The sequence below is a fragment of the Haliotis cracherodii genome, unplaced genomic scaffold (assembly GCF_022045235.1).
Source record: "Haliotis cracherodii isolate W230 unplaced genomic scaffold, xgHalCrac1.p SCAF_9, whole genome shotgun sequence".
In the NCBI taxonomy this organism is placed as follows: Eukaryota; Metazoa; Mollusca; class Gastropoda; order Lepetellida; family Haliotidae; genus Haliotis; species Haliotis cracherodii.
This window is the reverse complement of record NW_027266343.1, coordinates 49,511,263-49,573,978: the sequence shown is the minus strand read 5'-3', so window position 1 is coordinate 49,573,978 and position 62,716 is coordinate 49,511,263. Positions and strand designations below refer to the sequence as shown.

The following is a 62,716-nucleotide window of genomic DNA, read 5'->3' as shown; positions in this document are numbered from 1 at the left end:
ATGGCATAACCTATATCTTAACTTAAATAGCCAAATCAAAAAAGTACTCAGCAAACCACTAACCAAACGAAAAATTCTCCATCCATCAAAAAAAATCGACAGAGTAATCACTAAACTCCAAACAGGACACACCAACCTAAATAACCACCTAATTTTTTTTAAAAAAAACACACTACAGGTAACTGCCCACACTGCAAACAACTAGAAACCCCAGAACACGCACTCATCCACTGCACACATTACCTAACACATCGAACCGCATTACAAACCACCCTCAATCTAAACAAGGCTCTCACTCTAGAAGCAATACTAAACCCACAAAATAAACTAGAAAACTTCAAGGCCTTAGGCGTATTCTTAATCAAAACGGAACTAATAAAACTCATCTAAAAACACTATAATCTACCAAATCAAAATCACATAAACAAACAAACATCCACCATACCCAGCTCCCTTAGTTCTACTCCCCAACCCCATCGGCATCTATTCCAAATCTCAAAATTCCCAAATTCTATATAAGCAACCCCTAAAGCCCCCTCTTGGGTTGCACACACCACTTTCGCCCCTTTCGTAAACACATTAAATGGCCTGGCCGGGCCCGTGTGCGAAATACGCATCAGTCGGAAAGCGCACGTTAAATCTCCAAAGTAAGTAAGTAAGTAAGTAAGTAAGTAAGTAAGTAAGTAAGTAAGTAAGTAAGTAAGTAAGTAAGTAAGTAAGTAAGTAAGTAAGTAAGTAAGTAAGTAAGTAAGTAAGTAAGTAAGTAAGTAAGTAAGTAAGTAAGTAAGTAAGTAAGTAAGTAAGTAAGTAAGTAAGTAAGTAAGTAAGTAAGTAAGTAAGTATATCATTCATTCACCTGATGAAGGAGTAAGCATATACTCCGAATCGTTGTGTTCCTCATAATAAAGGAGTTGACATCCATATATTCTCTTCCTTAAGATCTATATTGTAATAAAACGGGTCTTACCCCAAAGAAGTGCATCAAATAACTTAAGCACCTTGATTAAAAACATGAAAAGATTTCGAAAATGTTTGTCGAGGCCGAGTTAGGGTACACATGCTTTTCAAATCTGCGCGTTGAAATCCATGTTGTTTGCGAACCAGATGTCTAGTTCATTACACGATTTTGATAGGACTATGCATAGACTTTTTAGGCCAGCCAAAATGTATCTCAAGAATTCCAGCCCAGTTCGGCAAGAGTGGAAACTGTACTTAACTGTCAGTTAACGCCTATGCCTCGGGAAGATGTCATGGGTTGTAAGGTGGTAAGGCAAACACATTCACTGGCTGACTATGTGCCTACAGTGAAGCAACCTGCTTGTTGTTCATGCCAGCTTGTATATTTATTTTCTCAGTGTTCTAAGGTGCTGCAATGTTATCTACAATTGCGTCCCTTTGCATTTGAAGGATCTGCTGGTGATGGGTTCAAATCCCAGATTTATCCTGATTACGATCTTTGTTCTTTCAGAACCAAACACATGTTCATTAGTTTCACTGATGGGGTAACCCTCCATAACATGCTACCATATTATTAAAGCTAAAATACCTTTCATTAAATATGTTCATGTATATATCTTTATTTGATAGATTACAACGATAATGAATACAAATAAGGATGATTAGTCCATGTCTTTTTGACAGATGAACTTTCTTTTAATGTTGAGGCCATTCACCCACTTGCCACCAAACTGGGGGCTGATGGTGGCAAACTTCACCCCTCCACTGACATCAATGGGGTACGAGGTCATCCAGTAGAACGAGGCAGTTCCAAGGTCTTTGCTGATCTTTTTGCCATTCTCCCACCGCCAGTCCCCGGAGTTGTACCGCACTCCCATGTAGAACCCAAGACCATCATCTACAAGAAGGGAGTGAATTATGGTTCAAGCCATCCAACCCGTGAAGATTCGGGTTAGAACAGATCTTCAGCAATCCATGTGTGTAGGCGACTAACGGGATCAGGTGGTCAGGCTCGCTAACTTGGTTGATGCATGTCATCGTATTCGATTTGTGTAGATGAAACGCATGATATCAATCACTGGATTGTCTGGTCAAGACTCGATTATTTACAGACCGCCGTCATATAGCTGGAAGATTGCTGAGTGCGGCGTTAAACAACAAACAAACAAACAAACAAACAAACAAACACAAAATTGGCATTGGGTCCATATATCAAGCCTGAAATGAAAGCTATGGTACCTGCGTAGTTCTGGATGATATACTGAGTGACGAGGATCTGCTTGTGTACGGAGTTCAGCACCAGAAGATGGTCGCCCTGTTCCATGCACCAGGCAGATGCGGCAGACCATTTTGCAGGCTGTTCGTTGACGAGGATGCACATGTCGGCTAGAGGTAGGTGTATGTGTGGAGCAGGGCAGGGACCGTCTGAACCTGTCACAGATTGAACAGGTTAAGTCCTTATCAAAGGAATGTTCCCAAACCCTCCTAGTCTGTTTAATAGTTCAATCAAAGATCCATCCCATGTGGTATAGGAATTTAAATTTTACCTTACCTGACCCTGTGGCAGTCTAGGAACTGACTCCTGTTATTTTGGAATCTATGACCACCTACCGGAACCTATCTATCTCAGAACTAACTGGAATTTGTTAACATCTACCTAAACTTGTAGTAGTCTCAATACTGGCTCCTGTTGTATTGGAATCTTTGACTACCTACTAGACCCTGTAACAGTCTCAGAACTAACTCGCTCCTGTTGTATTGGAATTTGTTAACGCCTACCTGAACTTGTAGTAGTCTCTGAACTGGCTCCTGTTGTATTTGAATCTATGAACACCTACCAGAACCTGTAGCGGTCTCAGAACTAACTGGAATTTGTTAACATCTACCTAAACTTGTAGTAGTCTCAATACTGGCTCCTGTTGTATTGGAATCTTTGACTACCAACTAGACCCTGTAACAGTCTCAGAACTAACTCGCTCCTGTTGTATTGGAATTTGTTAACGCCTACCTGAACTTGTAGTAGTCTCTGAACTGGCTCCTGTTGTATTTGAATCTATGAACACCTACCAGAACCTGTATCGGTCTCAGAACTAACTGGAATTTGTTAACATCTACCTAAACTTGTAGTAGTCTCAATACTGGCTCCTGTTGTATTGGAATCTTTGACTACCTACTAGACCCTGTAACAGTCTCAGAACTAACTCGCTCCTGTTGTATTGGAATTTGTTATCGCCTACCTGAACTTGTAGTAGTCTCTGAACTGGCTCCTGTTGTACTGGGCGTGGCTCCCAGAAGCTGGTAGTACTCTTCTCCCGGAGAGTCGTTGGATGCTGCCGATGCCGTGATCACCGTGTTGTGGAGCCTGCACACAGATGTCCGTTGGTTGAAGAAATAGGACATGCAGTTGTCCATCTCCAAGCAGTTCCGGCTGCACGTCAGACGGGATATCCCCTCATACCGGCGCACAGCGTCTTGTGTGGCCGCCATGTTGTCCATGTAAAGGAGGCGCTCGGACATACCCTGCCTTAGGCGCACATCTTGTGTGGCCGCCATTTTGACCGAAAAAATACCGCGTGGGCCATTCACACAAAACAGGCACAATAAAAATAATTTCATCTCGTTTTCTTCCTCAATAGTCCAGGATTTTCAGGCCAAGTTTACTATTTCTTTTCTAATAATTCACAGAACTGTCACCCGTACCCCAGTCGGTGTTTGTTGAGTGGGGAGAAACGCAGGTGTGGCAGTTTCTACCTGTAATGTAACAGCGTTGCTGATGTGAGGTCAGGATTAATTAGGAATCTTAATCAGCGTAGAAAAGTACCACTCTATATCGACAACGAACTTGTATGGAATGAATTGACAAAGCACGTCTTTTGTATTACTTCATTACGGTATGGGAGACTATAGTCACCAGTGGTGTAAATCTCCATAGAGCAGCAATGTTGTGCTCGATGTCTACTGGTGGAGAATCATGCTGGCATTCTCTATGAGGTGTCTTTGATTAGATATTGATTTTTTATAGTACACCTCAGAAAACCATGCAGTTAATTCTCAATAATAATGATAATAATGAATTTACAGCAAGAGACTTTAATTACATCTGTGAGTGCGTGGGATGGTATGGTTTTACGCCGTTTTAAAGCAGGCAGGGGGCATCAGAAATAAGCTCCCAACATTGTTTCCATGACGGCTGGCCCAGTCGTCAAGGGCACGGGTGGCCAAATCGTCAAAGGCGCCGCGATTCGCTGTACAGAGTTGCGTCCCTTGGGCACGCCAGAAACCTATGATTGTGGGTTCGAATCTCGGGTCGCCCCGATTATGTTTCTAGGTTTGTTAGCACCCTACCCGTGCTCGTGGGTTTCACCGAAGTGGTAAACGTCTGAGACCTGCATCACTTCGGGCTTTCCTCCCACATTAAGCTGACACGCCGTGATATGACTGGAATACTGTTAAAAGCGGCGTTAAACCCAACTCACTCACTCACCTGCAATGGATATTTTAAACTGTGGATAATAAGCCATTTTGGGACTTTCGGATAAATCACTATGTCAAACCTGTAAAAAGTTGTGGTTTAACCGCTTACGTAAAATGTGTTAAAATACGCTTTTATTACCAGCCAAAGCCAGACGTCATCAAAAACGTATCTAAAACTAATAGTTTCGTTCCCCCAATTTACATATCCTTGTTCAACGTACAAACGTTACATATTATAACACTTTGGGGGTAAACGGGATTCTTGCATATATTGATAGGAGACCGCAAAAGTGTGACACATGTAAAAAACAGCAAGCAGCTGAATTGAACATCACGCCTAACACCTCATTATTTGAAGTTGATAACTTTACATTTAAAGAACGCTTTCAGACGAACAATCGAACTATTTCTAGAGGTTCTATATCACTGAACCCCCAAATGTCTGCCCGTATACAATTACTGGTGTGATCTTTGTGATAATATGAAGTAATAGTATGGTTTCAAGGGGTGAGTGAGTATTGTTTTACGCCGCAATATCACGGTGGGTGACACCAGAAATGGGCTTCACACATTGCACCCACCTCGGGAATCGAACCCGGGTCTTCGGCGTGACGAGCGAACGCATTAACCACTAGGCTACCCCTGGTTTCAAGGAATGTGTACTAATTAACAAGACCATGAACACATCTGCTTGACATTCAAGATTACTTAAAGCTTTCGACCACATTAATCTATTGCTAAAATTCATACCAAGGTAAATTTAACTATTTCAAACGGGATAAACCTCCCCCTCCCCCATTTATAATAACGACTATTTTCGATAGATTCACTGACATTTTCCATTTACATCAGTAATCATGCAAGATATTTAACTTCATTTGTAAGTTGTTGGCAGTATTGCCAAACACAACAAGGTCATCAGCAAATAGAAGTAGAAAAATATGAATAACTTCCGGATGTAACTGAACGCCAAAACGACCCTTCTGTTCAATTTCCCAAACAAATTCGTTTATGAAAACCTGAAACAGACAGGGGACCAATCATACACCCTTGCCTCACACCCATGAAGCAAATCAAATGAGACACTTTCGTCAGAACGAACTCGAGCCTTTACACTACTGTACATGGATTGTAACAGTTTGCCAATTTTAGTACTCAAAACTGAATGGAATTGAATGTTTAGAAAAATCTATAAATGCAACGTAAAATGTACCCCCTTTACATAAAAGAAAACCCTGGATGATAGAATGTAATACAAAAATGTTTTAATAGCTGAGTAACCTTTTTCTTAACCCCGACTGACATTCAGATATTTTGTCAAGTGTTGCGGCCCAATAGTCTTCTGTTTAAAACAGATGTAAAAACTTTACTGAGGATACTCAGGAGGCTTATAACCCTTTAATTATCAGGAACAGAGGCGTCCCCTTTCGTACTGAAAAAGGGATGATTGTCCCAGTAGAACAACATTCTGGGAAAACACCGTTTTGATAAATGATGTGTAATATAATTTCCAAATACAGTATTATAACAGCAGACGAATATTTTAGATATTCACTTAAAATGTCATCAAGACCAGCTGATTTATTATTGTTCAAGGTACTGATGCTGTTAGACTAACATTTAGTCTCTGAAATCTTATATTACACAATATCCTTCTTGACTCTAAAAATATAAAAAATTCCCTATGCTGATTTTTTTTCTGATTTGTGGAATAGAGCTAGCTTGAGCTTGCTAGACTTGCTTTTGTATGCATTTCTAGATTATTATTTTTTCATAAAATAAATATATTCCACGGTCATGGTGCAGGACTATGATGCTGTCAAAACATTCGGCTCTGGTGATTGGGGGATCTAGAATGTCAGTTGCCAGTTCTTGCACATGTCCTTCATCTCATCAAGATCATCCTGGATACCCACCTGTTCAGTGAGTGAGTGAGTTGGGTTTAAAGTGCCGCTTTGAATAGTATTTCAGTTATATCAGCTTAGTGTGGGAGGAAAGCCCAAATGATGCTGGTCTCAGACGTTTTCCACTTTGTTGAAACCCACAAGCACGGGTATGGTATTGACAAACTTTGACACATAATCGTGGCGGACCGGGATTCGAACCCGCGATCATAGGTTCCCGGCATATCCACGGGAAGTAACTCTGCACAGCGAATTGCGGCGCTAAGTTGACTGGACAAACTGCTGAGAATATAGCGACGAGAAAAATTCCTCCTAGTCTTGTATATCAATAGGGTTGGGGCGTTGCGGTCGTCCAGGCACACGCTTTATCATGTCCCAGAAATGTTCAGTCTCCCGCTGCTACATTAGCTAAGTCACTCTTGCACATTACGCATTCTGGTCCTCCTTGATTCTACACAGAGATCTGTATTCATTGCAAACTTTGTTATACTTAATAAGGTAGGAGTTATCTGTAGCTTTCTGAACGCATTTAAATAATGACACCGTTCATGATTTTACAGAGACATTCATCATCATACCGTGTTGATTGTCTATAGTTATCGCTTACACGTTTCTTCAACGTTGTAGCGGCTGATCAGCAACATCAGTTAATGATATATCAGACACGTCTGTAGGAGAACACAATGCTGCATTCTCTAATAGGTCTGTATTCTGTGCGGCTTCTTAAGGGATCTGACTTTCTGCTTCTTCTTAAGAACTTCTATGATCTGGTTAATATTGATTTTGTCAAAAGTTATTTGCTGGCCTTTTCTTAAAGTGTCGTGAGAGAGATTTCCGGAGGTTAACTTTGACAAATATCAATAGACTTCAACCAAATTCCGTTTGAAGATATGTCATGTACCTACTTGTGACCATCCGAGCTTTATTATCAATACCCTCACATGATGCCAAATACATGAGATACACTCTGCAAAAAAAGAAACGCAAATGTAGTAAAATCTTAAACATCTTGCAGTGTTGCCGACATCTATACAAACTAAATACCAAAAATGAATTGGTCATTTCTGCATGGATAGGGATTGACTTGTGTGGAAAGAACAACCACGCGAGAGCCTGGCACCGAAACACATACACGTGCAACATCCTTTGTTGGCCTTTAAAAAGTCGGGCTTTCCATTTGCATGCCGTTACAAATTTACAGCAAGTGAACAGCGAAACATGCCACAGCTTACGGAAGCCCAACGCAAAATCGCCATCGGCTGACTGCAAACAGGTGGTAGCACCAATGACCATTACAAGACTGTGGAACAGTTATCAGACACACGGGACAACGCGTGACCTTTCCAGATCCGTTGACTTACAGGAAAGAACCACCACGGCCACCTCTACAACCACGGCAATACCAGGACTGCGCAGGATATCAGCCAAGACAGTGAAGAACTGTTTACGCGCTGAAGGTATTCGCGCTAGACGACAAGTTCGAGGTGTCATTATGACGGACCTGCATCGTCGGTTCCAACGTCAATTGTGTCAAGGTCACAAAGTATGGCCATAACTGCGATGTAGACAAGTTTGGTTAAGTGACGAGTCACGTTTTATGCTTCGCTGTGCGGGTGGTAGACGTCGTGTTCACAGGCGTCGCTGGGACAATATGCACGAAACTGCATGCAGGAAGTGCACAGATGTGGTGGTGGCAGTGTCATGATATGGTCAGCCATCGCCTACACTGGTAGAACAGACTTGGTGCAAGTTCTGGGCAATTTAACGGCACAACGTAACACGGATGAAATTCTTTGGCCACACGTTCTGTCCATTACGCAACAAGGGAAGGTCATTTTCCAACAAGACAACGCCCGACCTCACACGGCAACACTGACAACGTCCTTTTTTAGGAATCACAACATCCAGGTCCTGCCATGGCCCTCCAGGTCTCCAGATTTAAACCGCATCGAACATTTATGGGATGCACTGAATCAACGAGTGCGAGCATGTCAGCAACAACTACAGAACCGGATGAGCACTGCAGGCAGAGGGGTGATTATTCCTCAGGCCACAAAATCGGGATCTGATTGTTTCAATGGGACGACGATGCCAGTCGGTTTGGACTCGAATTGTGGCCATACAAGATATTGAGGACAGATGACCATCACCTTCAAAATCTACTGTTCCATGTGTGCCATATGGAACCTGGGTCACTGACAATGATGTGTGACAATTTTGAACAATTAGTTATTGTGATATATAAAATATACATCTAAAATCACTTTTTCGTTACATGTTTTTGCTGAGTGTACATACGTCAAGGCTCAGAGCATTCACTTTACCACCCCTTGTGAAACAAACAGACAATCTTCTCAAGCAGTTGACAACAAGAATACCCCCTCAAGTACTGTTGACAACAAGCATACTCCCTCAAGCACTGTTGACAAGCATATTCTCTCAAGGACTGCTGACAACAAGCATACTCCCTCAAGTACTGTTGACAACAAGCATACTCTTTCAAGGACTGTTTGCAACAAGCATATTCTCTCAAGGACTGTTTGCAACAAGCATACTCTCTCCCTAAGAACTATTTGCCAAAAGCATAATGTCTCAAGTACTGCCTGCGACAAGCATACTCTCCCAAGGTTTCTGTTAGTGACAAGCATACTCTCTCTCTCAAGGACTGTTAACAAGCATACTCTCTTCTCAAGGACTGTTTGCAACAAGCCTACTCTCTCAAGAACTGTTGACAACAAGCATACTCTCCCAAGTACTGTTTGCGATAAGCATACTCTCTCCTTAAGGACTGTTTGAAACAAGCATACTCTCTCTCTCTCTCTCTCTCAAGGACTGTTAACAAGCATACTCTCTTCTCAAGGACTGTTTGCAACAAGCCTACTCTCTCAAGAACTGTTGACAACAAGCATACTCTCCCAAGTACTGTTTGCGACAAGCATACTCTCTCCTTAAGGACTGTTTGAAACAAGCATACTCTCTCTCTCTCTCAAGGACTGGTAACAAGCATACTCTCTTCTCAAGGACTTTCTCCAACAAGCATACTCTCTCCTCGAGGATTGTTTGCAACAAGCATACTCTCTCAAGGACAGTTTGCGACAAGCATACTCTCTCCCTAAGAACTATTTGCCAAAAGCATAATGTATCAAGTACTGTTGCGACAAGCATACCCTCTCCACAAGGACTGTTTACAACAAACATACTCTCTCCCCAAGAACTGTTGACAACAAGCATACTCTCTCAAGGACAGTTTGCGACAAGCATACTCTCTCTAGGACTGTTGGAGACAAGCATACTCTCTCTCTCAAGGATTATTTGCAACAAGCATACTCTCTTCTCAAGAATTGTTTGCAACAAGCATACTCTCTCCTCAAGGATTGTTTGCAACAAGCATACTCTCTTCCCAAGGACTGTTTGCAACAAGCATACTCTCTCCTCAAGGATTTTTTGCAAAAAGCAGACTCTCTCAAGGACTGTTTGCAACAAGCATACTCTCCCAAGTACTGTTTGCGACAAGCATATTCTCTATAGGACTGTTTGAAACAAGCATACTTTCTTCTCAAGAACTGTCTGCAACAAGCAAACTCTCTCAAGTACTGTTTGCGACAAGCATACTCTCTCTAGGACTGTTTGAAACAAGCATACTCTCTCTCTTTCTCTCGAGGACTGTTAACAAGCATTCTCTCTCAAGGACTGTCTGCAACAAGCATACTCTCTTCTCAAGGACTGTTGACAACAAGCATACTCTCTCCTCAAATACTGTTGACAACAAGCATAGTCTTTCAAGGACTGTTTGCAACAAGCATACTCTCTCAAGTACTGTTTGTGACAAGCATACTCTCTCTAGGACTGTTGGAAACAAGCATACTCTCTCTCCTCAAGGACTGTTAACAAGCATACTCTCTCAAGGACTGTCTGCAACAAGCATAGTCTCTCCTCAAGGAGTCTTTGCAACAAGCATACTCTCTCAAGGACTGTTCGCGACAAGCATACTCTCTTCTCAAGGAGTCTTTGCAACAAGCATACCCTCTCCTCAAGGACTGTTTGCGACAAGCATACTCTCTCAAGGACTATTTGCAACACTCATACTCTCTTCTCAAGGATTGTTTGCAACAAGCATACTCTCTCCTCAAGGATTGTTTGCAACAATTTAAGCATACTCTCTAAAGAACTGTTGACAACAAGCATACTCTCCCAAGTACTGTTTGAAACAAGCATACTCTCTCCTTAAGGACTGTTTGCAAGAAGCGTATTGTCACCCCAAGGACTGCTTGCAACAAGCATACTCCCTCTCCTCAAGGACTGTTTGCAACAAGCATATTGTCACATCAAGGACTGCTTGCAACAAGCATGGTGTCTTTTTAGTACTGGGCTATGGTTCTTATTTGGAACAAGAATTTCTTCGAGTCAAGAACTTGTAGCATAAACATTAAACAAATCCCATAAATCCAGATGAACTTGAAAGGACAACACAAGTAGTTTTTGTAATGTTGATTTTCAGTTTTATTTTCAGACTTTATAGTGTTATATCACAGATGAGCTTGCACAATTGTCCTCAGCAGCTCTGAACTCTGGATATTCATCTATACTTTGTGCAAATGTAACTATTTAAAGTAAGTTTTTCTTTATAAAACCCAAACAACTGAATGTAAAACACATGCATGTTTCATAGATATAAATTTGGACTTCTACAGTATGTTCACAAGGAAGTGAAACATAATCTGGAAATTGCACAAGAATACCTGCAAGCAGCGAAAATATTGTTGGGGCAGCCTTAGCAATATTCACTCACTCACTCACGAGGATGAGTGAGTGAGTGAGTTGGGTTTAACGCCGCTTTTAACAGTATTCCAGTTATATCACAACGTGTCAGCTTAATGTGGGAGGAAAGCCCGAAGTGATGCAGGTCTCAGACGTTTACCACTTTGGTGAAACCCACGAGCACAGGTATGGTGCTGACAAACCTAGAAACATAATCGGGGCGAACCGGGATTCGAACCCACAATCATAGGTTTCTGGCGTGCCCAAGGGATGCAACTCTGCACAGCGAATCACAGTGCCTTAGATGACTGGGCCACCCGTTCACGAAGATGAAGGCAATGATGAGGCACATGTTACTGCAAACAGAAAGTCTGCACAGGAACAAATACAGTCACTGTTACATCCGGTAAACAATCTTCCAGTGACTTAAGTGAACTAGGTGACCTGGGTGCCTGGACTATATACCCCGATTGGGTCTCATGACTGGGTGTCTGAACTGGGTGACCAGACAAGTGAAAATAAGTAGTTAATCAATAAAGGTAGCCACGAGGTGAGATAAATGCTATTTGACAACATATTCTTCATATTTTATATTCCTGCATGTTTTACGTAAGCTGAGATAGGCCACTCAAGGAACCTGAATAATGGATCTCATGAAACAAACATGTCCTGATTGGGTGCGGAGGTATGAATTAAGCATGTTAAGGCCTCAGTAAGCACTGTTACAGCCACAGCTACAGTTGATGTGATTCCCTACTCTCACTGCATGATGACACACATTCAATGCATGATGACACACATTCAATGCATGATGACACTCATTCAATGCATGATGACACACATTCAATGAATGATGACACACATTCAATGCATGATGACATGCATTCAATGCATGATGACACACATTCAATGCATGATGACACGCATTCACTTTACAATATCTTCAAAACATATAAAACATAGATTTCCAGAGTGATGATAAATAAAACAGGAGTACAAAACAGTAAAACTATTTTTGATTTACAATTGAGAGAATGATTCAACATGGGATATATTTAACATTGTTTCTACGGGAACAAAGAAAGTCCAACTAAATAATCTCAACACACTACAGAACAGTGAGGCTTTACACACTGGGTCTTTGTGGAGACCCAACTCAGATCTTGTGATGAGTCAACCTCGAACAATTTAACCACAGAGTTACCCCAAAGTCACTAATAGACAGAAACAAACATACTGATATTAATCTATGTCCATACTAACATACCAGTAACCCTTTGATTAAACATATCACAAGAGAGGAGTAGGTTTCATATTGATTTGACATGTTCCATCAATCATCAGCAAAATATCAGAACTGTACATGCAATGCTCAACAATAAATAAACATTCTCTAAATATAAACATCAGCAATGAAACAACGTATGTACAGTTATTCAAAAATAAGTTTTAGAATTATAACAAACAAGAATACACTGAATATCTGATGTCCAGTCAACAGCTGCGAATAAAAACATAGAAAACTGACAAACACACAACATCCATACAAGCATACGTAAGAAAATTCAACAAGACTGATACAAATACATCATTGATTACCTCTTGGTCAGATACAACAGACACAACATACAATAATTAAATACATAATTGGCTTTTAAATGATTGTACATGATGATTCATAGCTTTTCAAAATGAACATTTACATAGGATAAAGATTTGAACTCCTTCACCAAATAAAGTTTCTTCCGCATGTCCACAAAGTGACAGCTCAACACTATCTACACTGCTTGGAATACATTCAGTTATAAAATAAATGCAATATCTCTACACCACCTCATAAGTCAATCCAAATGTGGTATGTTTTTGTTGTTGTTGTTTTGTTGTTTAATGCTGCACACAGCAATATTCCAGCTAGTAAAATGGAGGGTGTTAGCCTGACGATTCCTATCCAGGTTTATATATATTTGTATAAAAGTGGGTTATGACAGTCTAAAGTTGGTTGGTTTGATGTTTATGCCGCACTCGGCCATATTCTAGATATATGGTGGCGGTCTGTAAATAATCAAGTCTGGACCATACAATCCAGTGATTGACATCATGAGCATCGATCCACCCAATTGGAATACGATGACATACATAAACAAAGTCAGCGAGGCTGACCACCCGATCCCGTTAGTTGTCTCTGTTATGTTGTCAACGGCTTGGTGGGAAACAAGGTTGAAGAGTTTGGGGATACTGACAATATCAATCAGTATCTATTCATGATCTTTTTCTATATTGTTTAACAAAAATAAATTACAATTTGCAATAACCTGGTCAAGCAAATGAAAACACAAACTGGTCGTTAGCAACAAGCACTCAGCCAGACGTCGGGGGAACGTGGAGAATTTCACACAAACATTTCGTACATCAGTATAGCAACTATGCATCAATACACGAGGGAAGCCTATCACGACATCGCCACCAGGTGCCGCTTGTCCCCAAAACACAGTTGCATTTTCAGGGCCCTAAACTACAGGTCTCTAAGATACAAATTGTCTGATTCAGAATGTACATATCCACAGTCACGTGACGTCATGTCCAACATACATTTGCAAATTGTCCGATTCGTGGCCAGAATGTACATATCCACTGTCATGTGACGTCATGTCCAACCTACATATGCAAATTGTCCGATTCGTGGCCGGAATGTACATATCCACTGTCATGTGACGTCATGTCAAACACAAAGACTCCCGCCACGATGTCATGTTCATGTGCTGACATCGAGAGATGCTACCTTTGTATTCTTGTGGTTTCTCCTGTGTCATTGTGGTCCTTTGTCAGCCATTACTAGGGTCAGAATTATTAACAGGGTTAATCAAAATCTTCTACCTTCATTATCTATTTCGTATGTGGCCACGCAGAACGATTGGCCACGCAGAACGATAGGCCACGCAGAATGATTGGCCACGCAGAACGATCTACCATGGCGCTTTGTCAGCCATTACTAGGGTCAGAATTATTAACAGGGTTAATCAAAATCTTCTACCTTCATTATCTATTTCGTATGTGGCCACGCAAAACGATTGGCCACGCAGAACGATCTACCACGGCCCTTTGTCAGCCATTACTAGGGTCAGAATTATTAACAGGGTTAATCAAAATCTTCTACCTTCATTATCTATTTTGTATGTGGCCACGCAGAACGATTGGCCACGCAGAATGATCTACCACAGGTGGGACATCTGATAATCATGGCTCTCCCTCTGTATGATACACGCAATCAAGCAACTATGAATTATATTATTACATTTTCATTCATTTTTTTAAATAATGTGATACATCTATTTATTTAAATATAAACAAAACCAACTCTTCAAATAGTCTATGTACATTAATTGTCGACAGATGTGATTCACATGAAGCATGAATTTTTGTAGGACCTTGATATCTAGTATCTGAATCAAGCAGACAAAAGAACATCATAGCAAATTTTCTGATTTGGGCGGGGCAACACATGATGTGAGGAGGGGTGTGGCAGTGAGGCAAGCAGAGATGAAACTCCCAAAGCCTTACAAAAAACATACCCTACATAACTAATAATTTCATAATATTGTGTACAGTACAATACACTGCATCAGCTGTCGTGTTTTAAACATAATTCTAAAATCATATCTACTTCCATAACATAACACAGAAATTCTTACTATATATAAAGTGAGAAAGTCAGCTTCCCAACAATAGTCATGATAATTGTCATCTTAATGTAAGGCTAAAAACAATAACAGTTTTGGTTCTCAGGCACTGCCCATATCATCATAAAGTTCATTGCACGTTTCGTTTTTGTTTCCATTTTCAACTATTTTGTGCATTGTGTTGAAGTATTAGGATTTTTATATTTTTTTGAAAATGGAAATAAAAACAAAACATGCGGCAGACTTTATGATGATGTGAGTGGTGCCTGAGAACCAAAACTATTATTTTTTTTAAGCCTAAACATCTTAGAAGCACAAAGCTGATGGAGTGAGCAGGTAAGGCCAATCACTGTGTTGTGACTCATATAGGATAAAGGCCAAAGTGATCATGGTACATGTCATAGATATTATTTTTTTTAAATACTGGAAAAATAGCAAAATTGTATATTTTAAAGTAAAAAACAACAAAACATCCTTGTTTTTATCCACCCTGGAATAACAAATGCCCTTCAGTGAAACCCGCAAGCACAAGAAAGGAGCTAACATGACCGAGTCATAGCCAGGAATTAAACCAATGATAAGCAGATCCTGGCATCTAAGGGATGCAACTCTGCATGATGACCACCTATGCTCCCCAACATGCCCAATGCTGAAGGTAAACTGAACAGAACATACATCATATACCCAGGTGTCTTATGACTAGTAGGAAGTGACGAACAGGACGGATGGATGATCAAGTTCTTTCAAGGTCAGATTCCAACATGTCTAACAGTGTTATCAAGTCAATGATACATGCTTGATAACATTGTTAGTTTCTACACCTGTAACAAAAACATTGATCATCCATACCATCTTGTCATTATTTACATATCTAAGTTATAAATATCACACAGTGGTCATGTTACGTTAGCGATCATGGCGATTCACTACCGGTACAGAAACTTCTGTCTGGATATTTAAACTCAGGGGATTACCAGACTATATATAACTGACTAGATCTGCTGAAGCCGAATTGTTTAATGCCGCAATATTTCAGCTATATGAGGGCAGCTTGTAAATAATCAAATCAGGACCACACAATCCACTGATATTGCGAGCAATGATGCATGATGTTGGGGTACGATGACATGCCATCAACCAGGTTACCAGGCCTGACTATCTGATACATTAAGTCGTCTGTTACGACCAACATGTGCTGCAAGGGGCCAATTCTACCCCAGAATCCCCTTGAACTCCCATGGATTCTCCATGAATTCCCCATTTAGTTACCTTTTGCAGGCAACGGGTGCTGAGAACGCATTACGCCAGTTATCATATACTTTAACAAACATCAACTATTGTACAAACTGTTAGGACGCCCAGAATACAATTGGCTCACATACTTCTAGAACATTGGAACATTAGTTGTTGTCAAGTTTCATTTTTGTCAAGAGCAATAAAACACTTTCATGTGAGGCACATAGTCATCACACTGGTCCATCAGGGCTTGAAACAATGCTGATTGGTTACCATGGTAATTAATTTTTCCCATAACAATGCTGTACAAGCAGAAGAAGATTGACATGAGTGTAAACCATACAGCTCAACTTTAGATAGGGATATTCCTATTTTACTATGACACTGTATGATGCACCAACAAATTATTAATAAATATAATATGAAAATAGTTTAAAATATCTCAATATCCCTGTCAAAAGCAGAGCACTATACTTCAAAGTACACAAAAGCCCCTTGTCAGTTTGGTTCAAACAAGTCCAGGTTTACACTCGCATATGTGAATTATACTTCCTGAATTCAAATAGTAACACTGTACTAAAATATTATCATGAGAAGGGAGTGAGTATGGTTTTACTCTGCTTTTAGCAATAATCCAGCAACATCACAGCAGGGGACACCAGAAATGGGCTTCATACATTGTACCCATGTGGGGGATCGAACCCGGGTCTTCGGCTTGACGAGCGAAAGCTTTAACCACTAGGCTACCCCCCCTATAATTAGGAAATATGTATCACTAATATACTAAATAATAATTAAGTTTCAACACTTTTGACAAACTTATGTTGAATTATGCTATTGAGCAACGGTTCTTCATCATATACATATATCAATGACAGTTAAAGATTGACATTTTGATTGAACAAACATCACCCCACCACTTTCACAGCTCATGAAAACTCAAGACTCTATTCTATCTAAAACATAAATTATATTTATATTTAAAGTTATCACATACACATCCATATCACACAGTATGTAGGAATTTGAAAACTCATGAGCCGAGGTTTTTAAAAATCTAAAATTGTTTTATTGTTTAAGGTACCATAAATTATCCACAAAATAACAGCATGAGCTGCATTTATCCTATACTCTCCTAGACACTCCCGTCATCAGTGAATCTGTATCTTCCTGACCCTAGTCGGCAATTCAACGGCGCTGACCGTCAGTGGCCACATTCCTCCTATGATGCCTGCCTGGATGGACACTCCAGTAGCCACAGCCAGTTCAGGGTCAATTGCAGTGTTCGGCTGTTTTCTAAAATAATCCCGTATCAATTCTCTAACTTTTGGTATCCGTGTCGACCCGCCAACCAACACAATCTCATCCACTTCATCCCGGGTAAGCTGGACAGCTTGTAACACCCTGTCAATAGGTTCTAAAACTTTGTTGAATAAATCATCATTCAACTTTTCAAACAACGTCCGTGGGATAGCTTCCTTGAACACTTTGTTTCCCAGGGAGTGAAGCGTGATGACGATGTCGACCGTCTGTTTGTAGGTGAGGTCCAGCTTGGCCTGTTCTACCTGCAGCCTCAGGGCTTGGAGATCCTCCTTGTTGGTCAGCTTCTGGCCGTACATCTTCTCGATGGCGTCCTTCAGGAACAGCAGCAGGCGCTGATTGAAGTCCTGCCCACCGAGTCGGTTATTCCCTGAAACAATCACATACCATGAGATGCCAAGAAAGAAATCTTGTAAGCGTAGATAAAGATCTGAACTGTAGGATTTGAATAGCTTTTGTCACATGTCAGTAGTACAATGAAAAGTAAAGTAAACAAGTTGAGATACCAGCATGACAAGTTTTGAAACTGAAACTAGCGTTGTGTGTATCGTCAGCCAATAAAAACATCTGCCGTGTCTCCAGTTCAGCATTTCCACAACTCTCTTTGTCATTGATTGGCATTTTTTTCTGGCCTTGGGAATGCAATATTTCTGACGTATTTCTGGAATCATTACCGGTTTGCAAAGCTTAAAATCACATATTGTATCCCAGGCACATCTTTCCTGATGAATTTCCTTCCTCATTGACAACTTAAAACATGTGTGAAAAACATCACACCCTCGCCCCCCTACTGCAGACTTGGACTCACCCATCACAAACTGTGTGAGGAACATCACACCCTGACACCCCTACTGCAGACTTGGACTCACCTGCCATAGCCTGTGTGAGGAACATCCCTCCCTGCACGTTGAGAAGGGAGACGTCCAGTGTTCCTCCCCCGAGATCCACCACCAGTATGGTCTGCAAGGTCGACTTCTTGTGAAGACCGTAGGCGAGTGCTGCTGCTGTTGGCTCATTGATCACTCGGAACACCTCCAGACCTGGAAACCAAGGTAACACCGATTGTGCAAGGACAAAATCTGTAACAGCCTTGCTGATTGAACACTACTTCAATTACGAGATAAACCTACAGCTAACCTAGCTCTACATTGAAAAGACAGTTTGTTTATCTCCATTCCATTATCTCCATGACTAAATAAAATGTGAACTCTGTGGTGTTAGCAAATATACTGAGTGAAGCGGCATGGGTTGAGTCTAGCGTTTTGAGTGGGTTATCGATCTGAATAACGAAATCACCGAACAAAATATGGTGCTGTATATACTCAAGCAGTTTGTTTACACTGCAATACTTCACGCGAACATATGACAGGCAATGAAAGCATATAAACATGGCAACTTGGTAAGCTAACATGAGGTGGGCATCCCTAAAGAAAACAAAGCAAGCTTTGCAAGGCTCTACATTTCCCTCTACATCGCACGTCACCATTATGACGTCATATCGCTCATTGTGACGCAAAAGATACCACGTCACAATCGTATAGAGAAAAGCACAAAAATTCCAAGCTCTCTGTTGTCTTCAAAACGTAAATACATTCCCTTTGTAGATTCCTATCGTGTTTTCTGCATGAAATGTATTGCCACACATCCTTTGAATATTGTAGTAACCGCATCTGTGCATTTTGTAACCTCTATTGTAGATATAATTATTCGAATATGCCCACTGACAATGACTGAAAATAGTACTATTCTATGAAGATTAGCTTCCACGGTGATGCGACCGTCAAACCAGCTGTTTCAATCAGAGGGAGTTTATTGTGATTTAATAGCCTCTGATTGACCAATCAGAATCGAGTTAATTCCAAATTCATGGTAGAATGGCCGATGGTTAGGGGTTACAATCTACTACACCATGTTGACTTACTGAGGTTTGCTGAAACAATTGTTCTGGAGGCTGTCCACCGAGTGAGGTAAGGAGGGAGTAACGACATTTACAAAGTACATGGCTGAGTGTGAACACATACGTGGTGTTTCTTACTCCTCAGTGTGGGATTATAGTGCAGCCTCAAAATTAAAACTTGGAAGCATTCCAAGTATTTGACACCATGACACAGCCATCCCAATTCATGCTGATCCACTAGCACGAGACTCCTAAAGTCGTAGACTAATAGCATTTGAATAACAGGGGTTATCATCAGATTATCTCCCTTGAATAAGATCATCATCAGATTATCTCCCTTGTGCAAACTATACTGAGGACAAGTACGAATCCATTGACGGTTGTCCTCATAGACTAGTAGCATTTGAGAGCTGTAATTCTGCACCAGGACTCAATGCGTCAATTAAGCTACCAAATGGAACTGAATAAAACTGACAGAATTTGTAAATAAGTAAAACATTTTCGTCTTGTTCAAGCAGGACTAGCTACATACTCAGAGGACTATTGAAATAATGCTTACACTAGTCCACTGGACTAGTCTTGAAAAAATGAATTTCTAAGACTGGACAACCATCCTGCAACTGAGAATTGGAATGTGGTGCTGTTCTAGAACCGGCCTCACCTGCTAGTGCTGCAGCTTTGATGGTGTAGTTTCTCTGCATGGCATCAAACTCTGCGGGGACTGACAGTATCGCCTTGGAGACTGGAGCGCTGAGATTAGCCTCTGCAGCAAGCCGCAGAGTATCCAGGATAATAGAGCCCACGTCATGAGGGGTGATCTTCTTCTCCGTGCCGTTCACCGTGACGACATAATGCACCATCCCCAGCTCATCAGCCTCCAGCTGCAAAAGAGGTCAACATCAGATTTTCTCCTTTGTGTAACAGAGGTCACCATCAGATAAACTCCCTTGTATAACAGAGGTACAAGCTCCTTCCCAGCGTGTGACACCTTCATTACAATCGGTAACATCTCTGCCACCAGTGTGGGCGAGGCCACTACCATAAGTTAGAGATAGTGTTCTACATGATGCAGTATGCCCAAATGTATAGAACAGACACAGAAAAAAACAATATTACATCTCAAGGGTTGCACAATAATATTCATTATACCTAATTATTGACAAAAAATAATAATTAAAGTAATTATCGTACAATACACTATTGCAATATGTCACAGGACCCTCATATTTACTGTGGGGACCCTTGAAAATAATTATTGGGGGTTCTCAACCTCTAGTATTGTAAGTCAAGGTAAAACCCTGTAAAAACAACCTCATTTCAAGTTGACCAAAAATAGACACACGAGCTGTTAAGTGTATTCCAATCTCATTAAAATCAGACCTCAGTTCTCGCTACCGCTAAACAAAAATCTGAGGACATCCCATTAGGGGTCACGTCAGAACGACCTTTCATCCGACCAATCAGAGTATCACTTACCAGATTATGAAAGTGACAGTTGGAATGTGATTTCTGATCATACAGCCTCGAAAGCTTTAACTCCGAATGATAGTTACGGGTTTAACAACTGTATCCATACAATCTAGACCATCTATCAGCCATTCCAGAATGTTCTTTTGTTCAGGTTTCAAATTTGTAATCGAGAATTTGTCAAAATATGTTTCGAAGCATAGTCGCCAATTTGAAATTAGTGCCGTAAAGCATGAGAAAGCTGCCTTCTGATTGGTCATTCCACTGGTCGGTCAAGGTTCACGCCAGGTCAGTCTGACGTGACCCGTAATGGGATGTCCTCAGATCTTTGTTTAGAGGTAGCGAGAACTAAGATCTGATTTTAATGAGATTGGGTATATTCACAGGTGATAATGGAGATAGTGTACACCAGCCCATGGAGTACTGACGATGGTTGACGAAGCACTAGCCACCCAACCCAGGAGCGAGGTGACATTCTCACCTTGAAGGGGTATTGTTTCTGAGCCTGCTGTAGTTCCTCCTTGCGATACACTTTCCCTATGAACCTCTTGGCATCATACAGAGTGTTCTGTGGGTTGTGCTCCGCCTGGGCCACCGCCTTGAACCCCACGACCACACCCTCCTCACTGAAACAAACAGGTGCTGATATTGTCAATGTGTCAATGTACATTTCCTCCTTTTGAGTGTTTTTTTGTTTGTTGAACACTCCACTCAATAAGCATGGTTATGACTCCACCCATATGACGGTAGCCTGAGTCTGGATATAACGAACTCATATATAACGAAACAACGGATATAGCGAACTCACTTTGTGGTCCCGTGTGTACTCTGTCAACGACAATGTTTATGTTTATCAACTGTTACTCTCTGTGGTGCCCACACCTCACCAATCAGCCTATCAAACCATCTGCAGCCACATGCGTCTGTCCAACATGTTCAAAGTGGCAATAAAAAACTGAAGGCAAGTGATTAATTGGATTAAGCACTGACGCCTTGTCCTCAATTGACCCTTAATTAACAATAGTAAAACAGTGACTAGACTAAAGTCACCCTGGTGTATCATCAAAACTGTTTGAAAACATTTAAAACAACGCTCGATTAGATCTTTCAACCAATGTTCAAATAAAATCACAGATTTCAAGACTGGTGGCGAGTGACTCTTGTGTCTAAATGTCAATGAAACTGTATCAATAATGTGTTTACAACATGCCTTTACTTATGTTATGTATTTACTAATGTTATATATTTTATGTTATTTAGGGGACTAAACACAGTACATATCCAAGGCACACTTTTTCTTATTTACCGACTAACATGATGTGGTGACGTGAGTTGATCAAAGATTAGAGGCGTTTAGAGGCGTTTGACAGTCGAAATGCTTATAACGAACTACGGTTATAACAAACTAAAACTTGTGGTCCCTTTGCGTTCGTTATGACCTTAGTTTACTGTACTGACAAGTGGTTTACATCAGATGTTGTGTGATGACATACCTGAAGGCGACGACGCTGGGAATGCACTTCTTCCCACTCTGCACCTGCAGGATGTCCACCGCGCCCGACACTGCATGATACACCCCGATACAGGAGTACGTCGTGCCTGGAAATCACAGGTGGCAGACATAATCAATAATCACATATTTCACGACCATTGTAACTGAATCTTGTGGAGTACATCTCTTAACATGGTAGCCATATCTATACTCACCGACAAAACAAAAGCGTATATCATACAAGTTGGTCAATATATGAAGAATTACTCATATTCAAGAGATGTTAGATTTGTCTGATACACAAACGAACATACTGTTCTGTTGCGTGAACCAACACCCATGAAAGCATCACTTGTGACGTCATAGATCCATGACTCGACATGCACTATTTGTCTAGTGCAGAGTTAGCGTCTTAAGTTTGGAAATCACGTGCAGCATATCGTGCTAAGTATAAAGACACTCTGTGGTAAGACTTGACTGATTGTTAGATCTGTCATTAAGTGGTACACATTGGAAACATCTCTTCTTTACATACATACTTTTCTAATGTTTCTAGGGTTCGCAATACTTTTGGCCGTGAGTACATTTCCTCACTCTTTGATACACCCTCCCCAGACACCGGGGACACAGTGTTACCTACATGGTAGCTCGATGTGGGATCTACCAGCTGTATCAATGGACTGCTTGCAAAATCCTGTCATCAAATAAAAAAACTTATCGACGAGTTAGAGGTTTCAAAGTTTTCTTTTCAAGCAAAGCTTGATATTACATCTTTTATCTACTATGATGCCATAGTGACAGTTATGTTTAGCAATTTGTATAGGCTTTGCAAGGGCCAGTATGTAGACCATTCTGAAGCTTTGTATGTAAACATCAGACGATAACCGCCGAGCTTACTCGGCTCTGCTCATCTTATTCCGTGACAGGAGTTTCTGCTCCAGTGACCACACCGTGAGTGTAGGCTTATCAAGTGACAGACTTTTCTCTTGTTTGTAAACAAACGCACTTATTCTGAAATAAGAACAGACGGACCCAATGCAATTCTTTCAGTGTCCTTAATATACTGTGTTCCATAACATGCTGCCACTGCAACAGTGCGGTGCATGCTAATACAGCTTGTGTGTCAAAGTGACCGTATAGCTTGCTCTCTGTAGGGCTTCGATGACAGCTCGTGGAGCTGTACAACCGATGTAAACAAAGGATAACTACGCAAATGGAAATAGTTTTTCTCATTGAAAGTCAAACATTTAATGACATATGTTTATTTAAATGTGTAGATGAAAAACATGCAATAGCTTGTAAGATGTGACGATGTGGAAGGGATACTCGATGGCCGCAAGGCACTGTGGGCAGGTGATTGATGTCATGGCTTTACAAGGTATTTACATTGTTATCTTGGCCATGATAAGCACTGGCTTCTAATCAAGCACAGCTGGCATATGGTATTTTTTAACTTTTCTAACAATCACGACTTTCTCTTCAATTTGCCGCTAATGAAAACATGACCGAAGCGAGACAATTGAAAATGGAGTTGTGCATGAACCAAAGGTGTGACGTCACACTCAGAAATTATTTGATGAAAGATATAAAAACACACAGAACCGTCAACAAACTGTCCTTTAAAAGGAAACAACACTCCAAGTTTGAAAGTATAAAATATGGATGAGCTTTTTCTTCGCAGATTCAAAATTTGCTTATTATGGACTACAATTTTGACTAGATTGACTTTTGTTCGGCGCTATTCTTGCTGCGCTGGGCAAGGTAACATCTATCGGAGGATCAAAGAACGAGAAGCCATATATCATGATAGATATCATAACAAAGGTATACACTAAAGAGCTGCAGCCAAGCTGATGTATGTTTTTGTTGTTGGTTCGTGCATACACAACTTGAAAGGGTGAAGCTATCAGTCAACATCATATCTTATCTCACCTTACATTAAAATACTAGCTTCTGTTTGGCTAAGGAGCGGGCAATAATTTTCCATGTAGCCTTCTTATATACCCAGCTGAGAAATCAATTGGAAGATACCTTAGGTAACATGCTTATCTCGCATAAGTATTGTTGACCTGAAATGAACCGAAAGGAAGCAATTCGGTTTGCGTCATCTGCTAACTGTCAAATTGGATGAATCAAAGTGTTTTACAAGGTGAAACTTCAGATATAAGTTCCAGGTCATCTTCCCGAGGCAAGAGAGTTAACTGGCTATAAAAGTCCAGTTTCCAACCTTGCCGAACTAGGCTGGAATTACTGGACACCAGTGGCTATTACCAGTTATGTCCCTTCTAAGCCTCTCCTATGGACCAATCAGACTCCACCTCTCGGATCACTTGCGTTTGCTTCACACAAAATGGTGGCGCCCATTCAGGACAATCTGATCGATAATCAAGATCTATATTGTGATAAAACGGGTCTTACATCGCAAAATGCATCAAATCACGTGAGCACCTTGATTAAAAACATGAAAAGATTTGGAAAATATCTGCTGACAACGAGTTGGCGGTGCACACGCTTTGCAAATCCTGCAATCGATCGAAATCTGCACGACAGTTTACAAGCCTGGATTTCGATTTCGGTGCGCGATTTTGATTGGACTATGCATAGACTCGTTAGTCCAGCCAAAATGTTACTAAAAAAAACCAGTCTAGTTCGGCAAGGGTGGAAACTGGACTTTTATAGTCAGTTAACTCCTTTGCCTCGGGAAGATGGTTCCAGATCTGTATGAATGAATGTTGGCGAGATATATTCGTTGTCAACCAGTCCCTCGGGGCATATGGTGTGATGTACCTGTGTGTGAGCCTATGTACCCCCGGGGCATATGGTGTGATGTACCTGTGTGTGAGCCTATGTACCCCCGGGGCATATGGTGTGATGTACCTGTGTGTGAGCCTATGTACCCCCGGGGCATATGGTGTGATGTACCTGTGTGTGAACCTATGTACCCCCGGGGCATATGGTGTGATGTACCTGAGTGTGAGCCTATGTAGGCACAGGGTACATCATACCATATACCCCTTGAGATTGGTAGACAAAATATAATGTACAATAAGTACTACAGAAGTACCCCTTTAGAGAATTCCAGTTAACAAACAGGTGAAAACAAACTTATGAATAAAAATATTATCACTAGACATTATGATTTACCATTTAAATCATATTTTCTTTACTGATAGGCATTGTGTTATATGCAGAAATAAAGATTACAGTGTGCAGTTTCTTGTAAACTAAGCCGGAAATAGCAATCTGCTGCACACACATTTCTACTAATCTCATGGTGATTCAGTTACAAAATACCAAATAAAATAACTTCAAAGAATTTTGCTGCCATGATTGGATGAATTGTATCTGAAATTATTATTTTGTCAGAAATAATATATTCCAATATCGAGTTATTTTAGTTGCAACTTTTACTATATGTACATAAAATAATAATAACCACAAGCATAGCACTTTGGAACAACTTATATCTATTTCTGGATATTTGTTACATATGGAACAATGTGATCAGTCGCTGTTGAGGCCTCCTGTGTTCCTGCTACAGCAAATGAATGAACACAAAATGCAAATATCGAAATTACAACCGACAAACGTTCTATGTATAACATTAGGCAGTTACCTTGTTTGAGGAATGTATCCATGACTATTCACATAAAGGAACAATATCCCATACATCTGCAGTTGTATAAAGAAACTTGTTCGATGTCTTGTGTCTTTGTAACAATGTAATATTTTAAGGTATATACTAGTATTAGGGCTGGGACGGGTAACTCGGGTACCCAGGTCGGGTGGTTACTGAGTAGGACCCAGGTACCCACAAGACTACCCGGACCCGTGGTTAGTCACGTGATTATATTGTGTACTGGCAAATATTATCTAGAACTCTATGGTTACACTATAAGTGATAAATGTTCACATTTCTTTCTGACTTTGCACACATTCCTTCTGACTTTATATGTTTGGATATTGATAAAACATCAGTCAACTTCAGTGTCTGCATGACCAGATCGGTTTATACGTGTATCTAAATTTATTTTGACAGGAGTACAGTCAAACTTTTCCCAATCGTACATGTTTTACCTATCTCTTGAGATCTACACCAGGTACACGGGTAGGGTAATAGTGGGTTGGGTACCTGGGTAGTAAATTTGGACTCGTCCCAGCCCTAGTATATATACTGTTTTATACCTGTGATGAAGTCACTGACTGAGCATCAAGTAAATGATGACAAATACACAGGTGTTTATACTTGACTACATAATTGTACATACACATTTGCACAAGCAGACAGATTTTGCAAATTGAAAGGTTATTTAAAGCATCAAATCTAACCAAATGCGAGGATTCAAGGGGATTTCCCCTTTCTGTCAATGAAGTCCCCCAATTGCTCCCTCGTGGTCCAAAGCCAAGTTTGTAGGGTCACTCATGCTAATGCTGGCAAATACGTGGGATAATTAAAACAAGGCTGACAAGAGGACCGACAATTGGAGTGTTGTTTCCCTCTATGACATTAACTTGCCATTCAACATGTTCAAAATATCTTGAATTTATGTTCATAACAAGCCCATTTATATAAAATTTAATCTGAATGTCCACAAAGACAGGCAGATGTATACAAAGTCCAACATTATCAATATCAGATAATCTGATCAATTCCAGTTCATGAGATCACTAAATCTTACCTAGATCAATTCCAACTATTTTTGGTTTTGGCGGTGGTAAGTATCTCTGAGCCCAGTAGCCTGCCAATAACACAGCTAATACCGACGTTCCTGTGTGAGAAAAAAAAAGAAAGAAAAGGTGTCATTTTTTGAGTGCTCATAAGTCATCACTTCATCGTCAATCCCAGCGAGACCCGTGAAGATCGGGGGTAGAATAGGTCTTCAGCAACCAATGCTTGCCATAAAAGGCGACTATGCTTGTCGTAAGATGCGACTAATGATATCGGGTGGTCAGACTCGCTGACTTGGTTGATGCATGTTATTGTATCCCAATTGCGTAGAAAGATGCTCATGATGTCCATCACTGGATTGTCTGGTCCAGACTCGATTATTTACAGACCGCCGCCATATAGCTGGAATATTGCTGAGTGCGGCGTTAAACAACAAACAAACCAAACAAACAAACAAACAAAAACAATCGCAGACAAGACATTTATCTGCAAGCACAACTTAGTTCTGGTATGAATGAGACAAGAAGTCAGCCAAGGAAATAATGGCATGTTCGTGTCATTACAAACATATGTCTATTTTATATAAAATGTCAAATTGGTAGAAGCGTGCGAACCTCCGTGGAGCCGACTCGATCACTCGACTCTCGTGAAGTCTTAGCTGTCTCTTTCTCTGGCTGATCAGTGAACTCTAACACTCATTTTCAATCTGACCTTGATAATCAGTCAACTCACCTAGAATAATGAAAGCAGACCCCATAATCAGCTTTAAAGTCAGTTGAGAAACACTGCTGTTTCCATATGTTGATGTCAACGTGGGTTTCTCTCAGCTGCTTCCGGGTACAACGCCGCCTGGTTTAAAGCCAAGGCAGATAACTCTATTATCTAGTCTTTAAATGGCATTTTGAACTGAAACACATTGGAGAGAATTTATGAATGTCAACTTCCTTATTATGAGGAACACAAAGTTTTGGAATATGTTCCAAAACTTGTTTATATATATATATATATATATATATATATATATATATATATATATATATATATATATATATATATATATATATATATATAAATATATATGTAAAAACAACAAAAGTAGTAAGATATCACAAAGGTAGGAAGACAACAGTTAAGTAGCGCTGATTGGTTAATGGAATGAACAAATGGATGCTATGTTCCAAGCAACAATACCAAAACTTGTCATGAGCTGAGAAGGGTTTTAGCCGAAAGGTTGCGGTAATTTCGTAACCCAAACGAATTCGAACCCCTTTAATCTTTGTACACCTAGACAATTCGTAACCCTAAAAATAAGAAACTTTGTAACTATGTTTCGTTTTTCTAAATATTCGTCAGAGCTCCATATAAGCTTTTGGTGTTGTGGGTACTTTACCCATGCATTTTAAAATCATTGGGTATCAGTAATTCTATCTGGGTATTTAAATTTCTGTTACCCACTAGTTTTTACACATGTGGGTATATAAGTTAAATATTTAAAAACACTATTCATCTAGTCCCTGCAAACTGGTGTCGTGTGGGTTCGAGAGCTCTATAGGACTCAAAAATACCACACGATACTTCCACAAGAAAGTGTGATGGCAAATGATCATGATGTAACTGTCATCGTTTGGCAAGGTTGACCGAATGCCCGTTTATAATTTCAATATAAGTTGCTGATCTGCTAATCGAATACGCAGTGTTACTTAACACTATTTTGATGATACGCACAAGTTTTATTTTTGTAGCGTATCTGTAATGTTCGTTGCGTATTTGATACGCTTGGATTTTATTTTACTGCGTATTTCTGCATTTTTTATGCGTATTTCACGCAGATACGCAGCTTATCTGGAGCTGTGATTTGTTTTCAAGACAATATATTATCGTTGGTTTGATATGTTGTTCTTGTTCAAATATAATATCGCACCTATATGCATTTACATTAGATGTCGTTTACATCTAAATCTAAGTTAATATTTTATAAAGCTTCATTGAGTTCATTCAATGCTTTGCATAGGATTACGAAATTACTTTTGAATTGGGGTACGAAATTTCTCCATCAAAGGGATAGGTATTCGTTTGGATTATGGATTTACATACACCCTTAGCAGAGAGCCGCGATTGAGTCCGACAGTCAAGACAGCCAATTGAGCTTTTACTCTAGGTTTTCTATTTTAATTGGGTTATTACATTTTTCATTGGGTAACCAATATTTTTCACTCATCTATTCATCACTCTGTTAGGTTTTTCCCAAAATTAGTGAACATTTTAAGATTAAAAAAATATATGAAACAATTTTTTCGATGTATATAACTGTTCTAAATATATTGGCTTGACTCGGGAAGTAAATTAGCTGGTAATTGTGTCTCGGAAATTAGCTTCTTTGTACGCATGCTGAAAAAGCTTCATTGGGTATTTCCGCGTGCTGTTTTTATACTTTTGAGTTTTTCTGTACGCAAGTTAATTGAAAGTAAATGGGTTTTGAATATTTTTTTGGGTATTTTACGCAAATACGCTGCTTATCTGTAACTCTGGTAAGTACTATGCAAGTTGTGGTGGCCGATTACCCTCGTATATTCTTAAGATTTGTAAAAAAAACTATTTATCATGGGTTTGTGAATGGAAAGTTGATATCGCTACAGTATATACACTCCTAAATAACGGAAGTGTCATAATTAAATTACCAGAAATTGTAGGTAGAAACAGCGGTGGACAGTCTCTGAAAGACCACAAATCGTAATGATACGTTCACCGTCCGTATAGCGCTTTGATAGAAAATACCAAAGAACAAGTCATCAGTTGCCGCGTACAACACGGGACATGTGTTGACAAATTCGGAAGAAAACATCACCAGAGATGCAGTTATTTACGTGCGGATCAGAGCCCAGGGGGTACTGCATAACTTTACTAATGTCTGTAGTTTTGATCCAGGACAGTTGTCCGTGACCGCAAAGAAGAGTCTCTTTTCAGCAGAGATGTTCTAGTACTGCGTGGTCACACATTGACCTTGATGCGCCTAACATTGTTTCCATGTATGTTGCCGTTCAAGGGGCATACATGCTGCTAAGATACACAGGCAGTTCAACCTGCTCAATCTTAGCATAAACAAACATCATTGTCGAGTTCTGCCGGTCAATGCAAGACACGAAGCACACTTCGCGATTTAGTGCGTTTGATCGAAAAACACGGGGCCGTAAAACCTACGAGTATTCAAGCAGCAAAGCATTAATTGTCATTATTTATGATCTAGATTGTAGAAGACTGGAAAGGTTTGTTCCTTAATCGGTTTTCAAAAATATGCATAATACTAATGCGTCTCAGCTGCAGAAATCACTGCAAATGTAATAGTATTTCTCCTTAAAAAATACTATCATATGTACCTAATTAAAAGTTTGTGTGTGTGTGGGGGGGGTGGGGGTGGGGGGGAGGGGGGGGGGGGGGGGGGGTTACAGTAATTGTAGCATAGGACAGTGGAAGTGGAAGAAGGACGAAGGCATAATTCCCTCAACTTTCATTGAGATTTTCCGACATTCCATGATAGTTAAAATAATCCGCCATTCAGCCAGATTTCAGGAATTGCAATGAACACACACATACACACACACACACACACACACACACACACACACATTTATTTGGGTAGACAGGAGCCTAGTCTAATGCCAGTCTATCGCAGTAACGAACGAGAACCAGTTTGTTTTAAACTGTCTCTGCGAGGAGCTTTGACGCGGCGTCTGTCTACCTAAACAATTAAAAGCGCTAGGATTGCGAAGCGTGAAACCAGTTTACGAGGAGCGTTCTCTGGATTGTGCTTGCAGTTACCTAGCTATACCGAAATAAATATCTGTTTGCTAGGTTGATATTCTATTGCGTCGGCCCGTTTTTTTAATATTACATTACACTTGGCTATATAATAACAATAAAGAATTCATTATATTAGCTCAGAGTATTACTGAAATATTTTCGTGAATGAATATCTTTATTGCCTCGATTGTAACAAGTTCTTGGGGAATACAACACGGAAGTAAGGGAAAAACAACTGAAATCATATACCGAAACATGTAGTTTAACTTTACTTCAAAATATGCAAATAACAGTGGAAAATCTTAACGTTTGCTTTGGTTGTAAAATATAATATATTGCTTCCCACAATGATATTGTTGTCATAAATATGCCATAGCTTTACGCGGAGAGGGTATCGGTATTGGACCCGAGCATATCGTTCTCTGTTAACGATATCGATAGCGGAACAAAGGGCAGTGTGGTAATAGGTTGCACTTGAGAGATACGTAACGTGGCGTCTCGTGTTGAACTTGGGAGATACGCTTGGGTCGAACTGTACTCCGAGATTTGCCTTTAGGACCAAGACAGCAGCTTGTCCGGACACGGTACGTGAAGCCCTACACTGAGACACACGACACTTCAAACAGACGAGACGCTCGTACATGTCACTCTGACCGCATTGTTCCTGTATTAATGTTAATCAACCATGTATATCACATCGTTCCATTAACCTATAATATATGATAATATGTGTTAATGTATTCTTTGTTCACTGATGCGTGTCTTGAAAACATGATTGGACTGTGGTATTTGATTAATGTATGTTCATTTCTATAAACGGCCTTGAATCAATATCCTTGTTTACTTCGAGAAACACATTCACGCAGGTATCTGTCTAACACAGTTAACGAGTATACACTGAGTTGGCTCCAAGCTAAGTGTGATATGGGGTACGTGGCCTGTTGGGATTTATTATCAGTAACGTTGACCTTGTTCGTGAATGTACAACGAATGTTGATATCGTCAGGTAATATGATCGACAATGCAAGTAAGTGCACATTCACATAACGGGCATGCCAACCTTAAGACGTCATAGTGTTAGAGCAGCACTGCCAAGCTCGACGTTTGTTATTCGTGTATCATTGCCCCAGTGCCGGAAATGGTCCCATTTCAAATATTCCTTTGATGTGAATTGTGAGTATGGATCAGTTGAAAACACCAACAGATGCATCATTTCTTCTTAATGGGGGCTGTGGGGTAACCAGTTTCTCGTCACGCCAATTGTGGGAAGCCCATTTCTGGCGTCCCCGCTGTGATATTGCTGGAATATTGCAAAAAGTGGCTTAAAACCATACTCACTCACGCTTCTGAATGAAAAGAAGCGTGCATAAAATGTAACACAAATGCATACGTGGATCCCAACTAGAAAATGTCGGGAAAAGAGATCTTAGATGTGACGACTACAGAGCTCCAGATAAGCTGCGTATCTGCGTGAAATACGCATAAAAAATGCAGAAATACGCAGTAAAATAAAATCCAAGCGTACCAAATACGCAACGAACATTACAGATACGCAACAAAAATAAAACTTGTGCGTATCATCAAGATAGTAATAGTGTAACCCTGCGTATTCGATTAGCAAATCAGCAACTTATTTTGAAATTATAAACGGGCATTCCGTCAACCTTGCCAAACTCCACGATGAAAAAGTTCAATGTCTCAAATACGTTCAGTAGCAACAAGTGGCAGGCCCTATAACTAACGACCGTGCCGTTGTAGGCCCTATAACTAACGACCGTGCTGTCACAGGCCCTATAACTAACGACCGTGCTGTCGCAGGCCCTATAACTAACGACCGTGCTGTCGCAGGCCCTATAACTAACGACCGCGCCGTCGCAGGACCTATAACTAACGACCGTGCAGTCGCAGGACCTATAACTAACGACCCTGCCGCGCAGGCCCTGTAACTAACGACCGTGCTGTCGCAGTACCTATAACTAACGACCCTGCCGCACAGGCCCTGTAACTAACGACCGTGCCGTCGCAGGACCTATAACTAACGACCGTGCTGTCGCAGGACCTATAACTAACGACCGTGCCGTCGCAGGACCTATAACTAACGACCGTGCTGTCGCAGGACCTATAACTAACGACCGTGCCGTCGCAGGCCCTATAACTAACGACCGTGCCGTCGCAGGACCTATAATTAACGACCGTGCTGTCGCAGGACCTATAACAAACGACCGTGCCGTCGCGAATGAGAGGTGTTTTGAGGTAGGTATCCAGCCAGCACTTGTCAAGTATTTAAGACACAAGTCAGGTCGAAAACGTCGCTCTTTAATAGGTACAGCCAGCCTTCTAAAAACTCTCTCATTCCGAATCTTCTTGAACGACCGAGCTTGCAATGTCTGGTTCCAACAACCAGGGGCAGGTAACTCTTATCACTTCCTGCCGCCACCAGTACCCTACATTTAACTGGCCCTTCAATCGTTTGCTGCCACTGATCACAGTCACTACCAATACATGTACTACCGTTTCGTGTGGGGTGTGGGTAGCCTATATGGCTGGGACGAGTCCAAATTTACTACCCATGCAGGTACCCACCCCTCTATTACCCGACCCTTCCCGGCTACCAGCTGTAGGTCTCAAGAAATAGGTACAAATGTCCGATTGGGAATAGTTTGACCGTAGTCCTGGCAAAATGTATTTAGATACTGTATAAAACGATCTGGTCATGCATACACTGAAGTTGACTGAAGTTTTATCTCTGTTCAAACATATAAAGTCAGAGGGAATGCGTGCATAGTCAGAAAGAAATGCGAACATTAGTCACTGATAGTGTAACCTTGGAAGTTCTAGATAATTTTTGCCATTGAACAAAATATCACGTGACTAACCACGAGTCCGGGTAGTCCTGTGGGTCCGGGTCCTACGCAGGAACCACCCGATCCGGGTACCCGAGTTACCCGTCCGAGCCCTAGTAGCCTGGTGATTAAAGTTTTCGCCATTCAGACCCGTGAATATCGGATGTAGAATAGGTCTTCAGCAACCCATGCTTGCCGTAAAAGGTGACTATGCTTGTCGTAAAAGGCGACTAACGGTATCAGGTGGTCAGGCTTGCTGACTTGGTTGATGCATGTCATCGATCCCAATTGCGTGGATCGATGCTCATGATATTAATCACTGGATTGTCTGCTCCAGACTCTATTATTTACAGACCGTCGTCATATAGATGGAATATTGCTGAGTGCGGCGTTAAACAACAAACCAACCATTCAGGCTGAATGCCCTGGTTTGCATCCCCACATGGGTACGACGTGCAAATCCAACTTCCGGTGTCCCAATGTCGTATTGTTGCTGGAATATTGCCGAAAATGGCGTAAAACCATACTCACTACAGTTTCTACTGCCACAGATATTTCTTCCACATACCACTCTTACATTGTCATTGTCCTTGTAGGGGCGGTCGGGTAGCTTAGTGGTTAAAGCGTTCGCTCGTCACGCCGAAGACCGGGGTTCGATTCCCGACATGGGTACAATGTGTGAAGCCCATTTAAGGTGTCCCCCGCCGTGATATCGCTGGAAATTTGCTAAAAGTGGCGTTTAACCATACTCACTCACTCACTCAAGACTGAACTCTTGCAAAGATAAACTCCACCTCTTGAATCTCAGCTGTTTGTGGTAGGTGACCGCTTCCAACAGGATACCCTGTACTTCCCAAATGCACCTCAAAATGTTGCAACGACAAAATCAATGCATGTGTTTCTTATTCTGTTATGTATTACTTTTTGTCCTGTGATTGTCAAGTTTCTTTGAAATGTGTGATCAATGTGATCAATTGCCAGATTCAAATTTTTCTCAAGATTGGGGCTTTTCAAGACAGGAGAATTCCTGAGTACAGAATTTACTCTTACAAAAGCTGCATGGCAGTGGTTATCCCAACGAAATTTTGTCCTTGGCCAACAAATTAGTCGTGAGAGGGGCCGCTACTTTTGCATTGACGAGTTGTACCTGACCTTGACTGACTAGTAAGAGGGTTGATTTGTAAGTTCTAAGCCTTACAGGGAAGGAATTGGGTGAAAGTGAAATATTTTCTTATTAACTGATTAACACAAAAAACGTCAGTTGAGTCAACTGTCGGAAAACTAAGCAGAGACCTGTGACCTTTAATGAGGCGTTGAAAGCTAGTCTGTGCATTCTTTTAACCATTATGGCATAACCTTGTACTGATGAAGTTTATTTAGTGCAGCAGAAGCAAATTTGGGGAATTTGTGACGACTTATTTTTTCACTAACGGCTGCAAAACCAAGAGCTTGTTTACTTAGAACTGTGAGCTTAAATAATCTTTGTAATAAAACACCTGGCAACAATGTAGTTTTTTAGCAGACAATGCCGTTTTTAAAACAGTCTGAAGCATGATTAGTTTTTTGAAGCATTTTCTGGTACAATTTATCCCTTTAGATAAATCCCATGAACGCCCAAACTCGTGAATTTAATCTGACAACTGTCTCTGTTGTTCTGGAGTAAGGGAAGCTGATTTTGCATCAGGATTGCTGAACACCTGAGAATGGTTAAGCCTAGGGCCAGCCTTCTCAGCCAAATCATCACATGCTCTCTGGTAAACTCTGAATTGCACTTATCGATACAGATTCAATAGATGAGACAGTAGCAATGACGTTTGGTGGCTCATGTTCAGACCTGTCATAATATTCCTTTATCATATTCAAACGACACAACCGTTTTTGTTTTCCCAAGCCTTGAGTTTGGACAGTGAGGTCAGTTTCACGGACTTTCTTAGCAACCATTCCATATAAAGGTATCTAGCTCTCAAAAGTTCACCGGGGATGGGTAATAATACAAAAGAACATTGCCAGGACTGAAATTTCAACCTTTGGAAGTTTTATGATGGTTGGCTTCAATTTTCTCTGCGAAAACTGCAAAATAAATTCTGGCAAATGCTCTGGCCATCAGAAGTCAGAAAGTATACACATAGTCTTGTAAATTTAATCTGTTTGTCATTTAAGCCGCTGTTTTTTTAAATAGCTCAGTAATTCTCTAACCATGAGACCAAAGACTAACGCAAAGGGACTGTACCCTACTACCCGAACTGACTCCCTAGCTGCAAACAACAAATGAATGCCATCATCCCACTCCTCAGTTCTAAAGCAGTAAATCCTGATTATAGTTTTAAGTGTCCGATGAATGAGTGAGTGAGTGAGTTTGATTTTACGCGAGTACTTGTATCATTTCAGCATCATTAGATTCTGTAATGCAATAAATGTCAAATGTAATCAGATAAAGATATAATTTCTTCATTTACAGGTGAGACACTGTAAGTAGATGTGGTAACATCATCATGGATATCCATACCACAACACCTGACACTGTTCCACAGAGCGCTCCGATATCTGCCGACCAGGTGAGAAACAACGCAGGGGGGTTCGGGTGGAAGGTGGACGACATCACCCGCCTCAAGCGCTTCCTGTGCCTGGGTTCAGAAGAAGGCACGTACTACATCTCACAGAAGGCCTTGACGCAGCAGAATGTTGGGTGTATTGTGAATCTCATCAGTGAGGGAAAGGGGGTAGATGTGGTCAAAACCATCAAACAGTTTAGTCTGGAGGGACGCACAGCCAAACAGACATCCATCCTACGTGCTCTTGCTGTCTGCTGTAGAAGCACTGATTTAACCACCAAACAGGAAGCCTACAAAGCTCTGGGTGACATCTGCCGAATTCCGACATTCCTGTTCGAGTTTATTGAACGGTGTGAGAGTCAGGGGAAGACCACAGGATGGGGACGCGCGCACAGAAATGCCATTTCGGCCTGGTACAACAGGTTCAGTGATGACCCTGTCAAGCTAGCCATGCATGTCACGAAATATCGACAGAGGAAGGACTGGTCGCACCGGGATGTCTTGCGACTATCACACACCAAACCCGCCAACGAGGCCATCGGTGTCGTCCTCAGATATGCCGTAAAAGGACTGGCAGATGCCAAACAAATGTATGACAAACCGGAACTGGAATCTCCAGCTGTAAGGAAGGTCCTGCAGTTCCTGGCTGTTGTGGAGGAGGCCAAATCGTGTAAGGAGGAAAACAAGATAGTGGAGCTGATTCGGCAACATGGACTTGTACGGGAGCACATCCCCACATCGCTGCTGTCGTCTACTACTATTTGGAAAGAACTGCTTCAGAAAATGCCAATGACAGCCATGATTCGGAACCTTAGTAAGATGACCTCAATTGGCGTTCTAACAGCCGGTTGTTCCGAGGAAGATCTGGTGGTTCAGAAACTGACAGACCGAGACTCCCTGAAACAAGCCCGGATCCACCCGTTCAATGTGTTGGTGGCGCTGAAGACCTACTCAGCAGGCTGTGGAGAGAAGGGCAAACTAACTTGGACAAAATCTGATCGTATCGTAAAAGCTTTGGATGATGCTTTCTACATATCCTTCAAACATGTATTGCCAACGAACAAGCGTTATCTTCTAGCAGTGGATGTGAGTGGCTCTATGGACTGCGCAGTGATGGGTACACCGTCAGTCTCGTGCAGGAGTGCTGCTGCCGCCATGATGATGGTCACGAAGCGGACTGAAGAGCCAGACAAGTCCACTGTTGTTGCTTTCTGTCATAAGTTAACCCCCCTTGACATTGTAAATACAGATGATTTAGACACAGTGACAGGCAGAATAAATGACGTGAATTTCGGAGGGACTGACTGTGCGCTGCCGATGGTCTGGGCCAAAAAAGAAAAGAAGATGTTTGATGTGTTTGTGGTGTACACGGATAGTGAGACTTGGTTCGGAAAAATTCATCCGTCTGAAGCTCTGCGCCAGTACCGGAAGTGGAGTGGATTGTGGGATGCTCGTCTGATAGTCTGCGGAATGGCCAGCAATGAGTTCACAATAGCAGACCCTGATGATCCTGGGATGATGGATGTCGTGGGCTTTGATTCAGCCGCCCCAGAGGCCATGCGCTCGTTTGTCATGGGCGAAATTTAAATTCGCAGTGATGGTTATCTTCAGTAAAAGAAATTGCCCTTTTCAGCTTAAATGTGCTTTAGAGACTGGTCATTTATATAATACTATAATTAAATGACCAGTCATTTATCAGTTAAATGTGCCTTACCAGAGCGGAAATAGTCAGGCATACTGACAATTAAGCTATTACTTCTTTTATTTGTATCAGAGTGTGCAGATTGCACAAGTCGTCGGATTGTTTTTTGTGGGGAATTCTTCGCCATTCCTCCTGTAAGGCGTTGGCGAGTTGTGCCAGTGTGTGGAGACACTGGGGACGTTGACGGACGCGTCGATCAAGTTCGTCCCACAAATGTTCAATCGGGTTGGACGGCCATGGAAGGACATTGATGTTCTCATTAACAAGGAAATTAACTGTTACACGTGCTGTGTGGGGCCGAGCGTTGTCATGTTGGAACAGCTCCCTCTGGCGGTCCAAAGTTATGAGGACGCAGAATTTGGTCTGTGTATCGGTTTGCTGTAAGATTGCCCTGGACAACCGCTAACTGTGATCTACCAGTGTAGGATATGGCTCTCCACACCATGACACTCACTCCACCAAATCGGTCCACCTGTCGAACGCAGTTCGGCGCAAAACGTTCATGTCGACGTCGGTATGCGCGTTGTCTTCCATCCCGTCGTTGAAGAAAAAAACGTGACTCATCGCTGAACCAAACGCGCCGCCAGTTCCAGAGATCCCATGCCTGAACTCTGCTGCACCACCGGACACGTCGTTGACGGTGTAGACGTCGCAAGACAGGTCCAACTTTTGGTCGTCTCGCTCTAATTCCCACTTCCCTCAGACGATTTCTGATGGTTTGGTCGGAAATTCTTCGCATACCAGGCACTTGTCCTGCTGTAGCAAATCGATTCCGAAGGTGATGCAACCGGATGTACCGATCCTAAGCAGGGGTGGTCACTCTTTGTCTTCCACTTCTGGGATGATCTTGAGTCGAATTAGTGCGGGTATATTGATCCCATAGTCGAGATATGGTGCTTTGGTGAACGTTGAAGTGTCCCGCAACGGCAGACTGGGACTCCCTTGCTTCCAAACTTCCAATGGCGATATTTCGGTCAGCTGCAGTTATTCTTGGCATTTTTCGATTTCCGTTTCCGTCAGAAAATTCGTAACGAACTGATGAATTTTGTACGGTCTTTTATAGTCAGTGTCTCTGTTCTTGTTTCCAACATTTTGCACGTGCATTGTGCTGAAAACTTCTTCTGAAAGCAATTTCCGTGCATCCTTTGCAGATAAACGTTTACCAAAAACATTTTGAGATGTGTTTGTGCGCGATGCACAACAAACATCACATGATTAACGGGAATCCAACATAAGAATTGTCTTTATGACGATTGCTGGGAAAAAAAATCTTATTAGAATTATCAAAACACCTATTTCGGAGGTTTCTTTTTTTGAAGAGTGTATTATTTTTCATTTTTTCATTCACCTCTTTGTTGTGAAATGTCGGCCGTTTATTTGTACTTTGTAAAAAAGTCTTGACGTCTGTGCTTTCTATCATTTGGTTGGCATCTTGACTGCGTGGGCCTGCCGATTGTTTCGCATTCAGCTAGCATGAGCCCTTTCAAACTTTGGGGGCTCGCTGTGCACTGATGCATCATTCTCCACAATCTCATTAAAATAAGATCTTAGTTCTTGTCGCTAAACAAAGAAGTTGACTTTTATGCAAGCCCCATGCATTTCACTACCCAAGAATGGGTATAAAAACATGTGCGTTAACGGGATTCCATATGCATTGTTTAGCATCGTGCTGACAACAACCACTCAGAAAAACAACAAAATTACGCAATTATTCAACATTACGAAATACCACGCCTGTCCGAAAATGAGTGTCTGTGAGCCATTGGTATGCTTGAAGCAGGATCGAGTCAACGTGATGCTGCAAGACAATTTAACGTCCACAGAAACACCATTTGGTGTTTATGGCAACGTTGGCAACAGACGAATGCAGTCAGAGACCATCCTCGGAGTGGCAAGCCACGCGTAACCAATAATCGATAAGACACCTGGATTCGAACAACACACCTACAAAATCGATTCCAGCCAGCAACAGCGAATGCAAGAAGCATCCCTGGCCTCCGACGAATATCTTCACAAGCCTCAGGTGTCCAGGGATTGTTGCCATTTTGACAGGAAACCACCGTCAAGCACGTCTACAGTGGTGCAGACAGCGCCTACGCTGGACGGCCATGCAGTGGGGACAAGTTCTATTGACTGACGAGTCTCGTTTTCACCTCAGCCACAGCGATGGACGGATTCGAGTCTACCGACGTCGAGGTTAACGTTACGTCAATCATTGTGTCATGGAAGAAGATCGGTTCGGGGGCGGCAGCGTAATGGTATGGGATGGGATTACAGCAAGACAGAGGACCGTTTGATAGTGGTAGAGGGAAATCTCAATGGTCAGCGCAACCGCGACGAGATCATCGGCCCTGTTGTTCTACCGTTTTTGCGTCGTCATGGCCTCGGCATTACCGTTCAACATGACAACGCCCGGCCTCATATTGCTCGACTTGTTCTGGATTCCCTTCAACAAAACAACGTGAATTCATCCCCTGGCCGGATCGCTCCCCTGATCTCTCACCAATCGAGCACATGTGGGATGAGATGGATCGGCGCCTTCGACGTCAACCACGTGTTCCACAGACACTCCAGGAACTTCGAAATATGCTCCAGCAGATATGGACAGATATCCCACAGGACTTTGTGCGACGCCTGGTCCATTCCATGATATGAAGATGTGTTGCTTGCATCGCAACCAGAGGTGGACACACACACTATTGATTTGTAAATTGACATTTTGGCATGTTCATGTTTATTTTATGAAATCACGCATTTTCCAAAGTCAGTATGGCAAATTAAGCCATTTGAACACTTACAGGAGTCTTTTATCTGTTGCAAACCGAAATTGTTTCAGATCTGGTAAAAAACATAACTTTACATTAAATCTTATTCAATGTCACAGGAACTTTTGTTGTTTAGTACATTAGACATTCCGGAATGTTCATTTTCTTCAGTTTTCAAAATTTTAATCGAGAACTGGGTTAACAGGGTTTTTTCAAGCGTAGTCTGAAATGGAAGTCTCCAGGTTCCCGTAAAGCTCGAGAAAGCTGCATTCTAATTGGCTGATGTCGACTTCTTGTTTGTCGTTTCACTGGTCGCTCAAACTTCGCGAAAGGTCGTTCTGATGTGACCCGTAATGGGATGTCCTCAGATCTTTGTTAAGCGGCAGGGAGAACTTGGGTTTGATTTTAATGAGATTGCATTATCCCGGACAACTGTGAAGAACTTTACAATTACACAGTGCTATTTCTTCTTACTCCTGATTCGTTAATCCGGAAATTGTTTTTGTTTAAACATATGTATTTTATTCTCATGAAAAGGATTGGGCACAAGTTATCACAGCTTAGAACGCCCTCTCCCATAGATTTACATTTACGTATATGCTCATTTATAATTGATGAATTAAATACAGAAAGGAAAGATGAGAAATACCCCTGCTCGTGCGTTTCACCGAAGTTGTAAACCTCTGAGACCTGCATCACTTCGGGCTTTTCTCCCACATTAAGCTGACACGCCGTGATATAACTGGAATAATGTTAAAAGTGGCGTTAAACCCAAGTCACTCACTCACTCCCACGCACGAATGTTTATGTCTGTAAAACTGAACTCCAAAATACATCCTATGACTTACACGTGCCTCACGCAGAAGCACCATGCATGTGCGTAGGTTGGCATTCCTGATTTTGACACTTTCAAGAAAGGTAGTTTTATCTCCGTGGACCATTATTTCTGTGAATCTTATTGGATCTGCTTATCATACACTTGTCATTTACTTGATTTCATGCATTGTTTGTGTATGAACTAGCGATGCGACGCCTGCAGTATCTACACCCTTTTGACATGCTTGAAACTGGCAGAGGTCAGCGTGCAGTGGCCCAAATGTTCCATGTTACACAGTCTGTGGTTAGCAGATACTGGAACAGGTACCAACAAACCCAACATATTGTCGTTGACCCCGTCCAGAGCGTCACATGAAAACGACAAGAGTACAGGATCGATTTATCCGAAACCAGCCACAACAAAATCGAGGTCACACGTCAAATCCATTTGCTGCAAACTTTCACCAGACTCCTGGAGTACGAGTTACGGGTCAGACGAGTGGAAATCGTCTACATGCAGCTCATCTCCATGCTCGACTGAAACGTGTTGTGCAGCCCCTACCAAATCGTCATATTGCCAAGAGACGTCAATAGTGTACATACAACGTCGAAACTGGGGGTAATCTACAGATCATATGCTGTCATGATTCACTACCGGTTGTAACGTGTTTCGAATTCATACAGCTATTACCAGAAACTGCTGTATCTTACAAATTTGGAATTTCAAGTTATGTCCGAGTTTCCCCTACTTTTTTTTAAGAGTATAACTATATTCATGCTTCGTTCCGTGGCTTCATTCGCATCCAACTTGTTACATTCTGTATCAATAGTGACATCTTTACCGTACAAAACAATAGTTCTTCGTGGCCTACGATACGGAGGTTTTTATATTCATGATCATGTTAAACTGCAGTATGAAATCTAACTTGAATTGCGATGATGGCTAGTTTGTAATAAAACGATACCACCGAACTCTTTCTATGAGTTCTTAATGATCCTCTCCATTTGAATCGAAACATATTGTACTTTTGAATGTCCTTGTCGTTGTCTTTTCTGGCCAACACAATGATAACTAGATACTATTCCACAGTCGTATTGAAATGATATATATGATAAATGACATGTAAATAATCAGCATCAGCTGCAAGATCTATTAAATGTAAGAAGTGCCTTAACAAATTCAATTGTGTCTGATGTTTTTGTCTACGAAGAGCTATCCCAAGTTGACGGGTGCTAGGTCCCGTCCCTGGTGTTGCCCAGCCCACCCCAGTCTTTGCCGCCTATGGTAAGCTGTTAGGGCCACACACTTCACAGGACTCCTTGCTTTCAGGCGGGTTGCATTGGTCGGGTTTTTAACGGTAGATGTTGAAATTCGCCTTCCTGTTTTTGTACGAAAGTTTCTATTGATAACAGGAGCTGATTTAAATCTATAGTTCAATTAATGTAATGAGACGGACTTGTCTTGTTGTCGGCCTGCCACGCCCATGCCCAACCGTTTGATGGTACTTGTCACACAGTCGAGAAATGACACTTTATTATTTGCCAATCATTTGAGAAACTTCGGATATTGTTGACGCCCCCCAACACCACCCCTCTAACGTACCCACTATTCGCCATTGTGTCTGTTCATTTAGTGGGGCATGCCGCGATATGACTGGAAGACTGTTAAAAGCGGCGTTAAACCTAACTCACTGGAATATTGCTGAGTGCGGCGTTAAACAACAAACAAACAAAAGCATATTGCATATTGACGTATTAAAATTAAAACCGATATGCACTCTTTGCGTAAATCCGTTCTTCAAGGAACACGATGGGAGATATCCATATTAACCTGTGGCATGGTATCTCTGTCGAGCGTAAGTCCGGACCAGTACAAGAAGCCACACTCTTTTGCATGCAAGTTGCTATATAACTGCAATGATCTTGAACGCGACGTTAACCCCATAACACCTATCCTGTCACACAACACAATAGGAGGGTGTATACCCATGCACTGAGTGAAGTCAACCTTTCCCTGGTCAGTTGGAGAAGACAAAAACAAACAAATTGATAGTGGTAAGGAGACATATTTTTTATTTAACTTCCTTCCAGCAGTAAATAACTCTCTAATACAATTTAACAACATAAACTGTTTTAGTATCGAAGTAATGAATACATAAATATACATGGGAGGCCATTACTTTAGCTCTTCGACTTCTTCTCGGTATGGTCATGATTGGGCGATAAAGACTAGAAGCCATTGTTATGTACATTTCTCACATAGCTCACATAGGCTAAGCGTTCAATTATTAACATATCCATACCAGAACAATACTAGCATAAGGTATAGATTAGTAATAAATGTCATTTGTAATCAGTCGATTATGAAAATATTCATACGTTCATTACTTTTTGTATATGAAATAAAACATCAGCCTCAAAGAAGTATGTAAAACACATTTATTATACATCCGCTTGATCAATGAGTTGACATAGATTTGTGCAAGTGGTTATTATTTCGATTTCTGGATGTTTTGCGATGCTATGTACACAACTATTTCTTAATCAGTAAACGTGATGACAATATGTGATAAACAAACAAATTATCTACAGTTTAAGTGACGGCAAGATGTGATAAACAAACATATAATCTACAGTTTAAGTAACGGCAAGATGTGATAAACAAACATATAATCTACAGTTTAAGTAACGGCGAGATGTGATAAACAAACAAATAATCTACAGTTTAAGTAACGGCAAGATGTGATAAACAAACATATAATCTACAGTTTAAGTGACGGCGAGATGTGATAAACAAACATATAATCTACAGTTTAAGTGACGGCGAGATGTGATAAACCAACAAATAATCTACAGTTTAAGTGACGGCGAGATGTGATAAACAAACATATAATCCACAGTTTAAGTGACGGCGAGATGTGATGATGAACAAACAAATAATCTACAGTTTATGTGACGGCGAGATGTAATGAACAAACAAATAATCTACAGTTTAAGTGACGGCGAGATGTGATAAACAAACAAATAATCTACAGTTTAAGTGACGGCGAGATTTGATAAACCAACAAATAATCTACAGTTTAAGTGACGGCGAGATGTGATAAACAAACATATAATCTACAGTTTAAGTGACGGCGAGATGTGATAAACAAACAAAAATCTACAGTTTAAGTGACGGCGAGATGTGATAAACCAACAAATAATCTACAGTTTGAGTGACGGCGAGATGTGATAAACCAACAAATAATCTACAGTTTGAGTGACGGCGAGATGTGATAAACAAACAAATAATCTACAGTTTGAGTGACGGCGAGATGTGATAAACAAACAAATAATCTACAGTTTGGATAACGGCGAGATGTGATAAACCAACAAATAATCTACAGTTTAAGTGACGGCGAGATGTGATAAACAAACATATAATCTACAGTTTGAGTGACGGCGAGATGTGATAAACAAACATATAATCTACAGTTTGAGTGACGGCGAGATGTGATAAACAAACAAATAATCTACAGTTTGAGTGACGGCGAGATGTGATAAACAAACAAATAATCTACAGTTTGAGTGACGGCGAGATGTGATAAACAAACAAATAATCTACAGTTTGGATAACGGCGAGATGTGATAAACCAACAAATAATCTACAGTTTAAGTGACGGCGAGATGTGATAAACAAACATATAATCTACAGTTTGAGTGACGGCGAGATGTGATAAACAAACAAATAATCTACAGTTTAAGTGACGGGGAGATGTGATAAACAAACATATAATCCACAGTTTAAGTGACGGCGAGATGTGATAAACAAACAAATAATCTACAGTTTAAGTGACGGCGAGATGTGATAAACCAACAAATAATCTACAGTTTAAGTGACGGCGAGATGTGATAAACAAACATATAATCCACAGTTTAAGTGACGGCGAGATGTGATAAACAAACAAATAATCTACAGTTTAAGTGACGGCGAGATGTGATGATAAACAAACAAATAATCCACAGTGCAAGTTCGGCAATATGATGAAGAATTATAAAATGTCAACAATCATCATTATAAAAACAACACACTTCGGGCCTCACAATAGGAAGGGGAGCCTTCTGTGAGATAGACATATTTGAACTAAGAATTAAAACATATACTACTCAAAAGAAGTTAAGAAACACCAAATGTCGTCAGATGGCCATAGTTAATCTGTCATGGCCGGTGAGTATTGCAGCACACTGTCTTCTAATTGGGGCTCTTCTTGAACTTGTTTTGAGTAGATTTTGTACTAATCTGACGATTGTTATCGAGAACATTTTGAGCCTCCGTGATCAATACTGCTGTTGCTGTTCAGTTTGGAAGTCTAAGTGTCCGAGTAGTAAGAAGTTACTTCTAAATCAGCACACTTTATGTACACTGTTCTACTTTAATAATAATTCCCTATATGTTTTAAAGCATTACACATGTTTTTGTTGCCGAAAAAACGATATATGATGATCATCTGTCCGGCTATAATACCATACCATAATTATTCGGTTTCATCTTCATCATTCGATTGCCCCTAAGTAGCTGGAGAAAATCGACATATGTGTCCCCTTCTTTCTTTCATTGATGAAATACACTACAAAACACTCATAGTTCATGTGAATGACATCGTCAACGCTGGCCGCACGGATATGCCTTTAACCATTTTAAGAACATTAACTGTGAGTGAGTGAGTGAGTATGGTTTTACGCCGCTTTTAGCAATATTCCAGCAATATCACGGCGGGGGACACCAGAAATGGGCTTCACACAATGTACCCATGTCGGGAATCGAACCCGGGTCTTCGGCGTGACGAGCGAACGCTTTAACCACTAGGCTACGCGACCGCCCCCATTAAATGTGAAAAAAAATATTTAAAAAAAATCCTTCCCTCCCACAAGATTAAAAATGTTATGTGAAAATCGACTAATTAATTTTTGTGGTCTAAATATTTCCTTGTGAAGTAGTGAGCCAGGTGAGGACAGAAATCCCCCACAAACAACAGCAGAAATAGTTCAGGTAAAGGAGTGTAGCTAGGAGAATTTTCAGTGTAGGTTAAACATGTTACAGTTCACAGTTCAAACACATATAACGCTTGTCAAACACGGAGGGACACAAGGTGAGCTATCACAAGGATATCCCTACCACTTACTTTACATAACACATTGTAAGTGTAGAACAGTTTGATCACTGTGATAAAACCCAGAATTATTAAAAAAAAACGAATGTAACGAGCAAACACAACAATATCAAAACAAATCTCTATATTTTACAAAGATAGGCGGGGCACCCTGTAAATTAACCAAAGATTGTGTAACTATAACAAATGGTCGACAGAAGAACCACTATATTACATAAATATCTTTAAAAATGTTTAATTATGCTTCGGAGCAAATTATTTTGGTTAATTCTACAAACACTATTTCCACTACTTCCAAAAAGTCTCATAAACTGTAACAACAAGAATTGTTCCAGGGAAGTCATATTTCGCCCATGACAAACGAGCGCATGGCCTCTGGGGCGGCTGAATCAAAGCCCACGACATCCATCATCCCAGGATCATCAGGATCTGCTATTGTGAACTCATTGCTGGCCATTCCGCAGACGATCAGACGTGCATCCCACAATCCACTCCACTTCCGGTACTGGCGCAGAGCTTCAGACGGATGAATGTTTCCGAACCAAGTCTCACTATCCGTGTACACCACAAATACATCAAACATCTTCTTTTTCTGTTTTGCCCACACCATCGGCAGCGCACAGTCAGTCCCTCCGAAATTCATGTCACTTATTTTGCCTGTCACTGTGTCTAGATCATCTGAATGCTTAATGTTCAGCGGGGTTAACTTATGACAGAAAGCAACAACAGTGGACTTGTCTGGTTCTTCAGTCCGCTTCGTGACCATCATCATGGCGGCAGCAGCACTCCTGCACGAGACTGACGGTGTACCCATCACAGGACAGCCCATCGATCCACTCACATCCACTGCTAGAAGATAACGCTTCTTCGTTGGTAATGCAAATTTGAAGGACATATAGAACGCATCATCCAAAGCTTTCACGATACGTTTAGTTGGCGTCCAAGTTAGTTTGCCCTTCTCTCCACAGCCTGCTGAGTAGGTCTTCAGCGCCACCAACACATTGAACGGGTGGATCCGGGCTTGTTTCAGGGAGTCTCGGTCTGTCAGTTTCTGAACCACCAGATCTTCCTCGGAACAACCGGCTGTTAGAACGCCGATTGAGGTCATCTTACCAAGGTTCCGAATCATGGCTGTCATTGGCATTTTCTGAAGCAGTTCTTTCCAAATAGTAGTAGACGACAGTAGCGATGTGGGGATGTGCTCCCGTACAAGTCCATGTTGCCGAATCAGCTCCACCATCTTGTTTTCCTCCTTACACGATTTGGCCTCCTCCACAACAGCCAGGAACTGCAGGACCTTCTTTATAGCTGGAGATTCCAGTTCCGGTTTGTCATACATTTGTTTGGCATCCGCCAGTCCTTTTACGGCATATCTGAGGACGACACCGATGGCCTCGTTGGCGGGTTTGGTGTGTGATAGTCGCAAGACATCCCGGTGCGACCAGTCCTTCCTCTGTCGATATTTCGTGACATGCATGGCTAGCTTGACAGGGTCATCACTGAACCTGTTGTACCAGGCCGAAATGGCATTTCTGTGCGCGCGTCCCCATCCTGTGGTCTTCCCCTGACTCTCACACCGTTCAATAAACTCGAACAGGAATGTCGGAATTCGGCAGATGTCACCCAGAGCTTTGTAGGCTTCCTGTTTGGTGGTTAAATCAGTGCTTCTACAGCAGACAGCAAGAGCACGTAGGATGGATGTCTGTTTGGCTGTGCGTCCCTCCAGACTAAACTGTTTGATGGTTTTGACCACATCTACCCCCTTTCCCTCACTGATGAGATTCACAATACACCCAACATTCTGCTGCGTCAAGGCCTTCTGTGAAGTGTAGTACGTGCCTCCTTCTGAACCCAGGCACAGGAAGCGCTTGAGGCGGGTGATGTCGTCCACCTTCCATCCGAACCCCCCTGCGTTGTTTCTCACCTGGTCGGCAGATATCGGAGCGCTCTGTGGAACAGTGTCGGGGTGAAACACCACGGAGTTGCTGTGGAAGTCCATTCCAGTGTCTGATGTCTATAGCCACTCGCGTCTGTAGTACCCCACCTGTCATGAATGAAAGGAATATACTTAATCATATATACATATAGAGATTCAATTTTGATAAAATTGGTATAAAGGAATAAATCGTCTTTAAGGAGTACAGCGAATTTAAGGATTGGTATACATTCTACAAACCAGTCTCCGCCATCCTGTGTCTAAAGGTTTAATGAACATGTTCGCTTACCGGCAGGGGGCAACCGAAAAGGTTGAATGGATTTAGTTTCCGAATCGACATTCATGTACTATCCTCCAGTGTTTGTTTGTGTTATTTGTTTGTCGTTTAACGCCGCACTCACCAATACTCCTGGTATATGACGGCGGTCTGTAAATAATCGAGTCTGGACCAGACAATCCGGTGACTGATATCATGTCCATCGATCTACACATGACATGCATCAACTAAGTCAGCGAGCATGACAACCCGATCCCGTTTGACGCCTCTTACGACAAGCATTGTCGCCTTTTACGGCAAGCATGGGTTGCTGAAGACTCCTCCAGTGTATGGTATGTCCATGATAGTATGCAATACAGAATATAGACCTTTACCACATGCTGAGTTATCGATGATATGTAAAGTAATCGTCTGGCCCGATGAAGCCTCAGTGAGTGATCGAATGAGTTTAGTAATATTCCTGCAAACATGTGCTTATGTAGAGAATAGAACTCGGACTTCGGCGTGACGACACCCCACCCAAACCCAAACCCACTAAACAGAACATGAGTCTGACACAGAACATTATTACAGGATAAAGCGGTGCCTTATTCATCCTCATACTTTGAAAGTATATTGAAACATTTATGAAACAAATATATTCTTAACAAAACATCAGCATTTATGTTTTGGTAGAGTATGTAGATAATTATGTTTAACACTGATCTTAATAATAAAATATCCATACCGATCTCGAAAACAAGGTGCGATCCCCTGTGTCACACCTTCCTGGATAATTATCACCTTCTCTGCAAACGGCGCTGAAGATAATGAGGTACGGCCGGACCAGACGTGCGACAACTTTTGGTCTAAGATGCCCACCTCGCTGTGAAGTGTTACGGTGGCGAGTCTTCTTTATATACCAACCGTTTTCAGATTGTGCAATCATAGCTTCAACGTTCTCTTCGTCAGCAGACATTATAAATACGTTGCGGTTAATCTCCACACTGCGGTTAATCGACATTACCCACTACATTTTCTTTCGAAGTTAGTCACACGAAATAGGCTAATAATCCACACATGAATCAAAACAATTAATTTTATTACAAACTGATTTGTGTTTATGTATTTCACGTTTCGTCGTTTAGCAACACTGACACTATTCTCGCAATTTTTACTTCCGTGTTATATGTACATACAACTAGTTGTGGTTAAACGCAATGTTGTGTACCATTAACAAAACATATTTAATTTTTTACATAAAACATCTATAATATTGTATCAATATATCATCGATGTATTGTTCTAGTTTATATGGCCTAATCTTTTAGATTGAATGATAATTGTCCAAATATAACCGATGAACTGTTGATAGTTTAGGGTAAATTCGATAATGTTAAACTGGTATTTGTACGTTGTTGCGTTGCAGCACGTCACTCAGTCTTATTCAGAGCTCGTAACTCGGTTAAAATTGAAGCGAAGCCTACTTCACCCCGATGTCGCAATGACATTGAATCCGCGGTTAACCGCGTCTTTTATGGCGCTTCAATGAATATGTGAAATCGGCACATTATACTGTTTTGTCATCTGCGGTTTAAGTGAATCTGAATCTCTATATGAACACCAGGAGTATAGAATGTGGGGGACACACGGCCGATAGGTATCGCTGCAGAAATCAAGTACATCAAATTGAAAATAAACATACACAAACTTATATAAAATAGCCAAATTTGTCGAAATGTCAAAAGTATTTCGTGAGCTTTATAACTAAGTATTGTTTAGGAAACAAAGATGATTTAATTTTTTATTATCTTAATTTGACCTTTGTACTAAATACACACCGCAAAAAACGATGACTAGGCCTACGACAAAAACAGGGTTCACTCTAGGAATTTTTACACATCGGGCTTTTATGTGAACATTTTGATTATTCCAGAGGTACACCCATACAGCACAATGTTAAATGCCCCATCGTATTTGAAAAAGTTGGCCTTTTTAAATTTAGGGGCTAAAAAGCACAAGGCCCCTCAAAACAATTATCCCTGCATATATGTGTAATGTATATAAATAATCACTTGTGATTTTCATGGTAAGATATTAATATTCATAGAATTACATAATGTACTAGAATAAAAAATAGGGTCCATGTGGCTATTCATCCTTCGCTCTATTCGGTCAAGTCAGCATATTTCGATCTCAAGAACAGTCGGTGACGTCACTTTGTACAATATCATGATGTTATAGCTCTAAATAAAGTTATCAGTCAGCTATTTCGTACTTGTGTTTTGTTGAACAGAATGCTTACTGGCAATTCTTAATTCAGACGATCTGACTACGTTTTCTGCTAGTGTTGTCGGTTAACCGCGACACGCCCACTGTTGTGGGGTACCTGTATATAAGGAGGTACCGGCCGGGCACAACTTCATGTTCGAGGTTGGCGACTTTGACCACTCGCTTGGTCCGGCCTTACCTCGTTACGTAACCAAGTCTTCTTGCTCTTGGATAATTGTTTCCTGTTTGATATCAGGACAGAAGAAAAATCAAAGGTAATTATCTTTGTGTAACCTGTCACAGATATATGGTAATTATTAATTTTGTTGTTTCGTTTTTTAGTTTTTTAGATATACTGTATTTATTTGTTATTCGTTTGATAGATATATGGTAATCATATGTACATATAGTAACATATGATAGACAAAACAGTACTTATTTGTTGTAAAGGGTTAAATATATACGCTCATCATGTTTCGTCTTCTGTTATATAGTACAGTTTGTGATTGCTCGTATATATAAGGTTATCAGTTGTGTCGCCAGACAATTAGTTATTGTCACGTGTTAAGGATATGGGACGGTGGGATAGTCTTGTGGTTAAAGTGTTAACCTATCACGCTAATGGTCAGTGATCAATTCCCACATGATTGCAATGTGTGAAGCCCATTCCCTGTGTCCCTCGTCGAGATATGTTGGAATACTTCCTAAAGCGGCGTAAAACCACTCACTCAGTCACTCACATTATCCCTATATAGTGAAACCTCTTCAGAGGGGACGCCCTCAGTCCGACAAGCGCCCCGGGCAATCAACGTTGAGAACGTGCTTTCGTAACTAAGGATACTTAGTACATTCTGTACTTAGGATACTCGTAACTAAGGATGACTTCTGTCATGTGATTTTGTTTCACTGTGCTGTAGATAGTGAGGGCACGCAACCTTAAATTAATGAATCATGCTGAATAATATATTTTAAATATCTGATTCACGCAAAGCGTCTAACAGGGTGGTATTAGACAAGTGGTTAAAGTGTTCGCGTTTGTCACGATGAATACTTGGTTCGATTCCATAATCCAGTATTTTATTGAGGTAATTTTCCGTCGCGATATTAGTGTATGAAAAAATTTAAAGCATTGCCACGTAATACACTGGAGGGTTGTGTATGTTTTCATGAAGCATTAACAGAGTCTAATGTAGTGTTGTCACGTGCCCTTTCCATCATCCGGAAAACGGAATGCCTGTGTTCGATTCCTAGCCCCGTCATACTATATGTTAACAGATTGTACTTGTTATTACCCAGCCTGGCGCTCGGCATGGACTGGGGGGCTCGGAGTCAGTATACTGTCCATGATAATCTGCCGCATGGTATCTCAGTGGGCTAGCACTATAAGCCGATATTAGTCCGGACTAGTACATGTAACCATGCGATCCGCGAAGATCCGGGGTGGAATAGTCTTCAGCAACCCATGTTTGCTGAAAGAGGCGACTTTGCTTGTCGAAAGAAACTACTAACGGGATTGGGTGGTCAGACTCGCTGACTTGGTTTCATGCATGTCATCGTATCCGAATGGCGTGGATCGATGCTCATGATTACAATCACTGGATTTTCTGGTCCAGACTCGATTATTTACAGACCGCCGTCATATAGCTGGAATAATGCTGAGTGCGGCGTTAAAAACAGACAAACAAACAAATGCAAAAGCAAACATGCAGCCATGCACACACGTGCATGCGGGTCGTTATATAAGTACAATCTCGAACGCCACGTTTAGCCCCATTTTACCTGTTCCTTCTATATCATCAAATTCTCTGTTGTCCAGATGATGACCTGACTGCTGTTTTATCACTGACGAGCCTCGGCTACGTCCTCTGCTACTACTCACGTCGATGACCATGACCGCGTCGACTACACACAACGACTTCGTTAACGACCAACGACAATGAATTACGATTGCGACATAAGCAGCCCATCTTCTGCCACGACGATCCACGCTAACCCCTCTCACCAATAAGAAGAATGATTCACAGGTCATAATTCAATGGCCACAGGTCACTGTTCACAAGTCACAGGTCACAACCCACAGCTGTCAAGCCACAGGTCACAATTGAAGACCCCTGACCAGCCGAATCACATGACCTCGTCTTTCGGAAAATAACGGACAATGAAAGATTTTTCATTTGTATCTGGGAAACGATTCTGTGATCCGTCAAGGCATTTCAATCTATTTCATATATAAATTATTAAATTTGTTTGTGATATTTCTTTTACGTTTCCCCTTGAAACGAAATGCTTCATATAAAAATTTCGAAATGTATATTTATTCTATCATTAAATTTATCTAATGTCAAGAAGACTATTAGAATTATCTGTATCTATGTACTAGTATATATGCGTACTTTATTGTGTATATCTTCCGAGTGTGTCACGCTTGAGTCTGAAGAAACCAATTGACAAATAAACATTCGTCAACCGGTTGAATATTGAAATATATGAAATTAATTCTCCGTACGTATGTTTAATGGAGGACAACAGTTCACTATCACATAGATAAAACAGATATTGTTCTTGTTATGTATGTCATAGCAATCTATGTCATACCTTATGTAATACCCCATCTTCTTCTTGTGTTACTAAACGAAAGAAGCTCTCGTAAAATCACTGTTTAGACATTGAAATGCCCCATTTACCATTGACCTGTTCCTTGAAGCTTGTACAGTAACAGACAAAGTATAATCTATAAAACCCTTAGTTAACAATTCAGTTCTCTCATCTTAAATACTCTTTGTTGGAATAGAGCTGGCTTGACGTGTAATTTCAAAATCTAAATTGGTTTTGGTTTCATACTCTACATATATAGTCCAAGGTCATAGTGCCGAGCTAGTCCCTACTCCCAATACAGAAAATGAATATTATACGTGCAAATTCTTGTGGACGAAATGGATACCACATTAGTTAAATATTAAGTTAGATCAATATCTAGCAGAAGAACTTCGAACATGTTTGTTTTCTTCACTTTAACCCGTCCTCAATTTCTTCTAACTGACGCCATCAGTGTCCAGACGTTTCCGGCATCGAATACTCAACAACACAAGCAACTCTGAACACGCATGTTTATTTCATTAGAGCTGATACTTAATTTCAACCTGAAGATGTTTCCACATAGAAAGTAGAAAGCCCCGTCATTGTAAGTGCACATCTAGCTGCGGTTACCATATCACTGTGGATACAGCAGCTCTGTGTAGGGGGCCCGCGGAGATCCGGGGTAGAATAGGTCTTCAGCAAATCATTCTTGTCGTAAGAGGTGACTATGACTCTGACTGGATCGGGTGGTCAGGCTCGCTGACTTGCTTGATGCATGTCATCAATCCCAATTGCGTGGATCGATGCTCATGATATTAATCACTGGATTGTCTGGTCCAGACTCGATTATTTACAGACCGCCGTCATATAGATGGAATATTGCTGAGTGCGGCGTTAAACAACAAACCAACAAACTGGGTAGCGACAAGTCAATATCAAATCGGTCATAGGGAGCAGAAATACGGTTGGCGCAGCTGGCACACATCATACATTTGATCTGTGCGCGAGTGTTTTACTACGGTAGATCATTTTTCACTGTATGCCTCTATATTTTACCTGACGGCCGCCAGATACTTCCACTGGTGAAATAAAATATAGAGGCATACAGTGAAAAATGATCTCACCAGTGGCGGGTATGGGCCACCGTACATTACATTGTAGCTTCCTAAATACAAACTGATAGCCCATTGAACTGTATCAAAACTACATCCAACCAGAGGTCGGGTGTTTGTCTTCATTATTATCTCATCTTCTCTGATTATTCGGTATAAAGTCTGAACGATGTGGTTGTCACATTCGCGTATCCTCTGTCGAAGTACCGAGTTGTTTACATGTTGTTTATCTGTTGTTTACACGTTGTTTACGTGTTGTGTCGGGTAAACTACGTCTTTAACACCCTGGTTCCATGTAAACCACCAATCCACAAATAATGTATTTAATGAATAAATTCTTGGAAATGCTATGTTTGTGTTTACGATTGTATTGAAACACATTTTAGAATTCCGAAGCTTTGCCCTTATTCTCTAACGTACAAGGAAGTGCCTTAAACTAGTGTCGGTTATCTCCCTTGGCCAATCGAGGCAGTTCCTGTTTCCAGTGTAGCTTGACATGGGCGTGTCAAGCCCTCTTGAATTGGTTTGTTTGTTGTATATGGCTGCAGTAAGCAATATGTCAGCTTTATGACGACCGCCTGCAAATAATCGAGGCTTGACTTGACAATTCGATGGCCGATTATATAAGAAATGGCACACGCCGTCGCAATTAACCGATTTACCGAGCCTGACCACCCGCTTCATTTAGTCGCGCCTAGTACAACAAGTCATTTTCCGGCTGTCAGATGCCCCATTTGTCAGATACCCCGGCTGTCAGATGCCCCATTTGTCAGATACCCCATTTGTCAGATACCCCATTTGTCAGATACCCCAGTTGTCAGATACCCCATTTGTCAGATACCCCATTTGTCAGATACCCCATTTGTCAGATACCCCAGTTGTCAGATACCCCAGTTGTCAGATACCCCATTTGTCAGATACCCCATTTGTCAGATGCCCCATTTGTCAGATACCCCAGTTGTCAGATACCCCATTTGTCAGATGCCCCATTTGTCAGATACCCCATTTGTCAGATGCCCCATTTGTCAGATGCCCCATTTGTCAGATACCCCAGTTGTCAGATGCCCCATTTGTCAGATGCCCCATTTGTCAGATACCCCGGCTGTCAGATGCCCCATTTGTCAGATGCCCCATTTGTCAGATTCCCCGGCTGTCAGATGCCCCATTTGTTAGATGCCCCATTTGTCAGATGCCCCATTTGTCAGATGCCCCATTTGTCAGATGCCCCATTTGTCAGATGCCCCATTTGTCAGATTCTCCGGTTGTCAGATGCCCCATTTGTCAGATGCCCCATTTGTCAGATGCCCCATTTGTCAGATGCCCCATTTGTCAGATTCTCCGGTTGTCAGATGCCCCATTTGTCAGATGCCCCATTTGTCAGATACCCCATTTGTCAGATGCCCCATTTGTCAGATACCCCATTTGTCAGATGCCCCATTTGTCAGATGCCCCATTTGTCAGATGCCCCATTTGTCAGATTCTCCGGTTGTCAGATGCCCCATTTGTCAGATGCCCCATTTGTCAGATGCCCCATTTGTCAGATTCTCCGGTTGTCAGATGCCCCATTTGTCAGATGCCCCATTTGTTAGATGCCCCATTTGTCAGATGCCCCATTTGTTAGATGCCCCATTTGTCAGATGCCCCATTTGTCAGATTCTCCGGTTGTCAGATGCCCCATTTGTCAGATGCCCCATTTGTCAGATTCCCCGGCTGTCAGATGCCCCATTTGTTAGATGCCCCATTTGTCAGATGCCCCATTTGTTAGATGCCCCATTTGTCAGATACCCCATTTGTCAGATGCCCCATTTGTCAGATGCCCCATTTGTCAGATGCCCCATTTGTCAGATGCCCCATTTGTCAGATGCCCCATTTGTCAGATTCCCCGGCTGTCAGATGCCCCATTTGTTAGATGCCCCATTTGTCAGATGCCCCATTTGTCAGATACCCCATTTGTCAGATGCCCCATTTGTCAGATGCCCCATTTGTCAGATTCCCCGGCTGTCAGATGCCCCATTTGTTAGATGCCCCATTTGTCAGATGCCCCATTTGTCAGATGCCCCATTTGTCAGATGCCCCATTTGTCAGATGCCCCATTTGTCAGATGCCCCATTTGTCAGATGCCCCATTTGTCAGATGCCCCATTTGTCAGATACCCCATTTGTCAGATGCCCCATTTGTCAGATGCCCCATTTGTCAGATACCCCAACTGTCAGATACCCCGGCTGTCAGATGCCCCATTTGTCAGATTCCCCGGCTGTCAGATGCCCCATTTGTCAGATGCCCCATTTGTCAGATACCCCGGCTGTCAGATACCCCAGTTGTCAGATGCCCCAGTTGTCAGATACCCCAGTTGTCAGATGCCCCAGTTGTCAGATACCCCAGTTGTCAGATACCCCAGTTGTCAGATACCCCAGTTGTCAGATACCCCAGTTGTCAGATACCCCAGTTGTCAGATACCCCAGTTGTCAGATTCCCCATTTGTCAGATACCCCAACTGTCAGATACCCCAGCTGTCAGATACCCCAGCTGTCAGATACCCCAGTTGTCAGATGCCCCATTTGTCAGATTCTCCGGTTGTCAGATTCCCCATTTGTCAGATACCCCAACTGTCAGATACCCCAGCTGTCAGATACCCCAGTTGTCAGATGCCCCAGTTGTCAGATAACCCAGTTGTCAGATACCCCAGTTGTCAGATACACCAGTTGTCAGATACCCCAGTTGTCAGATGCCCCAGTTGTCAGATGCCCCATTTGTCAGATACCCCAACTGTCAGATACCCCAGTTGTCAGATACACCAGTTGTCAGATAACCCAGTTGTCAGATACCCCAGTTGTCAGATACCCTAGTTGTCAGATACCCCAGCTGTCAGATACCCCAGTTGTCAGATACCCCAGTTGTCAGATGCCCCATTTGTCAGATTCTCCGGTTGTCAGATGCCCCATTTGTCAGATACCCCAGTTGTCATATGCCCATTTTAATATATCCCATTTGACAGATGTTGTCAGATACCCCAGCTCTCAGATACCCCAGTTGTTATATACTCCAGCTCTCAGATACCCCGGCTGTCAGATACCCCATTTGTCAGATACCCCATTTGTCAGATACCCCGGCTGTCAGATACCCCATTTGTCAGATACCCCGGCTGTCAGATACCCCATTTGTCAGATGCCCCATTTGTCAGATTCCCCGGCTGTCAGATGCCCCATTTGTCAGATTCCCCGGCTGTCAGATGCCCCATTTGTCAGATGCCCCATTTGTCAGATACCCCAGTTGTCATATGCCCATTTTAATATATCCCATTTGACAGATGTTGTCAGATACCCCAGCTCTCAGATACCCAAGTTGTCGGATACCCCAGTTGTTATATACTCCAGCTCTCAGATACCCCAGTTGTCAGATACCCCAGCTGTCAGATACCCCAGTTGTCAGATACCCCAGCTGTCAGATACCCCAGTTGTCAGATACCCCAGTTGTCAGATACCCCAGTTGTCAGATACCCAAGCTGTTAGATACCCCAGTTGTCAGATGCCCCATTTGTCAGATGCCCCATTTGTCAGATTCCCCGGCTGTCAGATGCCCCATTTGTCAGATGCCCCATTTGTCAGATTCCCCGGCTGTCAGATGCCCCAGTTGTCAGATACCCCAGTTGTCATATGCCCATTTTAATATATCCCATTTGACAGATGTTGTCAGATACCCCAGCTCTCAGATACCCCAGTTGTTATATACTCCAGCTCTCAGATACCCCAGTTGTCAGATACCCCAGTTGTCAGATACCCCAATTGTCAGATATCCAAGCTGTTAGATACCCAAGTTGTCAGATACCCCAACTGTCAGATACCCCGGCTGTCAGATACCCCAGTTGTCAGATGCCCCATTTGTCAGATACCCCAGTTGTCAGATACCCCAGTTGTCAGATACCCCAGTTGTCAGATACCCTAGTTGTCAGATATCCAAGCTGTTAGATACCCAAGTTGTCAGATACCCCAACTGTCAGATACCCCGGCTGTCAGATACCCCAGTTGTCAGATACCCCAGTTGTCAGATACCCCAGTTGTCAGATACCCCAGTTGTCAGATACCCCATTTGTTAGATACCCCAGTTGTCAGATACCCCAGTTGTCAGATACCCCAGTTGTCAGACACCCCAGCTGTCAGATACCCCATTTGTCAGATACCCCAGTTGTCAGATGCCCCATTTGTCAGATACCCCAGTTGTCATATGCCCATTTTAATATATCCCATTTGACAGATGTTGTCAGATACCCCAGCTCTCAGATACCCCAGTTGTTATATACTCCAGCTCTCAGATACCCCAGTTGTCAGATACCCCAGTTGTCAGATACCCCAATTGTCAGATATCCAAGCTGTTAGATACCCAAGTTGTCAGATACCCCAACTGTCAGATACCCCGGCTGTCAGATACCCCAGTTGTCAGATGCCCCATTTGTCAGATACCCCAGTTGTCAGATACCCCAGTTGTCAGATACCCCAGTTGTCAGATACCCCAGTTGTCAGATACCCCAGTTGTCAGATACCCCAATTGTCAGATATCCAAGCTGTTAGATACCCAAGTTGTCAGATACCCCAACTGTCAGATACCCCGGCTGTCAGATACCCCATTTGTCAGATACCCCAGTTGTCAGATACCCCATTTGTTAGATACCCCATTTGTCAGATGCCCCATTTGTCAGATTCCCCAGTTGTCATATGCCCATTTTAATATATCCCATTTGACAGATGTTGTCAGATACCCCAGCTCTCAGATACCCCAGTTGTTATATACTCCAGCTCTCAGATACCCCAGTTGTCAGATATCCAAGCTGTTAGATACCCAAGTTGTCAGATACCCCAACTGTCAGATACCCCGGCTGTCAGATACCCCAGTTGTCAGATGCCCCATTTGTCAGATACACCAGTTGTCAGATACCCCAGTTGTCAGATACCCCAGTTGTCAGATACCCCAGTTGTCATATGCCCATTTTAATATATCCCATTTGACAGATGTTGTCAGATACCCCAGCTCTCAGATACCCCAGTTGTTATATACTCCAGCTCTCAGATACCCCAGTTGTCAGATACCCCAGTTGTCAGATACCCCAATTGTCAGATATCCAAGCTGTTAGATACCCAAGTTGTCAGATACCCCAACTGTCAGATACCCCGGCTGTCAGATACCCCATTTGTCAGATACCCCAGTTGTCAGATACCCCAGTTGTCAGATACCCCATTTGTCAGATACCCCATTTGTCAGATACCCCGGCTGTCAGATGCCCCATTTGTTAGATACCCCAGATGTTAGATACCCCATTTGTCAGATACCCCAGTTGTCAGATACCCCATTTGTCAGATACCCCAGTTGTCAGATACCCCATTTGTCAGATAACCCAGTTGTCAGATACCCCAGTTGTCAGATACCCCATTTGTCAGATACCCCATTTGACAGATACCCCAGTTGTCAGATACCCCATTTGTTAGATACCCCAGATGTTAGATACCCCAGCTGTCAGATACCACAGCCTTCAGATACCCTAGTTATCAAATACCCAGTTGTCAGATACCCCAGTTGTCAGATACCCCATTTGTCAGATACCCCATTTGACAGATACCCCAGTTGTCAGATACCCCATTTGTCAGATACCCCAGTTGTCAGATACCCCAGTTGTCAGATACCCCAGTTGTCAGATACCCCATTTGTCAGATAACCCAGTTGTCAGATACCCCAGTTGTCAGATACCCCATTTGTCAGATACCCCATTTGACAGATACCCCAGTTGTCAGATACCCCATTTGTTAGATACCCCAGATGTTAGATACCCCAGCTGTCAGATACCACAGCCTTCAGATACCCTAGTTATCAAATACCCAGTTGTCAGATACCCCACTTGTTAGATACCCCAATTGTCTGATATCCCAACTGTCTGATACCCTAGTTGTCTCATACCCCAGTTGTCAGATACCCAATTTGTCAGATACCCCAGCTTTCATATACCCAAGCAGTTGTCAGATACCCCAGCTGCCAGATACCGCAGTTGTCAGATACCCCAGCTGCCAGATACCGCAGTTGTCAGATACCCTAGTTGTTAGATACCCCAATTGTCAGATACCCCCATACCGCAGCTTTCAGATACCCCAGTTGTCAGATACCGTAGCTGTCATATACCCAGCTGTTACATACCCCAGCTGTTAGATACCCCAGCTGTCAGATACCCCAGTTGTCAGATACCCCAGTTGTCGGATACCCCTGTTGTTAGATACGCCAGCTGTCAGATACCCCAGTTGTCAGATACCCCAGTTGTCAGATACCCCCGTTGTCAGATACCGTAGCTGTCATATACCCAGCTGTTACATACCCCAGCTGTTAGATACCCCAGCTGTCAGATACCCCAGTTGTCAGATACCCCAGTTGTCAGATACCCCCGTTGTCAGATACCGTAGCTGTCATATACCCCCGTTGTCAGATACCGTAGCTGTCATATACCCAGCTGTTACATACCCCAGCTGTTAGATACCCCAGTTGTCAGATACCCCAGTTGTCGGATACCCCTGTTGTTAGATACGCCAGCTGTCAGATACCCCAGCTGTTAGATACCCCAGCTGTTAGATACCCCAGTTGTCAGATACCCCAGCTGTTACATACCCCAGCTGTTACATACCCCAGCTGTCAGATACCCCAGTTGTCAGATACCCCAGCTGTTAGATACCCCAGTTGTCAGATACCCCAGTTGTCGGATACCCCCGTTGTCAGATACCCCAGTTGTCGGATACCCCAGCTGTTAGATACCCCAGTTGTCAGATACCCCAGTTGTCAGATACCCCAGTTGTCGGATACCCCAGCTGTTAGATACCCCAGTTGTCAGATACCCCAGCTGTTACATACCCCAGCTGTCAGATACCCCAGTTGTCAGATACCCCAGCTGTTAGATACCCCAGTTGTCAGATACCCCAGTTGTCGGATACCCCAGCTGTTAGATACCCCAGTTGTCAGATACCCCAGCTGTTACATACCCCAGTTGTCGGATACCCCCGTTGTCAGATACCCCCGTTGTCAGATACCCCAGTTGTCAGATACCCCAGTTGTCGGATACCCCAGTTGTCAGATACCCCAGTTGTCAGATACCCCAGTTGTCAGATACCCCCGTTGTCAGATACCCCCGTTGTCAGATACCCCCGTTGTCAGATACCCCCGTTGTCAGATACCACAGCTTTCTGATACCCTAGTTGTCAGATACCACAGCTTTCAGACACTGTTCTGGTGATGGACCAATCCTAATAGACTTACATCTATATAATTAAGATCAAATAAATAAAGACGTTTGAAGTTACTAGGCAAAATAATTGATAGACTCAGATACAATAGGACTATATTGCTTTATTTTCTACCCGTATAGAACCAATTGATCAAGAAAACAACTTAAATGTGTAAATTCTCACCTCAGCTTCTTTCGCGATTATTGAGTTTCTTTCAACTGAGACCGCCTCTGTGGTCTAGTCGTAGAGCGTCCCCCCGGAGAGCGGAAGGTCCGGGGTTCGATCCCCGGCCGCGTCATCCTAAAAGACGTTAAAAGATGGTACTTGTTGTTACCCTGTCTGGCGCTCGGCATTAAGGGGCTAAACCAAGGACTTGTCGGCTCGGAGTCAGTATACTGTGTCTGAGTGGAGTATTCATGTTAAACTGCGGCATAGTATCTCAGTGGGCTAGCACTATAAATCGGCATCAGTCCGGACTAGTACAAGCAGCCACAGACACACACACACACACACACACACACACACACACACGTGCATGCACGTCACTATATAAGTGCAATATTCTAGGACGCGACGTTAAACCCATTTTCACCTCACCACACCTTTTCAATGGACATGTGTTTACCAGATTGTGCATCTGTGCAAGGTATCTGACAATTGGGGTGTGGCTGGTGTGTTTCAGATCCTGCACTCGGACAACAAAGCAGTTTGGACAACAGATGTATTAAATTGGATTGATATTGAAATATATATTATTGCTGTCAGGGTTTAGGACACAGTTCATCGTACTGGGCCTGTTAATAACATACTAGACTTCCACAAGTCTCCAAGGCAATA

General features: G+C 42.0%; 4 protein-coding genes and 1 long non-coding RNA gene across 5 annotated transcripts in view; 3 read left to right on the top strand and 2 right to left on the bottom strand.

Moving 5' to 3' along the window:
• LOC139451929 (uncharacterized) overlaps positions 1–1,613 on the top strand; it is a 2,727-nt gene extending 1,114 nt beyond the window's left edge. Inside the window, exon 2 of the mRNA XM_071233212.1 lies at positions 1,588–1,613. Coding sequence (XP_071089313.1) covers positions 1,588–1,613 — 26 coding nt within the window. The remainder of the gene's footprint in view (positions 1–1,587) is intronic.
• A 10,167-nt stretch (positions 1,614–11,780) lies between these two features.
• LOC139452227 (heat shock 70 kDa protein 13-like) lies at positions 11,781–27,673 on the bottom strand. The gene is made up of 7 exons (XM_071233621.1): positions 27,584–27,673; positions 26,862–26,951; positions 22,184–22,289; positions 21,172–21,316; positions 19,885–20,104; positions 18,196–18,366; positions 11,781–17,696 (listed from the first exon to the last, which is right to left on the bottom strand). Exons 1-7 carry the CDS (start codon positions 27,606–27,608, stop codon positions 17,158–17,160), a joined length of 1,296 nt encoding a protein of 431 aa, XP_071089722.1. The 5' UTR covers positions 27,609–27,673; the 3' UTR covers positions 11,781–17,157.
• Positions 27,674–31,036: 3,363 nt separating this feature from the next.
• LOC139452538 (RNA-binding protein RO60-like) lies at positions 31,037–42,492 on the top strand. The gene is made up of 2 exons (XM_071234053.1): positions 31,037–31,233; positions 35,951–42,492. Exon 2 carries the CDS (start codon positions 35,985–35,987, stop codon positions 37,629–37,631), a length of 1,647 nt encoding a protein of 548 aa, XP_071090154.1. The 5' UTR covers positions 31,037–31,233; positions 35,951–35,984; the 3' UTR covers positions 37,632–42,492.
• Positions 42,493–46,801: 4,309 nt separating this feature from the next.
• Positions 46,802–49,556, bottom strand: LOC139452845 (RNA-binding protein RO60-like). The gene is made up of 2 exons (XM_071234479.1): positions 49,418–49,556; positions 46,802–48,521 (listed from the first exon to the last, which is right to left on the bottom strand). Exon 2 carries the CDS (start codon positions 48,474–48,476, stop codon positions 46,818–46,820), a length of 1,659 nt encoding a protein of 552 aa, XP_071090580.1. The 5' UTR covers positions 48,477–48,521; positions 49,418–49,556; the 3' UTR covers positions 46,802–46,817.
• Positions 49,557–51,105: 1,549 nt separating this feature from the next.
• On the top strand, positions 51,106–54,979 carry LOC139452409 (uncharacterized). Its single transcript, XR_011652370.1, has 2 exons — positions 51,106–51,215; positions 52,757–54,979. It is a non-coding gene; the product is annotated as an uncharacterized lncRNA (long non-coding RNA).
• Positions 54,980–62,716: the final 7,737 nt, after the last annotated feature.

Coding starts and splice junctions, on each gene's coding strand:
- LOC139452845 (XM_071234479.1), bottom strand. CDS start 48,476: ATGGACTTCCACAGCAACTCCGTGGTGTTTCACCCCGACACTGTTCCA.
- LOC139452538 (XM_071234053.1), top strand. CDS start 35,985: ATGGATATCCATACCACAACACCTGACACTGTTCCACAGAGCGCTCCG.
- LOC139452227 (XM_071233621.1), bottom strand. CDS start 27,608: ATGGGGTCTGCTTTCATTATTCTAG. Junction 26,952..27,583: donor GTCTGCTTTCATTATTCTAG/GTGAGTTGACTG, acceptor TTTCTCACACAG/GAACGTCGGTATTAGCTGTG. Junction 17,697..18,195: donor CCTCACACAGGCTATGGCAG/GTGAGTCCAAGT, acceptor TGATTGTTTCAG/GGAATAACCGACTCGGTGGG.